This window comes from Camelus ferus, chromosome 30, assembly GCF_009834535.1.
Source record: "Camelus ferus isolate YT-003-E chromosome 30, BCGSAC_Cfer_1.0, whole genome shotgun sequence".
NCBI classification, from domain to species: domain Eukaryota; kingdom Metazoa; phylum Chordata; class Mammalia; order Artiodactyla; family Camelidae; genus Camelus; species Camelus ferus.
This window is the reverse complement of record NC_045725.1, coordinates 21,436,257-21,494,450: the sequence shown is the minus strand read 5'-3', so window position 1 is coordinate 21,494,450 and position 58,194 is coordinate 21,436,257. Positions and strand designations below refer to the sequence as shown.

The 58,194-nt window shown below is 43.0% G+C and overlaps 2 protein-coding genes across 4 annotated transcripts in view; both read left to right on the top strand.

The window, feature by feature from the left end:
• NARS1 (asparaginyl-tRNA synthetase 1) overlaps positions 1-10,830 on the top strand; it is a 14,363-nt gene extending 3,533 nt beyond the window's left edge. For all 3 annotated transcript variants that reach the window (XM_006182773.3, XM_014557677.2, XM_032470715.1), the window contains 11 exons: positions 49-138; positions 1,247-1,325; positions 2,188-2,258; positions 3,442-3,528; positions 4,714-4,935; positions 5,045-5,244; positions 5,657-5,792; positions 6,448-6,561; positions 8,646-8,777; positions 9,094-9,225; positions 9,718-10,830. In XM_006182773.3, coding sequence (XP_006182835.1) covers positions 49-138; positions 1,247-1,325; positions 2,188-2,258; positions 3,442-3,528; positions 4,714-4,935; positions 5,045-5,244; positions 5,657-5,792; positions 6,448-6,561; positions 8,646-8,777; positions 9,094-9,225; positions 9,718-9,849 — 1,395 coding nt within the window. In that variant the 3' untranslated portion in view covers positions 9,850-10,830. The remainder of the gene's footprint in view (positions 1-48; positions 139-1,246; positions 1,326-2,187; positions 2,259-3,441; positions 3,529-4,713; positions 4,936-5,044; positions 5,245-5,656; positions 5,793-6,447; positions 6,562-8,645; positions 8,778-9,093; positions 9,226-9,717) is intronic.
• Positions 10,831-18,098: 7,268 nt separating this feature from the next.
• Positions 18,099-49,054, top strand: FECH (ferrochelatase). The gene is made up of 11 exons (XM_032470716.1): positions 18,099-18,284; positions 22,923-23,058; positions 28,228-28,347; positions 29,646-29,794; positions 35,541-35,675; positions 38,265-38,371; positions 41,676-41,774; positions 43,606-43,713; positions 44,148-44,312; positions 47,054-47,113; positions 47,588-49,054. Exons 1-11 carry the CDS (start codon positions 18,239-18,241, stop codon positions 47,720-47,722), a joined length of 1,260 nt encoding a protein of 419 aa, XP_032326607.1. The 5' UTR covers positions 18,099-18,238; the 3' UTR covers positions 47,723-49,054.
• Positions 49,055-58,194: the final 9,140 nt, after the last annotated feature.

Genomic DNA, 58,194 nt, shown 5'->3' with positions numbered 1-58,194 from the left:
TCAGATGCTAGAAGCTGTGTTAACACGTTGCATCATTGTTAAAACTAGGCAGAAGACAATTTGCGAAGAGAAAAGAACCTGGAAGAAGCGAAGAAGATCACCATAAAGAATGATCCAAGTCTCCCAGAGCCAAAATGTGTAAGTGTGACGTGTGTCCTTTCAAATACTGTGGACTTGCCACAACAGACTGTTACTTCTATGTCTGGGGGCTTGCTTCGTGCTCTCTCCCTTTGCAGTGTTTGTCTTGTCTTTTCTTTCAAGGGAGAGAGAGAGAAGTAACATTTGGGAGTTATGAGGCTGGTTCATTTTTTAATGAAATTTAGTAATCGCATGTTAAACGAATTCTGTCCCAACTAAAAGCTAGCAGACCTGGCTGGGATCCAGGCCTGGCTGTGCTGTGTGGTGTGAGTCAAGGGATTTTACCCTCCCTGAGTGTCAGTTTCCTCACCATTAAAAGAAGAGGTTGAAATTCTTGATTTTCATAATTTTTTGAATAAATTTTTACATTTTTCATTTTTAGAAATTTACTTTTTTTTTTTAATGGAGAAACTGGGGATTGAAACCAGGACCTCATCCATCCATGCTAAGCACACACTCCACCACTGAGCTATACCCCAACCTCTTCACAACTTTTTAAATCGAGAAAAAGGTTCTGTGATTTTTATGTTTAATTGCATTACACCTGTAGTCTTTCTGGAATGGAATGCTGGCCTGTGGGTGGACGTGGTTAGGTTTCACACAGTTCCTCCTGCTGCTGAACTATCATATATTTCTTGCTTCCTTAGTGATGAAGCTGTTTTCTGGGCCCACCCACCATCTCCTTCCTCATGCTTCTCCTTCGTCCCCCCAAACAAAAAGCCAGCCCGTGGTATCTTCCCCCTCCCAGAGTGGCCGGAGGGACTGTGAGCTCAGGGCCAGGGCCCTGCATGGACGAGGCTTTTTGCTAATGTGACTTCATTTATTTGTGGATTTTACGTAGCGATAGATGAAGTTCTAAGTATTTCTCATCGCCAGTTTTGCACAAAGAGAAAGAAGACTTGGACTTTTTTTTTAACCACTCCAGTATGATGCAATTTTTTGGCTCCAACCTGCAGTAGAGTGACTGTCTGCAGTTTTACACCATTTGTGAATTTTTGACGCTTTCCTGCCATCCCTCTAATATCTGTTAAAAAGTTGGTATGTGATAAATGACACACAGGGTCCAAATGACACACAGGGTCCAAAGTTACATATTTTAACCTGACAGGTGAAGATTCGTGCACTGCAAGGATATCGAGGCCAAAGAGTAAAGGTGTTTGGCTGGGTCCACAGGCTGCGTAGGCAAGGTAACTGGCAGAGCCATCCTTTTCTCTCTAATTTTCAATATCCCTGGTCTTAGAGGACAATGAACATTAAAAAACAAACAAACATTTACTTGCAGGTATTTTTGTTTGGGAATGCTAGCTTTTTAAAGGACACAGTGGTTTATATCCTAAACTTGTTCTCTTTTAACATGACTGTTAAAAGTTGAACATTATTTAATGTTATTTAACTGCATTAAACTGTGTAATTGTTTAAAAGTTAACATTATTTAAATGTTACCTGACTGTAAGAAATCACAATGATCAAGAGGTGTCCAGTAAATATTTGTCTAATTGAGCTGAATTCTTTAATGAAAAGCAGGGGATATATTAGAGGAAGTGCGGGGCCAAACCTGAAACTTATTTATGGCAGTGATGCTGACTTTTCTAATTAGTATATTCGCATTGTGCTTCCCCCCTCTGCCCTGATTTTATCACTTTTTTTTTTTTTTTATTGTAAGTGGTTGTTAAATCCTTCGTAAAAAGAAACGGGGCATAAAAAACTAAAGGAGTGATTCTGTGTGGCAGTATACATGCACCTCCCACTGAATGCGCTGTGCTGGGTGGTGTGGGGGCTCAGCGTGAACCAGACGTAACCCCTCCCCCACCTGCTTACGGTCTTGCTTTCCCGTGATCATGTGGGTCAGGAGGCTCACGTGGGATTTGAAAACATAAAGAACTGAGTAGTGATACAGCCGATGGACACTGCGGAGGAACGGGGCCTCGTGGGAGGTTTGAACTTCCAGCGTTTAACCTTGGCGGTTCCTTTATATAAGATTAAATTAGGAGAAAGGGCTTTCAAGTGTCTGGCGAACAGTCCGGCTAAATTTCTCTTTCTCATTTTTAGGAAAGAATTTAATGTTTCTGGTGTTGCGGGATGGTACGGGTTACCTTCAGTGTGTCTTGTCAGACGATTTGGTAACTATTTTCTCATATTTGTGATGGCTTAAAGTTAGATTTTTTTCAGTAGTCTCCTCCATTGTTAGTTTTGGGAATTTTACAGTCTGTGTACTTATTTTAAGCTGATACTGTTGGAGAATTTCCAACATCAAAACAATGGAACAGTATAAAGAAACCTTAGAGAAGCCCACGAGGAGCATGTTAGTTGTTCTGCTGTAATTAAACACCATAAACTGGTGATAATTAACAAATAAACAGAAATTTCTCTCTTTCTTTCTTTCAGAAATATTTTTTTTCAGAAATATTTTTGACATAACCACACTACCATTTTCACTCCCCCTCCAAAATTAACACAAAACTCTTAAATATCCAATCAGATTCTCCCAATTGATTCATAATGTCTTTTTACAGTTGTTTGAAGGAGAATCCAGACAAGGTCTCCCAGTTGCATGTAATTGATGTGTCTCTGAAATCTCTCTTAATCTGTAACAGTTCTCCATTTTCATTCTCTTCTCCAACACACCCTTACCATTTATTTGAAAAAGCCTGGTCATTTGTCTCATGGAACTTCCCACACTCCAGATTTGATTGATTGCATCCAGAGGTGTCATTTAACATGTTCCTCTATCTGTATTTCTTATAAGCTAGAGTTTAGGTCTGATCAGATTCAAGTTCTTTTTGCGGGGATTGGGAAGTGGTCATAACTACTTCATGGGCAAAGCTGTGTTCTTCCAATTATATCACATCATGGATGTCCGCTTGTCTTTTTTTTTATGATTGGTGGGTTTGGGTGTCGATCGCCTGATCCCTCCTTTATAAAATTCTCCATCACTTTTCTCCTAATGATTTTAGCAAGTATTGATGATCATAGCCTAAATGGACTCTGTGTATTATTTTAACAGTCTGATCTTTAAAGAAAAAGGAACAATAGACTTTCCAGATGCTTTTAAGAGATGTGGGCTAGTGTGACTTATGAACATGTTTATGTATATAAAGTATGTACTTACACATATGTGTATCTGTATATAGATAGATCTCCCACAAAAATAGCTATTCTTTATTAATGTTAAAAGTAAATGGCCATCTTCTTATTTTACTAGTATTGGACGAGGTAACTTTTAAATAATCCCTTTGCTTCCTCTCTGTTAGAATATTTTAATGTAAGTGAGAATAACTAAACTTGAACTTGATCTTTTCACAGTGTCAGTGTTACAATGGAGTCCTCTTGTCCACTGAGAGCAGTGTTGCAGTGTACGGAATGCTGAACCTTACCCCAAAGGGCAAGCAGGTGAGTGGATTGAGTTCCTCACTGGGTGAAGAGGTGTGTGCTTACTAGTTTTCCAATGTCTTTATTTTGTGCTTTTGATATTTGGCGTATAAATACACGAATGTGGTGATGCACTTGCCAAGTGTCGAATGCCTTTCCCTTTCCCAGTGAAATGTGGACTCTGTGCAGCTCACATGATGTAACGACCTCAGGGACTAAAAACCTAAAGAATAACTGAGTAATCCTCATGGGCCAGAACTGTTTGCTCTGTGTGTGTGTGTGTGGATAATTTTTCAGCTAGGTGAAAATAAAAACTTCACAATCTACCCACAGTTTTTCAGGAAAGAACAGTGATCTAAATCTGAAACTTTCAAAATAGAACTTGAAAGCCTCTTTTTAAAAGAGAAGTTAAATATAACTCTGATGTTCAGAGAATTGCTTGTTCCCCAGGCAATAGGCATGTAACCTGTACCCGTTACAGTTACTTGTTGGTAATTGTTCAAATAACAACCGTGGTTGTATTTGTTTGTTGGGAAAGAAGACAAGTGTGATGTATTAACCACCAGAGGGAGCCCCTAGGATTCTCTGGATAGACTAGCAATATTGGTAAAACAGGCTCCCAGAGTTCACAGAAAGAACCTTTGTCAAGAGTGAATATCTGATTCAAGTTCACTGAGTTTTCTTTGGAAGTAGTGTAATTGCAAAAGGGAGTGGTTGTCGTGATGATACTTGCTGTCTAGAGTTTGACACCAAGATAATTATATATTCCATTGTAGATGGCTTCAGTGGAATTATTAGGGAGAATTTAAATTTTTACTATATATATGTTCCAAAGAGAAATAGCTTTTGATAAAACCTTTGCATTTAAGGAGTTTTTCAATGTGGGTATTATGTTACTTTTAAATTATTGGGCAAAGGCTAGAAAGTTATACCAAAATGGGATTATAGTTTCTCTTATTTTCTAGTTTGTGCTTTTTTATTTTTAAAAACTTACGTATTATAGGTATTTACTCTGAAAGAAATATTAATCTATCGGTAGAAAATTCAATTACTGGTCTCATTTTTAGAAGGGCAGGCTACCAATGATAAGATTCTTAGGAATTACTTACTAAAAGTTTTGACATAAATTAAAATCTTCAGCACTGTACATTTTTTGTTTCCTTCTCCCTCCCTTTCGTTCTCCCTGCCCCCCTTTTAAAAACGTAGGCTCCAGGGGGCCACGAGCTGAGCTGTGACTTCTGGGAGCTGATTGGGTTGGCCCCCGCTGGAGGGGCCGATAACCTGATCAACGAGGAGTCTGACGTTGACGTCCAACTCAACAACAGACACATGATGATCCGGGGGGAGAACATGTCCAAAATCCTAAAAGCACGTTCCGTGGTCACCAGGTGCTTCAGAGATCACTTCTTCGAGAGGGGGTACTACGAAGTAAGTGCGCGGGCGCCATCTTTTGCTGGCCATGCCCTTTGCCGTCTTTGAACTTGAATAACGGTGCTCACAAAAGGCCTTTATGTTCCCCTCCTTTCCGTCTGAGCAGATTACTCCCCCGACCTTAGTGCAAACACAGGTGGAAGGTGGGGCCACCCTCTTCAAGCTGGACTACTTCGGGGAAGAGGCCTATTTGACTCAGTCCTCTCAGCTGTACCTGGAGACCTGTGTGCCAGCGCTGGGAGATGTGTTCTGTATCGCGCAGTCATACAGGGCGGAACAATCCAGAACACGAAGGCACCTGGCTGAGTACGGAATTATCTTTTTACTTAAAAATAAATTTTTTTTTTAAAGAAAAAAGGTTCAGGGGGCGATCTTTATATAGGTAAATGATGTCTGTAGAAACTGTTGCTATGTTAATAGGGTACATGAAGGGCAGTTGAACAAGTTAATGGAAACCATGGAAGAAGTTTTGCCTCTTAGGCCGTAGCTCGCTAAGGCCTTTCTTCTACTGTGTCTTGATCCTTTATTAAGGAATAAACAAGGACTCTCTGTTGAGGGGGAATGGGGGGCTGGTGGTCTAAACCTAGTTTGCAGAGCTGGGAGTTGATTAGCCGGGAGGGAGTTGTACCTTTCTGGGCAGTTTCGCAGCAATAAAATCCTTGCTTGAAAAGAACTCAGTGAAAGGAGAGCAGCGCTGAGCCCCTGTCCTGTCCCTCAGATACACTCACGTGGAGGCCGAGTGCCCTTTCCTGACCTTCGAGGAGCTCCTGGACCGACTGGAGGACTTGGTTTGTGATGTGGTAGACAGAGTCCTGAAGTCACCCGCGGCAAGCATCGTGCGTGACCTCAACCCGGTAGGTGTGCTGTTTGATGGAAACACAGGCATATGATTCTGTTTCAGGAGTCAGTGAATCTTCACCCTCAGGTTTTATAGATTTAATAGCTTGGTGAGCTTTGAGAGAAGTGACTGGTATGTATATATGTATATTTTTTGAACTATAATTGATATGTAACATTATAGTAGTTTTAGGTGTACAACATAATGATTTGGTATATGTATATACCAGAAAATGACCACCACAGTAAGTCAAGTTAGCATTCATCACCCCACACAGTTACGACTTTTTTTTCTTGTGATGCAAACTTTTGAGATCCATTCTTAGCAACTTGCAAATTTGTAAAACAGTATTAACTGTGGTCACCCCGCTGTACATTATATCCACAGGACTTACTTATTTTATAACTGGAAATTTGTACCTTTTGACCCCTTCACCCACTTCCAGACTAAGATTTTGAAGACTAAAATTTGGTACTAGTCATTGCCAACAATTTCATAATATTTTAACTTACATAGGAGGAAGTTTATATCTGTTTTCCATTTTTAGGAATGTCCACATTGTTTTTTCAGTCTGAAATAATATTACAATACTGGTAAATAGTGTTTCTTAAAGTGGAAATGTTAGTGTTGATGGTTTCTTTATATAACCGTATTTTTCCTTTCTACTGTAGAAGTTCAAGCCCCCTAAACGGCCTTTCAAACGGATGAACTATTCAGATGCTATTGAGTGGCTAAAGGAACATGATGTGAAGAAAGAAGATGGAACTTTCTATGAATTTGGAGAGGTACGGGTTCCTTTCTAATCATTGTTCCAAAGGGGGGCCTTGTGCTTCAGTGGATTGCTGCTTGCGGTTAAGTACCCACTATTGCAGGAGGCCTCTGTTTGTCATTAAATAACCGCAGAAACTCCTTCTTGGGGTTGTCTGAGGATCCACTGGATTAGTAGATGCAGAGTAAACCTTAGGGCAGTGCCCTTTCTGTCGTATTCAGTACATGTTAGCAAGTCTGTCGCCTTCACATCTCATCCTTTGTCTCTTTCCTCTTCCGTGATCAATCCGTGGGCTTGACTTACAAGCTCTAGTTGTAATTCTCTAGACTGGAAGCATGCTTCAGAAAGTTGTGAACTTTGAAATCACGTGCAAAATGTTGGTATGTGTATATATTTGTTTTATTTTTCTGGAGAAGGTATCTGGGTCTTTCAAAAAGGATTCTTACCCCCAAAACGGTGAATTAAAACTCCTGCATACAGAGGCGATTCAAAGGAAAAAATAGCTATTGGTTAAAATGCAAAACCAAGAGAGAAGGCTTTGATGGGGAAGGTGGCCCGGTGCCCCAGATACACTGAGCGTGTCTGTCTTGCCTGGGACCACCCTCCCAGCAGGTTTTGGGGGTCTAGGTTGTTAACGCTATTCTAAGCCCTCTTCCCTGTGCACTTACCACTCCTTCCATAGTATTTGCAAATCTGTTTTACGGATGAAATGCTAATAACTAGTGCTAGATTTTAGGAAGAATTTACAGAAGGCAGATAGTATACCAGGCTTATATAAATTATTTTTATTGTTTCATGAATTCAGTTGATGGTATATAACAAAATTTTGTGCTGAAAACTTAAGAAACATTATTACCTAATACTTATCAAGGTAGTGTGATTGAGTGGAAGGAACCCAAGCTTTGGAGTAAGAGCCCCCCCTGGTGGGCTTAGCTCCCGCCTCGGTCCTTACTGCTGTATAACGAAAGGCCAGTGACGCTGTTCTCTGTGTTCCTTATCTCTGTGTTGGAGGGAATAGCCACTTGCAAAATTGTGAGGGCTTAGTGAGCTAAATGCCTAGCAAGGGCCGAGGTGCAGGAAGCCCTCCATGCATGTCAGCATTTCCTCTACGAATGGATGTCCTCCCATACACATGGGGGCGCTAGAGTATATAAGAGGTGTTCAGACTTTTCGGAAAGTGCAGTAAGGCCCCTTATCCCACAATTAAATGTTACGCAGAACTCTAGTATGTAAAGTGATTAAAAGCTGAGAGACCAGAGCTCTCCCACTCACCCCCCATCTCCTCTCGGGACTTTAGAGGGCCCAGGGCTCCAGGAACTAGAGTTTGAAAACAGCTGTGCCAGGTGACAGCCAAGTGCCATCTCAGTTCTTGCATTAAACAAATCAGTGAGCTCTGGCCGGTTCTGTCAGTCAGTTTCCACTGGGATGAGAGTTTTCAGTTTTAACGTGAATTTATGTGTGGTTTGCCGAAGGACATTTGAGAGAGACACAGATTAACTTGATTCATCTTCATCTAACATCTCTTGGCTGACTACTCCAGGTGTGGTTACACTTACAAATTTGACATTGATTATTTGTCTTATGACTGTGTCTTACTACCATTGAAGGCAGGTAGATTCATTGTAACAGGAAAGCAGCACAGATAAGCGGAGAGTTTAAAGATTGGTGTTATTAATAATACACTCTGTGTGTGGATCAGTGATGTTCTGGAGCGTTCATGGATTATCTTATGCCCAATGGGACTAAATGGACCACGTTTGCTTCAGAGTAAGATAAAACTGGCCGCTGTAAAAATACCTGAGTAGTACCTAGTCACAGCGATAACGGCTTGGTGGGGTTTTTTTGGTTTGTTTTGTTGTGTTTGTTTTCATTCCTCAAGCAGCAGGGCACTCAAGATCTACTGTTGAAGGAGGCAAATGCATTTACTATTCGTTTTGCAGAAATTGTCCCTTACACCCGTGTGGTCCTGGGTCACGGGTGGGTGTGTATTCTGGACTTTGTGGCATGAATAAGATGAAGGGCTGCTAGTGGGTCAAAGGGCTGCTTCTGTCTTGTCGCATGGCGAGTTGTAGGTGTTAACGAAGTCTCGCTTAACCTCAGGATATCCCAGAAGCCCCTGAGAGACTGATGACAGACACCATTAATGAGCCCATCTTGCTGTGTCGATTTCCCGTGGAGATCAAGTCCTTCTACATGCAGCGCTGCCCCGAGGATCCGCGCCTCACCGAGTCGGTCAGTTTGTGCTTCAAATAGTATTCGTGATCTTGCTTTTTTAAGGGGGTGGGGGCTGTCATTGGAATAAGATACAGCTCATGGCAAATATTTTGTTATAAATCTAGAATGACAATATTTAAAGAAGTGTTTTTTGTCCTCTGATTGGGTTTAACCTACCTTGTCAAGTTACAGAATCCGAATAATCTTTGAATTGTGCATGATCCCAGTGCTCCTTTAGTTACAGGAGCTTAATCGTGACTTTCATTAAAACTCTAGAGCAGCGCCATGACTGAGAGCCTGGTAGTAACTGTATTTTATTTACTCATTTTTAAAGGTCGACGTGTTGATGCCCAATGTTGGTGAGATTGTGGGAGGCTCAATGCGTATCTGGGATAACGAAGAAATACTGGCCGGTTATAAAAGAGAAGGAATTGACCCCACTCCCTATTACTGGTACACAGATCAGGTAAAAACAAATTTTTAAAACACTCTTTAAATTTTTTCATAATAATAGTTGTGTATAAATTGAGATTTTTAAAAGGGAGAACTCAGGGTGGTACTTTGGCACTCGAATGAGCTATTTTTGGTTTCATGGTTATAATGTGGCAAGTGAATATTGCTAAGTTCTGTCTTTGGCCAATAATACGTTAATTTAATTTGAAAGCCAGTGTAACTGTGGCCTTGCTCATTGATACTGAGTTTTTAAAAATTTGTCGTTAGATCTTACCAATATCTATTGACTTAATCTAAAAGTTTGAAATCTCTTCTTTCCAGGATGGCAAATCCCTGGTTTATTTTTCATACCAAATTATTTTTTTCACATGTGGTCCATGAAAGTGTCTAGACTAAGGGTTGAATTCTTAACCATGATAAGCTGACTCATTTTATGGTAGAAAATTTTAACTATTTTTAGACAAAATTTTAAACTAAGCATTTCTCCTTCTCTCTTTTTAAACAGAGAAAATTTGGCACATGTCCACATGGAGGCTATGGCTTGGGGTTGGAACGATTCTTAACCTGGATTCTGGATAGATATCACATCCGAGATGTGTGCTTATACCCTCGGTTTGTTCAGCGCTGCAAACCTTGACCAGTTCCCCCTGAAGCATTAATGAAAGAACACGGTTCACGGGAGGAACAGACTGCCTCTTAAAAAAAAAAAAAGCAAAAAAATGTGCCCTTTTTTATTCCACTAGGGTATATCTATTTGTTTTCTTTTTTTGTTTTCGATCCCTGCTACCATGAAAAGCAACCCAAATTGTCTAAATATCAAGTGACACTGCTGTCGTCATTTTAAGAAAAAAATAGCCAGTACAAAGTTTGGGGGAAATATGCATCCTGTCACTCTGCAGTTCTGAATACATTTCAGCATTTCATCTAATTTCAGGTTCTAATCGTTGCATATATACCACATCTATAATGAAACTGTTTTAAATATGGTCTGAGACATTCCAATAACTTAATCTTTCTGTTCTTTTAAGTGTAACTGGAATTCTTTAATTTATATCACTTTAGTGTATCAGTGAGTTAAAGCAAACACCCTGGGGGGACATTGACAGTATGCTGTAAAAAATCTGCTGGTATTAGAAAGAGCACAAGTCAGCAGTAGATATTGGAATGAATCAAGTGAAGACAGTTAATTTTTTCTAAATCTGTATAGCTGCTTATAATTCTAAGGTATCCAAATTGATAGGGAAGGAATTGTAGAAATGGAACAACAGTTTGAAGTAAGAGCAAGTTTTTTGTTTTTGTTTTTCTGGCATGTCAGTGAACAGCATTCTTCCTAGCATTAGTTTAAGCTAAAGAAGCCAAGTAATCTCACTCTTTCCTAAGTAATGAAGAATAAGTAAGTTCCAAAAGTCTTTGCGGCTGGAATCTTAACGATAACCGTAAGTGGCTGTTGGAGTCGTCCCACACTGTATCTTCAGATCTAATCTGTGCTACCTTATGAACTCTCAGGCTCACTGGATGGCTTCATTTCAGTTCTGGTTACTTTCTCCCCCAAAATGCATGTCGTGCATTCTCAATAGGCTGTATTCCCAGCAGTCAATAAATGGACACGTGAAAACTCTTTGCTGACTTCATTTTTTTTTAAGTTGAGCATCTCTGTGTCACATTATAAATGCCGTTTGCATTTATAACATCTTGATTTTAATGATGTGTATATGTGAAATTAGGTATTACTAAATTTAGTATTACTAAAATTACATGGTAATGAAAAGGAATGATTTTTTTTTAATGAGACGTGGGTCCTAGTTACATCACTTTTATAATCTTTTTTGGGTTATTTTTGGACACATTAGATTGTATCCTATTTTGTAATTAAGTGAAATGACAGATAGAAATGGGGCATTTATAGTATATTTGGCCTATTATCTTGTAAGAATGGGAATGAATTCTAATTGGATTCAACTAGGCAATTCATTTGATCAGGATTTAGATGAAGAGGTTAGATTCAATTAGCTTAAATTTTAATTGTATAAATGGGCTGAGAGTTTTAAATACTGAGGGAGAGCTGTGGGATTGGGTAGGGGTAAAGGGGTCAGGGTCACGAGGAGTCAGACCAAGAATCTGAGTGCAGCGAGCAGCAAGCCTCGTGCACATGGACTTTCACTCCCTTCACTCTGGTTGTTGCTGTCATGCAAGCGTCAGAACCCCGTCCCAGATTCCTGACAAGTGCCCAGCTCACCAACACCCCTTTCTGAGTTCCTGCTCTCGTGGGGGGTCTCGTCTCACAGCTCTTTCCTGCCTGAAACCTCTCCCTGAGGTGTGATTCTCACACCAGCCACCTCTTCACCTTTGGTACTTGTCCAAGTTTTGGGGACAGATGGGAGGCTAATACGGTAGCCATTCAAATGACTTAAGAACTAACTTTCCCTCTTTGCCAGTGTCCTGCAGGCATTTCTGGCCACTCAGGGCCCGCCACGCCAGGCTGCCTCTAGCATTTCCGAAACATTTCTTCTTCGGCATATAGAGCAGCACCACTCTATCAGAAGCAAACTTTCTACACTCTGGGATCACTTGGGGCCAAGAAGAATGCTGGTGACCAGGCCTCATCCCAGACCAACTGAATCCAAGTTTTCTTCTCCCTGTACCATTGCAGTTTCCTCCATGTTTTCTTCTGTTTGAGTTTCTGTTTTTCCTCTTCGAGGTGTTCCTCAGATGTCAAGTAGTGCCTGGTTATCTGCCGAGAATTCCAAATAGGAGATTAAAGTGCTTTGACGTGTGTGGGGAGGAGACGTGAACCCAGCTGTGGGCTGAGATGCCTGAATTGTCCCCGATGCCAGTAGCCTTAGGCGTTTCCTCTCGGGCTGGTTACAGTCGTCCATCTCCTGCGGAGGGAAAAGGGTGAAGAGGGCTGAGCGTACAACTTCAGTAAGTCTAGTCCCCTGAATCCATCTCATTCTAGCATCTCTCTCTTCCATCCCCACATCCAGAGGTACTTGCTGCTGCCAATCCCGAACCTCCTAGGAATTCTGTCGTGTAGATCTGGATCGTTCTTGTCTCAGGAGAGCCGTCTTAGGACTCGGTTTTCTTGTGTCTGCTCAGTCATTAACCATTTACCCACTTGCCTTCCAGCTCTCCACATTTGCTGTGGCTCCCTTTTCTTTGTTCCCTATCCTTACAGGTTTATGCTTGAAAACAAAACACACCACCACCAAAAAAACTTCTCTTGACATTTTAGTGGAGTTTTGGGGAGAAAGTGAAATCACATCCCTGTGCTCAAGCCCCCATCTTTACCCAAAGGTCTTCACTCTGTATTTGAAGACAACAAAAAGGAACGGGCGAAATGGTGAAAGGGAAGAAATGTTCAATTATCAGCAAGTAGGAAGGACAAATTAACAAGGCGAGTGATGAATGCTCTGTAAATTGTTTTGTAAAAAAAATGATGAATGAAAAGAATGAGTGAATGAATGGTTAGTTTCAATCCTTATGTCTACGTAGATGACCACTACCACTTCCTGTCAGATAGCTGTATCTGAAACACATTCAGGCAAAACCAAACAAGACAATATGAAAACAACGATAAAAAGGTGGTCTCATCTTTGTCTCCCACCAGGCGTCCTTCTGACTAGTGTGTTTCTCTTTTTTTTTTAGCCTCGCGATGGCTGAAGACCTTCAGATACTGGATTCTGGCCTCCCTCGGATCTCCAGTGCGCCATGATCTGCCCATTGCTGTCCTCTCTTCACTTCCCGTGGTCACACCCCTCAACACCTCTCTAGTGAACTATGGCCAGTGTCTCATATCTTCTGTCCCTGCCACTTCTCTCTTATACACTGTAACCTGGACCCTGCTTGTTCAATTATTTCTCTCAGATCACTGCTGCAAGCAGGCCACTCTTCTCCATGACTACCCATGACTCCTGTTCACCTACCAACAAAGGTCTAAGTCCTCAGCACATTCAGGCCTGGTCCTCAGCCTTCTGGCCCCACCGTTGTCTGAGTCCCTCCCGTACCCTGTGCGGTGGCCAAGTGAACACCTTGCTCTTAGTTACCATGTGCTCTTCTGCCTCCATACTGTCCCCCACATTCAGTGTATTCCAAGCCTACTTTTTTGGTAAATTCTAATGCCACGTTGATGAAACAGCATTCCTGTGTCCTCTCAGTGCAGTCAGCATTCACTTTTATCAGAAGCTTCTGCTCATCTCTTCCTCCCTCTAAGCAGGTAACTTTACTGGATAAATATAGTTCCACACACACACCCTCCTCTCAGCTGAGTGAAAGGAACACCTCTAGGCGTCAGAATTGGGGAGGAGGAGTAGAGAGGGTCTCCAAGCCAGAGCTCTTAGTTTGGGGATAGGAGTTAGAGAGGGAATTGAACACAGATAAAGGCACTGGGGTGGGGGTGGGGGGGCTTAAGTTGTATTAAAATATACCCTTCATACAGAAAGGGGAATACATCAAAAGTCTGCAATACCATGAATTTTCAGAGTGAACACATCATGTACCCAGCTCCTAGAAGGCCCACCCCATGCCCAGACAGCAAAGTGGACCAATGGCCAGACCCCTCCCCACATGAAGTAGGGCCTTGAGGGGCTGGCCCTTCTTGAAATCTAGAAAACCAGCCCTGTAGCCCACAGAAGGACAAGGAAGCCTGCCATCTGCCCGGGGCTCTGGGCAGGGAATGAACGCTTGCTGGAAAAAGTCAACTTCCCTGGTCTGAATGCACCTACCAGGAGTAGGACCACCAAGCCAAGAAATGAACACAAACTCCATCTAAGACGGGTAGGACCCTGGGATCCCGGCAGAGGCAGACCAGAAGGCTCTGCAGGGACCCTTCCATGATCCCAGGGCAGAGGCTTCTCTGGGAAAAAAACAGTCTTATCCAATATTCTCTTAAACAAAGACAGAACCCTTAGGAGAAAATGAATGTATTTAGTCATGTGGTGCGCGTTCTAATCCTGGCGTAAGAGCTCAAGTTTTCTCTCTACACCGCAGGCAAAATTCACCTTTTGAAACATAAGCATGGGTCACTGTTGGAGGGAGATCACAATAAGACAAAGTCTTTCATCATCTTACAAAATCTTTTATGAATCAGCCGAAACTCCTTCCTGCTCCTCCCCACACACTCTGCTCAAGACAAGCGGTTTCTTTACTGTTCCTCAAGGCCTTATTATGGGGTAGACTGTGTCCCCCTACAAAATGATATGTTGAAACCTTCTTCTCTGGTGCTTGTAAATGTGACCTTATTTAACAATAGGGTCTCTGCAGATGTAAACCAGGTTAAGATGAGGTCAGTAGGGTGAGCCCTTAATCCAAAAGGACTGTTGTCCTTTGCAGGGAGGTGGAGGGTGGAGGGAGACGGTTAATGAAAAGAGACATGCAGGGAGAAGTCCACATGACCAGAGGCAGAGATCAGAGCGATTAAGGAAAGCCAAGAGTTGCTGGCCATTCTCAGAAGCTAGGAAGAGACAGGAAAGGATTTTCCCCGACAGATTTCAGAGTGAGCTTGGCCCTGTTGACACCTTGGCTTGGACTTCTAGCTTCAGAGCTGGAAGACAATACATGTCTGTTGTTTGAAGCCACCTGGTTTGTGGTACTCTGTGCCAGCAGTCCCAGGAAACAACACAAGTCTCAGACGTGTTCCAGCACTCGCTGATCCCTCTGCTTGCAAAGCCCTTCCGCAGAGAGCCTCCCTCCCTCCCCACCGGCCCCTGCTTGATCGCTACCTCTGTTGAGAGGTCATGTCCAGCCACACCACCGAAACTGACAGTTCCTGCCTCTCTCCATTCCTTTTCCTCTCTTATTTTTTCTCATGGTTCCTAGGCATGGAACTGGACTTTATGTTGTGTATCTTGTTTACTGTTTGCCTTGCCTTCTAGAGTATAAGTTCTGTGAAAACAGAGACCATCCAATTCATTGCTGTAACAAACAGTGCCCACCACCTGCCTGGCATAGGTAGGCTCACGGTTCATATTTGTTATAAATGAATGAGCTACTTGAGAGTACAGTTTACTTTTTACTCTTATCTTTCACATTGCCTGCTTTAATGCTTTGCTCGTAGTAGATTCTCAGTAAATATGTGTAGATGAAACAATAAGCCCATCAACTCTGGTGGGCTTAAGGCTCTGCGTGGTTAAGAGGGGGCAATCAAAATGCACATCGCATCGGCCTGGATTCGTGGCCTGCTTGCTGTGAAACAATTGTGGGGACAACTGAGCAGATGTCTCTGAGTCATCTCTATAGCTCTCCACTGGTCTGCCTCACGAAGCCATTGTTTCTCTTGCACTGAACACTACCTCCCCTGCCCTGCTGTTTTTCTGAGTAAGGAGATGGAATTGAGAAATGTAAATTTAGTTTGTGTGGCTCAGAGGTGCCAATCATGGCAAATAATGAATTAGGGGATTCCCCACCCCCTCCCCCGGCCTTTTCCCTGAAGCATTGAACTGAAACCAACAAATGCATTTTATTTAGGACCACAGGATGAACTCTGAGTGTTGTCTGTGACAAGAGAATACTTTCTTTACTAATTAAGTCACTGGGGCTCAGACAAACCCTCTGCCATGCGGTGCGGACGGTGCCACTTACCTGAGTTGGCCCAGGGACTGTGCCTTCTGTTTGCTAAGGGAAGTGGTAATAATTTTGTTACAATATGTAAGCCAGAAAAAATATATATTTACATATACATACATGTGTATATACATATACATAGCAATTAAGCTCATGTAGTTTTATAAATTTCTTTAGACTTTCAAGGGCTTTTTTGGATTTCTTAGTGAACCCATCTTTAGAATTCCCAATTTCTGGTTTAAAGGGTATGTTTTCCAATCAGTTTTGAAAAGGACTCGTATAAAACACATTTTATCTGCTTCCACTTGAAAAGAACATAAAAATGTACTCATTGAAAAGCTGTTGTATTTGATGTTTGTAAGAAATAAGCCATAGATTAGAAACAACAAATGTCATGAAATTCTCTTCGGGGAAAAATAATGAAGTTCAGTTTCAGTTTGTAATCTGTGAGTCTTAATATGTGCATTAGGAGGGTTTATACATGAGTATAATTTTGAATGAGTTTTTTAAAAGTCAATAAAAATGAAAATACAAGATGTGAGGAAAATGTATGAAATGGTGCTAATTCATTTTTTTTAATGTTATTATGTCAATATACTTAATAAAGCATGTTTTGCTAGCTCCTTTCTTTTTTCTGGTCAGATACAATTTTAACCCATCCCAGTGCTGATCCTGTGAGATTTGGCACCTTTATGCCTTGTCACTAATCATCAGCATTTCCCAGGGAGGGGCCAGGAGCCCCCTGCTATCTCCCCTTAGCAGGAGGGGCACAGCACCCTGCATGGAGGAGTGACTTATGCATGGCCTCCCAGAGGTGGCCAAGAAGAGCCCACATAGCCCAGCCATTTAAATCCCATGGCCTTTTCTAGTTCTCTGGCCTTGTCCACACATTTTCCAACATAGCATTTCAAAATGTAGAGTCTTCCTGTGTTTATTTTAAAGCAGTGGGTTTAGGCTTTAGGCAGAGGAGTACATTCTAAGGATCATCTCTTTCAAGGGCAAATTAAACTACTGTAATTGTCATTCTGAGACTAGAGAGTTAGCAAAAGGTATAGGAAAGTGGTTTGGTACTAAGAGCAAGTTTCACTGTCCATTTCTCAGGGAACATCTCCTGCTTGCTTTAAAGATCATGTGGATAGTATGAAAGGCAATCCATTTAATTTGACATTTTAAAACTGAGCTTATAACCACAAGGAGGACTGACTTTAATAATATATAAACTAATTCAATCAGGAGCATTTTTAGCTGCAGAAAACTGGTTTTCAGCTCAACCTAGATGTAATTTTCCTGGAATGTTTCACATGGTTTGCCCCCTTAATTCATCAGGTCTTTGCTTAAATGTCCGTGAAGATTTCTCTGACCCATCTATTTCAAGTTGCTAGTTAGCCTCCCTTCCCCCATCTCTGTTACATGGCTCCATTTGGTCATCGTCACCTTAAATACTATATATTGTGATTACTTTCTGTCTCTCCCCTAATCCCCATGGAAGTCCTTTATCTGCTCTGTTCACTGTTGTTTTTCCAGTGCACACAGTAGGCGCTCAATACTTGTTCAATGAATGAATGATGCCTGACACCTTTCTATTCCACAGGTTGGTCTTGTACTCGGCGACCCACTGAACATATGCGCCCGGTGGGTGGGTGGACGTCGGGGAATGTCACAATTGCCATAAGCGAGTCGGGCACCTGTTCCGTGGGCAGGAAGGAACCAGGCCGTTACCTTGCGAAGGTGCGCAGACACGATACCGACGAACCTTATCGAATCAGCCCTCCAAGAAAGGCATTTTCCAGACTGGCCTTCACTTTTCCTCCTGCTCTCATGTTTAGCAGCGTGTTTGCTTTCTCGTCCCAGCCGTCAAAGTTTGCTGCATAGAGATACTACAGAGGAACTGAATAATTATGTCATGAGTGTCTGATACAAAATAATTTCTTTTCCTATTCTGAAAACAAAGCAAAACAAAATAGGGTCGGCACAGTTGTGCTGTAACTAGGCAGCAAAACTGGAGAATTGAAGCCAAAACAGTCTTATCGAGAAATTTCTTTGCTGAGTTGTGGCTTTAGTTCCTGCGTTGGTCAGGTGAGCCCAGACAACCAGGGCATTCGTTCAGGGCGATCTGGGGTCAAGCTGGACTCCACCGCACGAATTTTAGGTGGTTGAGGGAAAGGTGCCATTAGCATAGCTCTGGGCTCTTTCTTACCTCGGGGACCGCCCTGCGGCCCGGAGCGCACCACACGGGGGGCGTGTCTCCGCCTGGCCCCGCCCCAGAGTCCCCGCCCCGGCCAGGCAGCGAATGAGCGGGTGCGCCGCCTGGGCGCAGGGAGGGGCCGCACGTGATAAGGCAGCCGGGGTGCCGGGCGCTGAGCTCTGAGGCTCAGCGTTGGCCGGGCCCGCTTCAGGGTGTGCTGTCGCGGGAGGAACCCACGTCCCGGGCCGAGGCTGCCCCGGGACTGCTTTTAGTCAGCACAAACATGGCTGCGGCCCTGAGATCTGCGAGCGTCCTGCTCCGAGATCGGCGTAAGTGGGGCTGTCGCGGCCGCCGCCCAGGCCGGGGTCCCAGTGACGGCGGGGACAGCGGGCAGCTGGCCGCTGGGGCCTCCGGGCCTGGGAACTTCCAGGAGCGGCGGCGGGCTGCGCAGGAAGCTGCCGGCGACTGGGCGAGGGGCGGAGAGGGGATCCGGAAAGGGGCCCTCCCCTGGAAGGGGCTAGAGGGGGTCCGTGGGTCCCCTGAGAACCCTGGGAGAAAGCGGGAAGGGGTGCCGGAGTCCCATCGGTAAGCTGGGTGGCCATGAGCAGTGGCTGAATTTCTCAGAGCCTTAGTTCTTATCTGTAAGTTAAGAATAATGATGGTCACAGAGTTGTGAGGATTACAGGAGGCAGAGTGTGTTAAGGGCCTGCCACAGAGAGGACAGTAACGAAGGCAACCTTTTGATCGTCATCACAGTGGGCATCTTCCCTGGGGTTCCCTCCCTCGTGGTGGCGGTCACACTGTGCCCACTGCTGCAGAGATATTTGGAGAATAAATAAGACCCATTGACAATACTACACGTTTCTCATACAGACATGAACGCAGGTTGTGAACATAGGATGAGCTGACCCGCCTCTGGTTCAGACATACCTGGCTGAAACACTAGCTCTGCAGCATTCCCGTGACCCCCTGAGCGAGGCACTCAACCTAGCTTGTACTTTGCTAAACATAAAAGGAGAAGGTAATGCCTCAGAGATCTGCTATGATTAGCTGGATACAGGTAAAACCTGTAGCACAGTGTTTGGCACACAGTAAATACATAGATACCCTCAGAATGTTCTATTGTTATTATGTAAAAGGATGCCATCTACTAAGATGTTTAATTAGTGCATTTGAATGGTGACTGGACACAGACCTGACTTATATTTCCAAGAAGTTCCCAGTCTGGCACCTACTGAGAAGGAGTGGAGAGAATCCACTCTGAACCTCCCTATCTTATTACAGCTGTGTTTGTTAGAAAAATGATAAGGATCAGGTGGCTTAGGGCAGTAGGGGACAAAAGACATTATCTTTTAAGGAAAGGCAGCACAGTGCCAGTAATGGTGCTGAAAGAGATATCAAAGTAGTCTTTTATCGACCCTTCCTGTGGCAAAGAATGTCTCACAGGCTGTAGATTTGAGGTCCTAGAACAATACGAGAAACTTTAAATGATTTGTTGTTCAGTGGAAGGATTCAGAAACTATAGCAGAAGTAGATATGAGGTTCAGTTGAATTACAGACTCTGATTTTAAGATGTAGTTATAATACTTTATCTTGTTTTATATGAAGAGATTAACATCTGGGTTAGAAAGAATTGAATATTACTTCTCAAAATGAATTCTCAAAGTGAAAGTAAAAAAGCAAGGTTTACACTGTTTTGTTTTTTTTTTAGAAAGTGGGTAGAATACTGAATTATTGTTTCTTTGTGCTTTTTTCTTTCCAGATTTTCTATGTTAGGCATATCTGTCTTTTGTAATTAGAAGAAACAAATCTAGGATAATAAAAGAGTATCAATGTTTAAACATTTTGGCTCCATACCAGAAAATAACAACTCTTTTCTTAAAGCCTCCCCTCCCCACGTGTTTTTTAATAGTCACAATAAGAACTTTATTTGTTAATTTTTTTAATGGTATGTATTTTTGTAAGTAAGTTTTGAAATAATCTTCATCTCCTATGTGATAGAAAGTGTACTTGTGTACCCTGTTTTCTACCCTCCCCTGTACCAACCCCCACCCCCCCAAGCATCCAAGCTATTAAATAATTTGGTTTCAGAGAGCCAGTTAATATCCACAAACTTCTTAAGTCACTGATATACTTTTGAATAATTGACCTATTGGGTTTGTCCAGGAATTAATGAAGTTTTGTTTTCTCACATCATCTTCTTTTCTTCTGCGTAACCCTTAATTTTATGGGCTTTTATTGTTTATTGGCCTTCTAAAGGTAGACCAGTTGTCCATGTCAAGAGTAGGGTTAGAATTGTTTGGTCTTAGTTCGTAAGTGGGTAATTCCTTATTATTGCATATTCTTCTTGTTTAACCACATCCATCGTGCCAGGCACTGTTCTTGGGGCTGCACATAGATTTTAAAACATTTTCCTAATCTTTACAACAGCCCTACAAGTTTGGCCTTATCACTGTTTTACAGATGAGAAACATGTGGCTTGGAGTAGCTCAGTGAGTTGCCCAAGTGCTGTCACACTGTTTGGTCCTATCTGGAATTTCTGCTCAAATCTCCCCAGCTCCAGAACACACACTCTCTATACCACACGATGCTGCCTGTGCCTTCGAATTTCTCTTTATCTGTAAGCTGAGTATATTCAGGAGTCTCAGTCGGTTTTCTGAATAATTACTTTAAACTTCTTTAGCTAGATTAATGCTAATCATTTGGTAGGAGACTCTCTGTTTCTCTAGAATCTTCTGATCATTAGGGGAGAGGGGTGTTTTAGAGAAGTCCTTGAAAGGTGGGTGTATTAACCCTGTGTCCGGAGCCCAGAGGATCCATAATTAGCAGCATCACCCTCCTTTGAGAATTTATTTAATCTCAGAGAAGAGAATTTTGTAAGTAGCGGGCATGGCGATAGTTGGGCACCTCAAAAAGCTACTCATTTCCAAATTGTACTAGGAAATACTAACATACTAGTTGGAGACTCTAGTCTCATCCTTATTCCCCACCCCTTTTAAGGATTGCAGGAGGAAATCTTATTACATTACCAACAGTCAAATCATGTAATGCCAAAGTTATATTCTGATACCTCCTGGAATCTGATATAATCTCATTCATATAGGGAATTGCAGACATCGCGGCATGATTGAGAACCTGGTTAAATCTCACCATGCAGTTCAGAATTGAACTTGTCTAAAACAAGGAGATGTGAGTTGGTTTGAGACTTCGTTTGAGTGGAATTGAACTTCTTTATGTCAATCTCTGCACTTCCACTATGGGTTAATAAGGATGATTCCGCTTCAGTAAGCTCACATAATTGGCTCTGTTGGGAATGTTTGCACTATGGATAGCTGGAAATCTAAATGGCCTGGAACTATCATTCTCCTATATTTTATAGACATGCTAGGTGATAAAATAAAATCAGAGCAGGTGTAGTCCTAGGTTCTAGACACCACCAGAGCTAATCATACATGGCGGGCCCTGTGCAGAGCGCTTCACTAATCTTACCTGGTGTAATCTTTACAAGGATGCAGATAGCAAGGTTTCATCACTTTATAGCTGGGGAAACTAAGGCTCAGAAAGATTATAATGCAGCTCCTGTCATATTACTAGTAAGCAGCAAAACTGGATTCTGGGTCAGATCTGCTGATAGCCCAAGTTCCTTATCAGAACACCTTTGACTCGTAAGGAGGAGAAGGGGAGAAGGGGACTGATCTCAAGCTGGTTTTGGACCTGCTGGTTGGTGAATGGGGAGAGGGGTCATGCATGTACCATGGGGCACGGTGGTAACCGCTGTCCCACATGCCATCTTCAGTACCTACCGTACGACTTCAGTTTAATTTCACTCTGGGTTTGTTTAGGGATGAATATTCTTCATGCTACAACTGGTTGTGGCCCATTGACCCCTCAATTCAGATAGTCTCTCTGGGCCCACAACTAAGTCTTGGAGGGCCTGGGTCAAGGGTACAAAAGGACAGCCACATGTAACAGGCTGACAAACTGTGAAATGTGTTCTGTTCTCCGCTGACACATAGAGCCTCCTGATGGCCTGGAGGGGTGAACTCTTGAACTCTTCAGGCATCCTGCAGAAACACTGCGGCCCTGAGAGAGGTGCCCAGGTCTGCAGGTTTCCCTGCTTCTCTTCCCACCGCCGGCTCCACCCTGCCTTGTGGGGAGTCTTGTGTATACTCCAGCATGTCTGCTCAAGCTCTGTTCTTGGCCCTGTGAACAGCCAGGTCAGGAATTGCTCATACTGGTGGTGCAGCCCACTCTCAGGAGGGTGGACCCAGGAAAGGGGCCTGTACAGACCTTGGAAGTGGATGAGGGGCTTTGGGGGCAGGGAATTCTAGGGTCCTGGGTACTAGAAGCCTGTCAGTGTGGTCTGGGCTCTGTGGGTCCATGAATCCTTGGCTGTGTAGACTGCACACCCCATAGGGAGGGGTGCTGCAGGAGACGGGCCAGAATTGGCTGTGTAAAGCCGAGGCCCCCCAACCCTTGTCAGGGTCCAGAGGCAAGACTAGGGTTCTTGGCACTGGAGCCTGATTGGAGAAGTCCTGTAGGCTGATGTGAGTGCCAGTGTTGGAAAACTGACCCAGTTTCCACTCCTTAAATCGGCAGCCCTGTAACCCTTTCTGCAGGCTCCTCACCTTCCATATGGACAGCATGCTGCCGCCAGTAACTGTCATAACGTGCAGTGGTTCTCATGAAGGGTCATCTCAACAAAGGCAGCCGAGGCAGGGAGAGGAGGTGTTTGTGGCTGCTAAAAAGGCTCCCGGCATGTCCTGCTAAGCCAGCCTAGGGGATGCTACCCCATCCCCTCGGAGAGGTCTTCAGAGCCTTCAGCCACCTGCGGAGAAATGCTGGGAAAATCACCTCTGCTGTAGCATCTCTTTAAATTTTAAATCCAGGAATTATGCTCTGAGGACCTCTTCAAAAGAAATTACTTTCTGGCTAGATTTCATGCTACCACTTTAATTTTGTCACAGTGGTGTGTGCTGGCCCAAGGGCTTGTCAGCCATGGAGGTGTCAGTCGGGTGCAGCCACAGCCGCCGCCGCCGCCACAGCCACAGAAACAGCCCAGCATGCCAGAAGCCCCAAGGCTCAAGTTCAACCGGGAAACAGGTATGAGTCTCATTTCAGTACTAATGCGGATTTCTCTTTCTTGATGCAAATCCCAGTGGATACAAGCTACCTAGGAGGAAAGGTGCTGGGAAAACCCAGTATGTAAGGAGTGGTATGTTATTTTCTTGGCTTTCCTTCAGTGACTGGTAAACTACAGATTTCACCTCCCATTAAGGCTTTATCTTTTTTTTTTTTTTAATTTTGACAGATTTAAAAATGTTTTATTTAACAATTTTCCGCCAGTTTTATTGAGATCTGATTGGCAAATTAAAACCCCACAGGGTTTTGTTAAAGGACACAGAGTTGAGTACAAACAGTCTGCAAATCATGTAGGGATTTAGTTCTGGAATATGTCATGTAACACAAATTATATGTACGCCAGAAATGTGTTTATGAAACCTAACAGAATTATACTTATGAAATGTATGCCCTGTACAGGAAAAAGAATAACTAACCTACCAAGAATTTCTATAGTAAACTGTTAATCCCGTGAAGATAATTGTAAATGACATCATATGATTTATAGTTTACTAAAGAAACAAAGTACACTTCCAGCTTCACTCCTGCTATTTGTGGTGGCCGTCAGCAGGCGTGGCCTTGGTGCTGCATGTCCTCTGCAGTAAGAGAAGCCACAGCTGTTCTCAAGTCTTCCTCTGGTACAGAGGCAACAGAAGACTACACAGGACACTGATTTAGATGAGTACATGGGTAGGAGTAGCGCACTTCAACACTAAGCAGAGGGAAAGGATGGAAGTAGCTGTGAGCAATTAACGCCTTGACCTTGCTGGTAGACCAGATGTTCTGGAGGAGTTACACAGCTATGAAAATAAAATAGTCTCATTCTATGTTTGTTGCTTTTCATTATGTGATCCTGGGTATATATTTGAGCACTTAGTAAACTGAGGCTTGTTGAGGCTAGGGCACGAGGTTGGGGTTTCAAATCATCTCCTTTCAGCTCTCAGGCCTCCTAAAAGATCACACGTGGGGAGGAAGACAGGCCTGGGGGCGTGTCCAGCAGGACACCATTCCTCCATTCCCCCCACTGCCCCTCTTTTCTCACCTCAGCCAGAGCACAAAGTGCTTTAAATATTTAGGGTTTGGGGTAAGTATTTGATATAACCTGAAGAACTGACTGGATGTGGAACCCTGGAAAGAAAAAATTACTTCACTACTATGTTATCTTAGTGGCAAAAGTCATTCACATAAATAGCCTTAATATTAAATTATTAAAATTGAATAAAAATCTAAAAAAATCCCCAAATTCTAGTCAGTAACTTTATATCATATTTATACAAAAGAAATAGATTCCTTTTAGAAAATACTGACAGGGGAAAAAAAAATCACTGATAATCTCACCACCCACTATTTTCTCTCTCTGTCTGGATCTATTAGTATTTACTCGGTATGTGTTTACTCAAAATGTGACAATACTGCATATATTATTTTTATAACTTTTTATTTAATAATGTGTCTACCACATAAATATGAACAGTCTACATTATTTTAATAGCCTGAGTATTTTATTAAATCATAATTTATTTATTCAGTCTCATGTTATGTGGCGTGTAGGTTATTTCCAGTTTTTAAATATTAGGGACCATGAAGTGGTGTCTTTCTGAGTCATTCTGTTGCCAGACATCATGAAGGCGTGTTCCTGCATAGCGCTCAGGCTGGACTAGACGAGAAACATTACACTACAGATTTATCTGCAAAGGGCTAGATGGTACATTTTTCAGGCTTCATGGGCCATTTGGTCTCTTTTGCTGTTACTCAACTCTCCTGTCGTAATGTGAGAGCAGCCAAAGATAATATGTAAACAAATGAGTGGAACTGCCTTTCATTAAAACTTTATTTACAAAAACAGGCGGTGTGTGTACAAATCTGGTCCATGAGCTGGAGTTTCCCAGAGGCATCTTCAATCCTCCTACCAGTTACATCCTGGAGGTTTAAATGAAGAGCTGGAATTTCTTTTTTATCTTGATGCTGATTGTCTATAGTAGAATAGAATTCTTCTGTTCCTTTGTTAATTGATGAGCTGAAGTTTCAGTTATGTCCAACTAATAGTTCAAAGGAAAAACCTCATACTTTGAGAGTCCAAGAATATAAATGGCAAAATGTTACAACCTTTTCAAATGAGAAGTTTTCAATATGGTTGCTGTGATACACTTTTACATTCAAACAAAGGGAGCTTGACCATTCAGACCTTGGTCTCAGATGTGCTCTGTCTGGAGGGGAGAAGAGACAGCGACCCTTGACTAAAGCTTTGCACTTCACATTTGGGAATAGAGGGGTATCTGACCAGGGCTTACTAATGCGCTGTTTGTCATGCGCAACACAGTCTTGTATTAAATGCACGTGTATTTAGGTATTTTCAAATCATGTGAGTCTTTCATGTATAAGATCAACACGGTTTGCAAAACATAGGTTTGCAGGGCAGAGTAGAGTCCCATTTAAAGCCACTCTTGTTCTGAGCTCAGGTGTTATAGATGGAAAACAGTTCTAAATCCCGTTTGCACATTGATGCCCTCTGTGGCTTAGGTAAGTCTCTTAGCGTGGGGTTTCCTAACCAGCAATCTGTTAACTGGCAGCAATCCATGGAAAAATGTACTTAATTTATTGTGAGTCACAGCTTTTGAGGGCAAAAGACAGAATCCCAGGAGAGCACCAGTGGTCTAAGTGGAAAGACTAAGGGACTATTACAGTTTCACAATATAACGAATCAGGAATTTTCAGGCATCAGAAAAAGAAAACTAAACACCAGTTTGTTAACTCATTGATAGAACTTCTGGTCAAAGGAGGTGGAAAAGTCATGGAACAATAACTTCAAAGTAGTTGCTTCGTTTAATATAAAGGAGATTAAACCCCTTTCCTCAAACACAGTGGCTCTAAACCGAGGGTGGGGAGGCATTTTTATTCCCTGGGACATATTTGGCAATGTCTGGAGACATTTTTGGTTGTCACAGCTGGAGTAGGGTGTGTGCTATTGCCATGTAGTGAGTAGAGGCCAGGGTGACCCCCAAACCTCCTACACAAAGGAGTGTCCAGCCCCAGATGTCAGCAGTGCTGAGGTCGGGAAGTCCAAGGCTGAGACGGTGATGTGAAAAGTGACTTGGTTAATCTTTAATGGGGTCTAAACCAGAAAGTCCTGACTCCCTTGTAATGCAGCACTTCTCTTTCCCCGGGATTTGGTTCTTATTTTGGAAAGTTAGGCTGAGAAGTCAGATTTCTACCTCATCTGCCCACAGTGTGTCTGATCAAGAAAACGGCTTCCACTTACACACTCTGCTGCCCAGCATCGTTACCAAATATCATTAGTGCTTGTTGAAAATTGCAATTCAGATTTCATCAGGCTATCATGAGCCTGAGAACACTTTCAAGAAGAGTCTTCCATACTAGAGCCATCTCAGCAGGATTGCTTTGATCACTGCATTAGCTAGAGGTGGTCTTGATGTGGGAGATCTGGAAAGTAAATCTCGAAAGAAAACCCCCAGGGGAGGAGGGTATAGCTCAGTGGTGGGGTGTGTGCTTCGCGTGCACAAGGTCCTGGGTTTGATCCCCAGTCGCTCCATCAAAGAATAAATAGGAAGTAGACCCTGAGGCATTTATGATAATGGTGTTTTAAATGAACCTCAGGCTGTTTCTCAGTGGCTCTATCAACGCTGCATGGAGAGTGTATGCATCTGATGGAACATTATTCAGCCACAGAAAGGAAGGCAGTACTGATTCATGCTACAACGGGGACGAACCTTGCAGACCTTATGCTGAAAGAAACCAGAGGCGGACGGCCACACATCATGCAAGAATAGGCAAATCACAGGCCCAGAAAGCGGACTAGAGGTTGCCAGGGGTAAGGGGGAGGGAGAACAGGGAATGGCTCTAATGGGTACGAGGGCTTTTTTGGGGTGATGAAAATGTTTAGGAATTAGACAGTGGTAATGGTTTCCTGACCTTGTGCGTATATGAAAAACCACTGATCCGTACAGTTTAAAATGGCAAATTTTAGGATGTGTAACTTACATCTAAATGTTTACAAATGTTTAAAAGAATGAATGGAAGACACTCCTTGTCCATTGCTTTCCCCACCTCTTTCACTGCTCCCCCGTGACCACCCACTTGGGAATCTGCAGGCCCCGAGTTCCCCAGGGTCCCATTTCAGGCTTTGACCTCATGGTTCCAGCCAGGCCCCAACAGAGAACTCGTCCTGGCCTGGCTCACTTCCCGCCACCATGCAGGCTCCAGGGATTTTGGAAGGTTATGTTTTTGTGTAATCCTTTTCTTTTGAAGTTTCCCAGAACCTGCTTGACTTTCTTTTTCTTTTTGTTCATTCAACCTGTGATTCTTTAGCCTGGGTCTAATTTGAATAATGTAGGGCAATTTCTTGCAGGAATTAGCCAAGCGATGGGTCTAGGTGAGGGATGGGAAGGTGAGTGCAGAGGGGGAAATGTAGTTTATCCCAGCAGGAGACACTGAAAACGAATAAAGGCCTGATCAGGAGGAGGAAGCAGAGGACAAGAAGTCATTTACGTCAGTAATAACTGAATCATTAACTAAAGGGAAGGGAGAAGAATAAGAGGGTGAGCCATGGGCTGGTATTTTACTGTGGGGGTTTAAAATGATAGGGAAACCCAAGGCTTCTCTGTGTAGAATAGAACTTACTCATTTAGCATAAGCTGGCACCTAGGGTACATACATTGTCCGCTTAATTCTCATAATAAGCTTTTTGGGGTAGTTGGTGGACTCTCTGCTCTGCAGATGAGAAAACTCAAGTTTGGAGCGATCGGGCAACCTGTGCCGTCACGAGGCAGTCACGTGAACAGGTACTTTAGTTCCAGTTTTAGGTTTATACCTTGACTCTCAGTCCCTAAAGAATGAGATCTTGTTCAGGGCTGAGAGTTTCATAGAGAAACATTTGCGCCCAGTGAAATCCGGTGCCTGGGATGGAGCTAGAAGGTGAAGGTCAGAGCCCGAGCTGGCACCTGGGATGGAGGTGCAGAGATGGAGGCCCGTGTGTACCCAGGTAGGTAGCCATGTGATGGCAGTGAAAAGATCTATAGGTTTTTACTTTTGTGTCACACAGATGAGATGAGAGTTTGCTAGGCAAACCAAAGTTCTACCCAAGAGGAAAATGAAAAGTGTTACAAATCAACCATTGCACTTTATTTTGTGTAGGAAGCCAAAAACTGGAATATTAATGCTGAACATGGGAGGCCCTGAGACAGTCGGGGAGGTTCATGACTTTCTCCTGAGGCTCTTTTTGGACCGAGACCTCATGACGCTTCCGATTCAAAAGTAAGATTCAGATCAATACCTGTACTTTTTCAGAACCTGTGCAGTGCATTTTGCCTTCCATGTATGTCAGTTCTGTAGTTTAAAAACAAAACCCCAAAAAACGGTTTTAGTTCATGTCTGGTGGTGCTAGAGCAGCATTATGACTTTGTTTTTGGTATGAGAAGGATGTGAGAGGAGCAGGATTGCAGGGGACAGAGAAAACAAGTCAGTGAGGCTTCCCCTCCGGCCCTTTCCCCCCAGATCTCTGTCTAGAAATTCAGTGGTCTGGACGCAGCTGAAGTGCCTTTAAAGATCTTTAAAGATAATATTTGTACTTGGCACTTAACAGCTGATTAACACTCAGGGAAGTGATGGGTGCCATTCATCTGTGCTGTGAATATGGGTCCTTGCTGCCCATCTCTTCTTTCACCCTTCCCTCCCTCCCTCCCTCCTTCTGTCTCTGCTTTTTCTTTAAAATAGGCTTTTGTAATGAAAAATGTATACATGCAGATGATAAAAAATGCAAATAGTTTAAAAGCATTTACAGTAAAAAGCAAGTGTCCCTTTCCCCTTGGACTCCAGACTCCCACTCACCCACCCTGGAGGTAAGCACTGCTACATCCAGAAATGGTCCATGCACATCTTAGTGTATACACACACACACACACACACACACACACACATATAACACACATACACATGTTTATTTACACCCTCCTCCTTTTTTTTACCCAAATGTGAATGTACTTATGTACATTATTTGTCACTTCATTTTTTTTTTAATTTAACAATGTGTCTTGGAGATTATTCCATAACAGATTGTACAGATCTGGCTCATTCTTTTCTCATGACTCCATAGGCTTGCATTGTGTGGTCATACCCTCACTTATTTAACCAGTGCCCCACTGATGGACGTTGAGATTGTTTACGGTGTTGCAGTGAGCATCCTCGTGCATACATCTTTGCTCACGTGGGCAAGTATATTATAGGATGGATATGCATTTTCTTAAATTAAGAGGACAGTACATGTCCTAATGTCCTTATATGTCCAGTGCAGGATCAAGAGGGGTGAAGATAGTAGCTAGCACATACCCAGGATCCCCTCACGGGTGATTGGTGTCTTGAGTCTTCAGGGTGTGCTGCGAGAACATTTCATGGGATGGAGGTGGCCACTCCTCAGAGCCTATCTGGTTTTCTCTCTCTAAAGGCTTGATCTTTTTAGGCTCGTCTTAAAATTTCACTTTTGTTTTTTTTAAATTGAGTAGAAAATGTTTCTGAGCTGGAATAATATTCATTTACTTCCATGTTCAATGGTTTAGTAAGCTGGCACCAATCATTGCCAAACGCCGAACCCCCAAAATTCAGGAGCAGTACCGCAGGATTGGAGGTGGGTCTCCCATCAAGATGTGGACTTCCAAGCAAGGAGAAGGCATGGTGAAGCTGCTGGATGAGCTTTCCCCGCACACAGGTATGGGCTTTCTCAGCGGACATCTCGCTAGGTTTGTTCTTTCAGAGTAGTTATGAAATTCACAGCACTGTTGGGTGCCCAGTGAGGTTCTGGGTCCCAGCAGCTCTCGATCTGTGTGGGAGGTTCCTGCATGATGCCTGGCCACTGAGCTCAGTTCTCACGCCGTTATCCTTTGTCCCCATCTTACAGCCTTTTCTCTTGCTTCCTTATGTTACAAATAAAAAAGCTAAAGTTTTGGAACATTAGCCTCAAAAGGAAGTTGGAGGTGTGTGTTAAGTTGAGCTGGATTATAAGGAAGAGGCTACCTGCCATGAACAAAGGATATATATTATCATTGTCCTGGGAAGAAATCTTTGGGAAACGGGTTGAGGCTGTTGCTGTTGCTGTTTCTTTCTGTGTGGATGGCTGATTAGATCAGCATTTAGTGCAGAATTAGCTCTGTCACGGCAGCCACGAGGCTCTAAGCATCTCTCAGCACCTGCTTTCAGCTCTTGGCAGTACCATCAGGGTGAGGCATTTAAGTGTCTCGTTGGGCACGGCCCTAAAAAGAGGATTGAGCACGTCTGGTAACTGTTTTCTGAGAATGTCTAACACAGATTATAATCTGCAGAATGAAACATGAACTACATGAATGAACTCTAAGTGCCATATTTAACTGCGTTCACGACACCACTGATTCACACCACTGTTTTCATACAACGTGAAGACACGAGACCTCTGCCGGTTAATTTTAAGACACTGTCTGTTGTAGGCCAGTGTAAGAACTGTTAAAACAAAAAGTGGGCATCTGACGACACATGAAATGTGTTAACTGCAGATGCAGTTTAGGGTTCAGGATCAGGACGGGAGTGTGACACGGTGGGGACCCTCGGGGAGAGCAGCCGCACTGGGCAGGACCGAAAGCGTTTCATTGAGAGTCAGCTCGAGTTGCTCTCGGAATCCACTGTTTGCATCGCACATGGGACAAAGGGCTAGAGCAGATCATCTCACTTGGAAAATTGTTCAGTTGCGCTTTTGAATAGTGGGTTTGCTTCCTGCCTTCACTTGTGGCTGGAGGGCATTTCTTACATGGTTCAGCCACACGTGACACAGCGCATCTTCTAAAATGTTGGGTGAGGGAAACTTGGCTGACCTCTCTATCAAGTAGAGACCAGACTCTAGTTGATCATGATAGAAGGTTTGGTGTGAACCAGATCTGCAGTTGTTGTGCTGTGTTCAGTGGAAGAAGGAGGCGGAAAGGTGCCATCTGTCCTGTGGACGTCTTAGTCTGGTACCCATCACCACAAAGGGCCTTAGTAGAGTCATCAGCCCTGATAAAGGAACACAGATGCATCCTTCCCACCTCCTCCTCTCTCTGTGGTGAGGCTGCCAGGTTGTCAGACCAGACGGGCCAGCAGTGGCCTCCACCTCCCTGGTTGGTCTGGAAAGAGTCCCATAGAATGACCTGGATTTACCCCAGTGTCCCGTCAAACATGGGATCATTTTAACATATGGCCGTTTAGTGCAGAGGGAGCAAGTCACAAGAAGCTAGATTCTGGGACTGATTATCCTCTGCTTTGGTGGGGGCCAAGGAATAATAATATTCATTTCATACTTAGACTCAAAATTGTTGTAGAAATGATTTAAAAAACAGTTTTAAACATTCTATCTTGTAGAGACTTATATGAAAAAAAAAGTCTATTGTTCTTCATTAAGACTTTGGGGATAAGTTTAGGGTATCCATGAAGCACAAGTCAGCTCAGTGGCTTGCCCGTCTGGTCACTACATCATTAGACAGGAAAGCATCATTCCTGCCTTCTCGCTCTGTTCACTCCCTCCCTAGTCTTTCATCCACTGATGCCCACATCCATCCATCCTTCTTCCATTCACCCCCCACCAGGTATTTATAAGCCCTGACTGCAAGTTGGGTATACTGATGAGGGGCGAAGTAGCGAATGAGTCACACTCTAACCTTGGTGGAGCTTGGTTCCCAGCAGTTCTTACTGAAGCACTGGTGGGGGCTACTTTGGTTTCTCTGGATCTTGGAAGCGCATCCAGGGCCTGGTCCCAGGAGGGCTTTGGTGCTCACGATCCCAGGGCAGGCATGTCACCAGCCTCTGCGGCCCATGCTGGGACCTTCTGAGGCAGGCGAGTTCAGTTCTTCCTTTCCTCTGCATGGTAGGTGACCACTAATCACTTAAAGCAGGCTTGCTTGGGGGGTGTGATGGGGTGTTTAATGAGGCCCAAGACCACTCATCCATCAGTGGCCCATTGAGTGCTCTCCCTTGTTTGATGCTTCTGCTTAAACAAGAAGCTTCAGGTCTAGTGGGGCCTTGCTGCAGGCCATGTGCCCAAGGATCAGGGAGAACTTTTGAAGACTTGTTGGAGAGAGACTCTACAAAATGAATATGGCGGCTGATGATCACACCGTGTGGATGTGGAAGACAGGAAATAGTCTCATGGTTTGGCAGCTTCTTTAGGGGAACTTTGTGTTGGAGACTGAGAAGATTAGCAGGCGAGGCTCTGTGGCTCCCTCAGGGGCTCGCCCAGGTTACCTAGAAAGAATTTTCTTGTCCTGCTGTCCACGCTTCACTGAGTGGACCTGAGGCTCCGCGATGCCCACCCGGATGTCTCCTTCCCTCCCTCATCTCCTTCCTGCTGCTTTCTGATCTCCTTGCTTCTCTCTGTCTCTTTCTCAGTCCTCCTCTCTTCTTACACTTTTTTTCCTACAAAATTATTAAGTTTACTTTGGAACTGCACCTATCTGTTTATTTATATCTGGAAAAGTTCTCTTTAGGCAAAGAAAAAAAAAGGGATTACAACCAGATAAAAATGTTTCATACTCTCCTTTTTAGGGGAAGTGGTTGTTATCTGGTGACCAGTATAGAAATTTTGAGACTTGCATAGAATTGACTGTTCATGAATACAGTACACTGGGTGAGGGAATGTAACTTGGAGTGGGTTTCCTACTGCACTGCAGTCATTTAGGGAATTCAGAAGGAAATAGATGAGAAGGGTAATCATTGCATTTCATGAAAAGGCTAAATCTAAAATACATTTTAAAAAGTACAGTTTGGTTATCTGGACTGTGGCTGCTTTCAATGAAGCTCTAAGTGCCACTCAGTAAGATCAGTTCGTTCTTTATCGCATGCCAAATGGGGAGGAGCGTGGCTTCGCTGCAGTGGAGCTGGCTTCCCCACTCCTGGCTGTATGACTTCAGGCAGATAACTTAGCCCAGTAAGCCTCTTCAGGAGGATGGGGATGATGACAGAACCCAGCTCCTAGAATCACCGTGCAAATAAAATCAGATAAGCCTGAAAGGCGGCAGCATGGTGCCCAGTACAAGTAACGTGAGCTTTTATTATTCATCGCTGGCATAGGGTTCATGAGCTGATACAGGGTAAGCAGCATTATGCTCTAATTTACTTCTTATCTTTCTCCCAAAGAATCATGCCCAAATCCGACATTTGGACTATTGGACATGCTGAATGAATGGACTGGAAATGAGTGAAGTTCTACTGTTTACAAATCTGGTTTCCCCGTTCCTTTTCTCCCCCTCTGTGTAGTTCTCGCCAGAGTGTTTGTTCGCGGGGCTCTGAGGGTAGATGAGGCTGGACCAGCCAGTCGTGTGTTTGGAGCTCACGCTGGCCAGATGTGGTGCCCGCCAGATGTGGTGCCCGCTGACATCCAGGAGACTCCTTCCTCCCCCTGTGCCCCTGCCGGGGGTAGCCAGCTGCAGGGCGAAAGCTTTCTGGGCTGGCCAGGGGCCTTCTCGAAAGCTTATTTCCTCAGAATAGTTCCCGCCGAAGACAGTGCAGCGTCACTTTTAAAAAAATATGTCTTTGCCGGCCAGCTTGAATTGGACAGTTGAGAACGCATTATCTGTTCTTCCCAGAGTATTTTATTCTCCCTTCTGAAAGAGGTCACCGCCCTGCCTTTATCTGCGAGGGCAGCCTCTCCACCTCTCTTGTCTGTGATGTTGGAGGAACTCCTGGACGTCAACAGACCAGGCTGCAACTCTCAGCTGCTGGGCAGCTGAAAAGAAAATGCGAGAAGCTGACTGACCTGCAGCATGTGGGGGATCTGACCCTGTCAATCTGATAATTTTATTGTCTCAAAATAGATTAGAAAGCGAATTCTACTTCGGCCTCAGCTCTGAGCACCAAGAGCTCTTTAAAAATGGACTTGATGATATTGTGATAGTTAGCAGTTTTAGCAAGAACCACGTAATCTTTGAGCAATCAGTCACTGGGAGTTCGCTTACAGGGCTGTGCCCTCTGGTGAGTTTTAACTGAAGTTTACCATATTTTATGCAAGAGACCAGAAAATTGATAGCCTAGAAGGGACAGACAGCTGAAATTATTTCATCTGTACCCCTTCCTTCCTCTTTTTGTCATCCCCAGGCAGGGAATATTGAAAGAGACTGCCCTTTCCGTGCACGTGCGTGCTTCTCTCTCCCATCAGTATTCTGCTTCTGTGTTTGATGACGTGCTCCGTTGATTCAGCCCCCTGGGTCAAGTTATGGAGGAATGTTTTCTCAATCTATATACCTGTCTATAATATAGACGTATCTATATTCTCAATCTGTGTACATCTATATATACATATATACACACACAGACATATGTATACACATATATAGACACACACAATAAACGTATTATCTTTTTTCTCCACTTTAACCCAAGTGTTGCTTGTGGCAATTTGGTGTCACGTTCTTAGTTGCAGCCCCCGTTAATGCCTGGACAGTAACATCATCTTGGATTTACTGTTCCTTGATGTTTACGTTGTGTATTTTCAGCCTCATCCCTGTTATAAGTTAGGTGTCATCCTATGAAAAGACAAGGAAGCAAGACTTGATAACTTGAAAAAAACGTTCCGTTTTATGATTTAATAAATGTCTAAGAAATTGTGTGGTTGCAGGTGGATTTAAAATACAGGAGGATAAAGAGGAGACAGGAGGGGGAACTGGCAAAGCGACGGGAGAAGGGATGCCTTGAAGACGTGCACTGACTTGGGCCATTTAGGTTCCAGAACAATGGTTTTAAATCCCATTAAGTGCCTTCAATTTCAGAATTTATTGTTAGATTTTTTTCCCATATAAGTGAGGGGAATCATTTCCATCATTTGTTATCAATGAACTTTTATTGAGTACCCCAGGGTTTTTATATAAAGTAGGTGGCCTGGCATCTGAGGGAACAGGAGGAGGGGACTTGGGTGACAAGAGAGGCTGGGGTCACAGGCTTTGGGGTGGGAAGACCCACGTTATCATTTTGTCTCGACCATGTGCTAGGTGTGACTTTGGGGCATGTTCATTAACCTTTGAGAGTCTGTTTCCTTATCTGAAAAATGTGGTTTATGTGAGGGGGGGAAGCATCATGTCTTCCATGGTAGCTGGTACGTAAGGGGAGGTTATACTTTAAGAATAAATGCTAGTTCTTTCTCATCTTCTCTTGAGCTTCTCTTATCTCAGCCGAGAGCAGAGAAGAAGGCAGAGAAGCTTGAGTTTTAAAAATCATGTGCTAAGTAAAGGGGTATGTGTGTGTGTGTGTGAGGCGCGGGGGGGAAGTTGATCACAGAAAATAGTGATTAAAAATCCATGCACTAGCGGAGGACTGGATAAGATCCAAGGGATATTCTAAGCTTGCCTGCATTATCAGCATCCTAGGAAATTAGGTTAACTGTTCTTTGTTCTGGGCACTGCATTCTGTTTGGGATCTATATAAAGATGAACACTTCTTCCTTTCCACACATGCTTCCCTAATAGCTCCTCACAAGTACTATATTGGATTCCGGTACGTCCACCCTTTAACAGAAGAAGCAATTGAGCAGATGGAGAGAGACAGGCTTGAAAGGGCGATTGCTTTCACACAGTATCCGCAGTACAGCTGCTCCACCACAGGTAAGGCTTCTCTCTGACGGTGGGAGGGTGGATGCGGCCCTAGCAAAAATAACCAGGGAACCTGAGTGTGGAAGGGAAGGATAAGTCATTTTTGATTTGAATGGCAAATCCAGCCCATCTGCTTTAAACACAAGAGTCCAGGTCAGTCCATTTGAAATTTCATGGTTCATCTGTCCCTTGAGTTATTGGCCAGGCAGCTAAGAATTACAAATGGTGGGTGAAGGCAGTGGCTTCCAGTGCTCAGTGCTTTAATGCAGCTGTGTAACAGATCAGTCATGCACCTGAAGCCACTTTCTATGTTTGTGTAATAAGCCTTATGTTTATGGCTACCCTAATATTCTTATTAATGTAGCAAAGGTGATAGCTGTTTCCATGTTGCAAACAGAGGTGTCCACATGACACTGGAAATATTGGTATATGTTTTGGTTTTGCTTCGGTTAGGGGTTGGTTTCTGGTTAAACAAAGCCCATTTTGTGGTTTCCTTTGCAAACTCCTCTCAGCGTTCTAGATTTTGGAAAATACTATTGTGTGCTATATACTATTATATATTTAGCTGGAGCTGGAGAAGAACCTGTTTGCCAATCTCCGTCTCATTGGGCATAGGTAAATCTTCTATTGTCACCCACAAATACATTTGTTTGCATTCTTTTTCAAGGATTGAGATTAGCCCATTTTTACTCCCAAATTGCTTTTGGACATTAGTGCCTATTATTTCTAAAACTTATAAGGAGAAAACAAAAGGCTACTGGAAGAAATCTTGTGTGTGTGCCTTAAATATTTGTTCAGAGCACCTGTGCAAATGCCCGAGTCCTCAGACACCCTCAAGAGTTTGAATTGTGATTTCTTTGGGGAATGTACCTCTACAACTTTAAAATGTCCAGTAATACACTATTGGAGAATAAGTCGGGTTTTATACATTTCTAAGCTATACTTTTGCCTGGCTTTTAAAAATATACCTGAACATGTAAATGTCTGCTCTTAAGATTAAACAAGTTAAGAAGATGGTTATTTATATACAAAGGACTGACTAGGGTTTCATCGCATTGCTGGCTCTACCAAGTGTGTTTCAAACGTCAATGTCTGTACAGTTTTCCTCTAGTACATCTGGTACATCACTTCAGAGACATGACAGCCTTTGGGAAGTGTGTTCATTCTTTGAGGCCACTGGAGGGTCACTTGTCCGTTGTTTTATTTAGACACACATTGTGGCAGACCCAGTATATTCTATGTATCAACTACATTTTTTTTAAATCAGGCAATTTTTAAAGTTATATTTTCCCCTCGATTACTACTTTTGGTGGTTCATTGAATGTTTCTGAGTGATCCAGAGACCTACTGCGGCTTCTAGAAGACCTTTTTTACATCTGGAAGTGGCATTCACCTGGGAATCATGGTTTGCATTGTGAAGATGGTGGTGGCTCCTTTGTGATTTCTGGAGAGACGGTTTTTGAACCTGGAATGAACTCAGTTTGGACTTATTGGACTCATTCTATTCAGCAAAATGGAACTCAATTTATTTTTTTGAAAATTGAGTCTTAGCCTGAGAGTACCTTTGATTTAAACATGGCTTTGTCCTGGCTAGCATTTTAATTTGGAGACCTAACAGATGAATAGTTCTCATAATTAGAGAAACCAGTGGCGCTGGGAGGCCCGGCAGTGTTCTGGAGCTTTTGCCCCATGTGAAGGTTGAGGAAGAGGCCCATGTTAGGGTTAGTTTCATCCGATTAAGGCTTGGCACCAATGCCAGCTCCTCTAGGTCAGGAGAAATTGGCATTGAGTTGACACCATCTGCCTTCCTTTGGTCTCTGAATTTTCATGATTTCCATCTCTTGCTTAGAAATACAGGTTTTGTTGGATTACCTGTAAGGATTTGGTATCCATTTGACTTATTCTAAGGAATGATGATAATTCTATAAAGCAGGCAAAAATAGAGAATGCTCATAGAAACCTTAATAAGCTGTTTTTATCAACAAACCTTTTTTTTTTAATAAAAAGGATGGTTATAAAGCTTTTATTGTAATGTGAAAAATATTCATCTCATAATATTAAGTAGAAATGCCCTAAATACTCAGGGTACAAAATTGCATATATACGAAAATTACAACTTTGGAAAACGAAACAGCTATAAAGAAAAATAACTGGAAAGAACCATATTAGAATAAAACAATGAGTATATTAGCATGCTGGGGTCATGGCCGGGTTCTTTTTTCCTTTCTTTCCCACCTCCTACATTTTCTGTAAATGGGAGTGATCACCTTCATTACGGGGTAAGAAAATTTAACATGCTTTCGATTGTAGCATTGTCCTTGCAAATGACGACTGCTTGTATTTTATGCATCCGCCACCATCCTGCTTCTCACTAGAAATGGCCTCCGTGATCTTTGAAAGGCTGTTGAAATTGATTGCTTTTTAGTGGTCTTCATTTGCAGGGTAGTTAAATCCATATGCATTTTAGCATATTGAAATGATTGTCATTAGACTGGCTCAGTATAGAAGCAGGTGCCTACTTTGAACTTACACTACTGCCTTCTGTTTTTTATGTTCACCATAGTACCCATGCATGTACTAAGTCACCCCTGTGTATTTCAGGCAGCAGCTTAAATGCCATTTACAGATATTATAATGAAGTGGGAAAGAAGCCCACGATGAAGTGGAGCACGATTGACAGGTGGCCCACACATCCCCTCCTCATTCAGGTAAGCCAGCCACTGCCAGCTGCTCCTGCCACTCCAGCGTCTGGGCAGGTCAGGCTCTTGTCCCTGTGTGTTTTTTGGGTGTCCTTCTGAGCTTCACTGTTCTCTTATGTAAACTATGTGCTGGGGATTAATAAAAGGTATTAGAGTCTTGATTAATTATGACAAGAGGAAATAATTTTAAAGATGAAAGGTTAAACTCTTTTCTTTCTTCAGATTAATAATATTAGTTACAAACCCTAGTAGAATTATGTTTTGAGTTTTGTGTTTCACAGTGACTAAAAGGACAAAGTGACTAAAAGGATAAAGATTATGCAGGGCGTTTCATCTGATCTCCATTCATAGACTGAATGACCAACAGATCAATCCTCTATTTTCTAAATCATTTAAAATAGCCAGAGATTTAAAATTTTTAATACTAACATAGCTACATATTCTGAGACATGAAATAAACTTAACATTTCAATTGAGAAAGTTTCATATATTAAAAGAAGTTACAAATTTCCCCTACACAGTTTATATTATTTATAGTAATGGATGCTGGAGTGTAGGAGAATCAGTTAAAACTACAATTCTAAAGCTTTGAATTGGTGTTACTATACACTTCTTTGCTCTTTGACTATGGAAATGCTATTGGTTATTGCCCTAAGTAGTACAAATATTGCTTTGTTCTGTTGGTGGAAGTTTCTGCTTTTGAGTTGGTTTAGGTAGGAGAAATACTAAGTGATTTAATTTCATCCAGTGGATGTTTAATTCCTTGTACATTTTCTGCCAAAATACCAGCTTAACACTTTTTTTTTTGTGGGCGAGCCTGGAGTCACTTAAAATGTAACCACTAGATGGTGCTAGACATTGTTAAAAGCTGGCCAGCTCGCCCCTGAGCAGTGCTTTCCCTAAGCACGTAAGTGATGTCAAGGGTTAACATGTGTAGGTTGAAATCCAGTTTTAAGTAAAAAGTGAGATGTGAAAAGGAGACTCCTTCCCTCAGAGAGGGGTGTAGTTTTGGTTGTTCCCCACTCTCCTGTTCCTTGCTGGGTCCAGTCAGTACCGCCTGAGGCCCGAGCCCGGCCTGCCTGTTTCACTCTTGGAGGCCTGTGATTGGGGTGTTTCCGGTCAGCACTGACATGTGGCAGCAGAGAGCCGAGGGATCTGCACAGCATCTGCCTGCCCTGATAGAGTGCATAATTAGATTTGCATTAAAATTCAGTCCTTTGAAAAGGAGGGAAGCAGAAAAGATGGAAGGAAGTCTCCGTTCTTAAAATGAAAGGGAATTTTAGAGGCATTTATCTGCCCTCCTAGATGGCGTGATTGAAGGCTCTGAGAGCTGCCTGCCTCTTTCATTCTGCAGAGAGACTGCACGGAGAAAATACCGCAGATGGATTTTAGATGATTTAAGTAGCGCTCCCACTTGCCCACAGCTCCTGAGTTTTGACGGTGGCTTAGAGTCTGCTGTAAGCCATAACAAATTGTGTTTCTACTTGCAGTCTTGCAAGATAAGAAAAAGGAAAAAACACAACTAAAAACTGGGGGGAAATAAAAATTTCTAGTTAGATTTTATTCTTAATATTATGTAGATTACATGAGAAGGAGATTTGATAACTGGCCAGAATAGGAAAAAAACCCAAACTAAAACCCTAAACTAAAACTAAAAATATTGTTAAAAACTAAAACTAAAAACCTTGTTTTTAATCTACATTTCTGCTTATTACAGGAAGTAATTACTCAAAATAGTCATTTTACTACTATTATCTAGCTGCTGGAATGTTTGGAGTAAATGTATGCTCCAGGCTTCTGATAGACTTCACAGTGGGCCTCCTTCACTAGGCTTTTGTTCAAAAATAATCTTTTCTGAGCATCCTTAGTTTCTGCAAAGACCACCAGAAAGTATTGTTTTTGTTTGTATCTTATCCTATCACATTGACTCTATAGGTAAATTATAAATTTTGAAAAGGAAGCTAACTCTCTAGGCACCATTTTGTGCCTTGGAGCATCAATATACCAAATTTTGAGGGTTCTGGAAAGATGAATAATACCCCAATATTTATTAGGGAATAATTTGCTCATCCTGTAATATTAACCACTGATATATCAAAACACCAACAAGTACAAATTTACATGGTTCTGGTAAATTGTCCTTTATAATATTTTAAAAACCTTTTTAATTTGGAAATAACTTCAAGCATGCAGAGAAGTTACAAGACTAAGAACAGTATGTAAGGAACTCTTGTCTACTGTTTATTCAGATTCACATATTAGCATTTATCCCACTTTATATTTGATGCTCTGTGTGTGTATGCATATGTATATCTATGTATAGATAATTTTTTTCTGAACCTTTTAAAAGATATATATACATATACAAATATATATACCTAAACAGCAGAGATATTTTTTTCTTCAACGATGATACAGTATTCAACGTGAGCAAATTTAACATTGATACTTAAAACTATCAAACCTACATTCATATCCCAATTTTGTCAGTTGACCCACTAATGTCCATTGTAGCATTTGCTTTGTAAGTTAAATGACAGAACAATTAAAGAGTGAGATGAAAGACAGCCTCTCAGATCTGGTATTCATTCCAGCACCTATTGATGTGAATCGGAAAGTGCCAAGGAGACGAAGGGAATTAACTGGTCTGGCGGACAGAGGTGTGGAGGAGGTGGCGGGACCTGCGTTCTAGCCCAGGTCCCGCAGACGCGACTGAATGGGCCCCCAGGTGGACCGCATGTTTCCCCCTCTGTGAATTTAATGAGACTTGTACAACCTCTCATCTGTTGTTATGAAGGTCATTATGGAGATTGACTCATTGAGGAAAAGACTGTAAAAATAGAACCGTATTTTCTTATTCCTCTCCTATTTCTGTCTAATGTATTTTAATGTGATATGCCTGAAAGCCAAACTCAGGAAGATTTAGAAAGACCCTGTAAGCTGTTTTCCTGCTAACCGAGCAAATGAGAGGTCTTAAAACAACTTCTCCTTCCCATCTGTGTTCCCTTTCCATCTGGAAGTGTGCCCTGTGCCTCCCAGGGGGACGCAGATCCAGAGCATTCATTTTCAATGAGCCATTAGCGAGCTTTAGAACTTTCCCATCAAATTCCCTCGGCCCCTGAAACCGTTATGAGCCATTTTGATGATGAACCAAAGCAAGAGACTGTACAGTTTGCAATTTTTAAAAAAGAGAGTCCCGCTGTTTGGGGGCTTCTCTGAGATTTTTGGTGTAACTCTCATTAAAAAAATATTTTCTTTTCTTTCCATGTCCTTCCCACTTCCTCCTTCCCCTCCTTTCTTGGTGTCCCTGCAGTGCTTTGCAGACCACATTCTGAAAGAACTGGACTGTTTTCCACCTGAGAAGAGACGTGAGGTGGTCATTCTTTTTTCTGCCCACTCACTGCCAATGTCTGTAAGTAAGAACGTTTTATTGGATGACCTAGTGGTAAAGGATTTCAAAGTGTGTAACGTGGACCCAGCTTCCCTCCGGTCTTCAGCCGAGTTCAAGGATGAAGTCGAAATTCTCAAACTGAACTCGGTGCTGATTTAACTAGACTCACTTCTTGAAAAATAATAATTCATTCAAATTTTAATATTGTGAATAGATGTTGTCTTAATAAATCCCTTTAAAATGGTAGCTTGAAGATCTATTCCAATATGAGAGTTTTTAATAAGTGGGACAGTTAAAAGAAGACAGTTGAAAGCTTTGCCTGGCCTGTTGAAGGGGCTCAGCCTGATGGTTCAGGGTGTTGAATTGTAGGGCCTCCCTATTCAGACAGCGCTTTCAGTCCCATTCTTTTGTCCTCAAGACTTGACAGGGGCTGTTTGAATTCCAGGAAGCGATTAATTTTGAATTTGCCCAGAGTGGGGACCACATTTTGGCAAGTGAATATTGAGTGTATCAAATTATGATCCAGTTGCTCCTTATTTTCTCACATTACACTGGGTGTTCATTAAAACACTGCTTCTGTGCTGTAGCTGTTGCATTTTTGGAAACAAGATTGGTGGAGCGGGTGTGCTGCGTGAGATACAGGAGTGCTTGGGAGAAGTAGCCAGTTTCATCAGCTCAGAACTAGCATTGCGCCCTAAAAAACATTGCTCTCAAAGCTGGAAAGGTGGTGGATCACATCTTCTTGGGTGCTAGTAAGGTTTTTAGCTCCAGGGTTCCCGGCATTAACCTGAGTGTCTGATCATCTGGGCCGCTCTTCTGACTGACCTGTACTGCCACCTGGTGGTCACCAGGGTGGAGCCCTTTGCGGCATTTCCTCTCCTCCCTCTCCCCTAAGCCCATTCTGCAGTAGGTGGTCGCTCTGGAGATCCATTTCTGTCTTCTGGAAGCCTGACTCTTGTATTTTAACAGGTGCATATTCTCTTCTCTGGTACCACGCAAACCCTTTTCACACGTCCATCCTCTTGCTCCGCCCTCATCCTTTCCCTAACTGTCCCGTGTGTGATGAGGCCATGTCTGAAGTGCCTGCAGGCAAGCTCTTGAGCTGGGAAAGGAGGAAACACGTTTTTATCTGTGAACAATCCCAGGTGCTGCCCCCTCTCCTCTCACCTCCCACCTCACTCACTTCCCTTTCTTCCCCTAAGGGACTGAGCATGCTGCATCCAGGGGTTTTTTTGCTACCCGAGGTCCTGGGTGGGACTGGGGAATCCCGTGAGGAGGAGAAGGAGAGGGTGGGGAAAGACAGCGGGGGCGTCGGTTGGCTCTGCCACAGCTCTTCTTTTCCGCTGCATTTGCATCTCATGACTTCTCCTCCTTAATGACTCACTCACCCTAACGTTCACCGCTTTTGTTCAGCTGGCCCACACTGACTCAGTAGCTCTATCCATTGTCCTTACATCACTCTTTCACTTCCATTTCTAAAATCAGCCACTCAGGTGACTGCTAAGAGTGAGGTCCCATCTCCCAGCTTTTCTGTATCATTTTCCCTGTTTCCAATGGGGAAACGAAGAAACCCATCCTCCACTGTGGAACATTGTCAATCTCCCATGAATATCATAGAACACAGAGTTTGACACATTCCTAGGGACCTTAGAGATGACTGAGTACAGTGTTCTCCCTTGGCCGAGGGACTAAATCCAAGGAAGCTTGGTGACTGAGCAGAGGATATGGTCATTAGTGCAGAAGACAAGGGGCAGTCTCCGGTCCAGGGCTCACGCCATCTCACCACACAGCCCATGGCTCTTGGAACCCTTCACAGTGTTGGCAACTAAACACCCGTGTGTCTCTGCTGCAGGTGGTCAACAGGGGGGACCCCTATCCTCAGGAGGTGGGCGCCACTGTCCAGAGAGTCATGGATAAGCTGGGTTACTCCAACCCCTACCGACTGGTTTGGCAGTCAAAGGTAGGTGGCTTCCACACATCCGCATGCTGTCAGCTCTCTTGAGGATGTTCATTTCAGGACTTATTTATAAAATGATCCAATACTGGCCCTTTCACGTGGACAGGATGTTCTGTAACCTGATTGCTCACACGAGCAGAAAGAACTCTGCAAGCAAATAAGATGCAGAGGAAACCAAGTGACTACTTCAACTCCACTGATTCCATTGAAATAATAGCTTACTTTTAGTTGCAATCACAGAAATTGTTATTTGTATTTTGCCAACTTCTAGAAGGATTCGAGCTTCATACAGAAGTGCCAAAACCTGCTAGAGCAGGTGTGAAAGCATGACCCTCAGTCTTAGGGGGAGGTGCGTGCGTGTCCGAGGTGGTGGGCTGGGGTGTGTCATAGACACGGGAGACGTGGCGCCTGTGCGCCTTCATCCTGCTTTCTCATAGGTGGGTCCGATGCCCTGGCTGGGTCCGCAAACAGACGAGGCCATCAAAGGGCTTTGTAAGAAGGGGAGGAAGAATATCCTTTTGGTTCCGATAGCGTTCACCAGCGATCACATTGAAACGCTCTATGAGCTGGACATCGAGTACTCTCAAGGGCTAGCCAAAGAGGTGAGTGTGATTGTTAATCCCACTGTGATTTGCTTTAAAGGGAAACTCTCTCTGTGACGATCTAATTGTATTATTTAAAAATATTGTCCAGCATATGTTTGCAGGTACTATGGCCTCACTCTTCTGAATGATACTTAATCTGAGTAGTGATCTCAGCACATCAGCCTAATTCCATGTGAGCCTTGGGAAAGTACTTTTGTGCTTTTGAGAAACCGGGGGCACCGTGGCAACGTCATTTGGTTTAGTTTGAGATATTGTACTCCTTGGAAGTAATAAAAACTACATCTCCTTAAGAAAAAAATAATTGTACTTCTCACCAGTTCGGAGGAAAAGAGCTTTATTGCTCTATAATTCCCCTTCGTCACCTGTTAGTGCCCTTTGCTCGGGCTGTTACACGACTTCGGGTTGGGTTGTGAGGTGTATGCGGGTCATCACCATTGGAGACTGCGGAGTGACACTGGAGCAGTGTGTGAAACTGTGCGACTTCCCTGACCTCTTTCATGCACTCACTTAATTGGCTGTTTGCTCCCATGTTGTGATCAACCTGCTTATTGAAATAACAAATACCATCCTCGTAATGTAATGTATGGATGTGATTGCCATCAGGGTGGAGAAAACTGCTGTTCACCCATCTCATGGCTCCCGAGGGCCAGTCTTAAACTTGAGTCCAGTTCATAGTGTTGTTTCTCTGGGAATTGTGGAAGCCTTGGGACCCAAGAAGCCCTTGCCCACTCATCTTCTGCCAGAACCCCTAGCCCTGGTCATCCCACATGTGATTGATGGAGGCCTGGCCTCAAAGGATACTTCACCCTCTCTGGGACTGGGTGGCAGGTGCAGGGCAGGGTGGAGGGTGGGCTGGGGAAAGTTTCAGCTGGCACTCAGTCCCACAGGTGTTTGTATATAGATGCTGGCCATCAGTCCCACGTGGATGGAGGTAGAGGCTGTGTAAGTTATTTGTCCGTAGTTCTGATGAATTTATGGGCAAGTTGTAATTGGCTAAAGTGAGATCAGTAGGGTTGTCTGTGGACTCCGTTTAGTGACGCCTCCTGCGTCCCAGCGTGCCCTTGGCTAATTGTGTCTTGCTGAAAAGACTGACTGTAAGCAAATACCATTCATACCAGTGTATTTGGAAACTAATTTTTGTTTGTATTGCATGATAATTCACATTCTAAATTATTCAACTGAAGCCATTCCTTAGTAATCAAATGGATTATTAGTGACTAATACGTAGGTCATACAGAGGATAAAGAAAACCACCTAGCTGCAATTTATCTCCTTATTTCGATGGGAGAATATACTGCGTGTAAAACTACAGACTTTCTCTAAAAAGTAGTTTGAAATTTTTGCCCAAAATACAGATTATTTTTTTTGATAAGTTAATTATTGCTTTTTGATAAATTATTGCTTTTTGATAATAAAAATAAAGAACTCAGGCAGTTCAGAGAAGTATGACGCAGTAGAATTCACTCAGAATCTTACCCCTGAGACGAATGTTGATATTTTGATAAAAATAAGTTCCCTTTTCCCTCTGCATGTGTGTATCTTAACAAAAAATGGTATTCTTCTACACACTTAATAAAAATGGTATTTTATTCATACTGTTTTGTAACTTTTTTTCTTAAAAATATATTATGGACCCAACTATATAAATCTAATTTGATCTATATAATTATTTTTTTTAACAGAGCCTTGATTAGCATACATTTAAGATGTTTCTCATTTTTTTACATTCATAAACTGCTCTGTAATAAACGTCATTTGCTTTTTTATTTTTCCAATTATTTTCTTAGAAAAAAATTCCTAGACATGGAAGGTGAGTGTTGATACAGATTTTATTGGATTGTCCTACAGAAATATATCCTTTTTAACTCGCCCATCAGCAGTGTTCGAGAACACCGGCCAACACTGGCTGTTCTGCTGCCTTTGACTTCTACGTGAAGTTTTAGAATATAATCTTTTTTTAAGTTGAGAGCTATGTGTCTGCTGCATCTCACCATTTCCCCCTTTTCGGTCTTCTGATGTTCATGCTTACTTAAAAGATAAAGCAACTGAAAAGCCATCAGCCTGTCAGAGGGGAGAGAGAACCTCACTGCCTGAGTAAATAGTAATTAGGTATTTCTCCGTTATTTGGGGGATAATTAGATGGAACTCACCGGATATTTTTGGAGAGAGGAGCAGGGATGGTTGTGAAACAATCCTTAGGTGTTTTGTTTTAGATTTTTCTATGGAAGAATATGTTTAAACACCCAGCTCTGCACTGGATCCAATCTAGGTTCAATATACATTAAATGAATTTACCTCTTTAGGCACTTGGAATCAAAGCATGTATAAAAATGTACATAATTAAAGCAACATTCTGCTTAGGTTGAGTCTGTAAAAGCCTGCATTAGAAAGGTAGAATTAAAAAAAAAGAATGGTAAGCAGATTTAAATTATTTGAATATTCTATCAAATACAACCTCAAAAATGGCTTGAAAACACAGCACCCACAGGAAGGTAATGGGGGAAGGGACAGAAATTGAAGAGCAATTTTACGGTAAAGAGGTGAAAAAGCAACACGTATGCCTGGTCCCGGGACTGCTTTCATTTCTGAGTATTCTGGGAACACATAGGTGGTAAGACGTTGAGTTGTGTGTGTGTGTGTGTGTTTTTGTAACAGTCAGTGTCTTTAAAAAAGAAAAAAACAAACAAAAAGAAAAATAAAATGTGTATGTTTTTCCTCCGTTTTCTCATGTGATTCAGTGTGGAGCTGAAAACATCAGAAGAGCAGAGTCTCTTAATGGAAACCCGCTGTTCTCTAAGGTATCCTCCGTGTTGCAGCCGTTTTAGTAGAACATATCGGAGGGCAGTCCTCTGAGAAACTCTTACAGAATATTGGTTTTCTCACTTATTAGAACATTTTGAGTTCCAATTAATTACAAAAATAAAATCGAATTCCTTATACTCTCGCTCTTTTTCCCTTTTGAGAGCCCCCATTTTCTCATTTCCACCCACCTACAGCTGTGTCTAATTCAAAACCTGCCTTTCAGAGACAACGTTCAGCAGGTGGGGTAAGAGGATTTCATTTTCTAAAATCTGTATTTTAAACTCTGCCCTAAGCTGAGCATTCTTAGGACAGGAAGACGTTATAGAATTTGGTTCCAAGGATTCATAATCCAGATGAAAAGAAGCCCCATGCCCTCGTGATGATCTGGGCAGGCGGGAGGGGGTGTGGGCGAGCAGCAGGCAGACCTCGCGCTTCTGACGGACCTTGCCCTCCTGTCGTCCGCCCCACAGGCCCTGGCCGACCTGGTGCACTCACACATGCAGTCCAAGGAGCTGTGCTCCACGCAGCTGACTCTGAGTTGTCCGCTCTGCGTGAACCCCGTCTGCAGGGAGACCAAATCCTTCTTCACCAACCAGCAGCTGTGAGCCGGGCCAGAGTACCGGTGGGATCAGGCGAACGCCCAGCCCCCTGCCACCTCCGAGGGAGGTGGAGGAGGGTGTATTTAGCGATCAATGGAGGAAGTTACATTAGCTGAGTTACAGCCTTTGGCCACCGATTGTGTGATTTCTTGAGGAATGGACTCTGAAATCCTTATTGAGGGCTTTTTATTTATATAGACCAATACAGTAAGCATTTATATTCCCCCTCTCGAGCTAAAGTTACTAGTTTGGAGTATCCACTTGAAATGAGTTTTAAAAATTTATCTTATGAGGCGCACAGGTACTTTCAATACCGATTTTGGTTTTATTGCGCAAAAAATCCCCTGCAAGGGTACAGAGTCCCCTCTGGGCTGTCACTGTGAATGAGATCTGTTTACAGTCTCATCCTTGTTTTTTTGTGAAGTGAACTTAGTTGAGTAAGTAAAATATAATTTGCAAAAAGAAATGTTACCTCCTCTTTCCCTAGGCCCTTGGGTACCAGAATGCCGGGCAGGTGATATGGTCGCCTACACTGGCTACTTTTCCGGTGATGTCACTATTAATTGGTCATTTTGGTCCTGGTGTCTGGACCTCACTTTCCTCACCATCGAACCGAATCAGGTATAGATTCCAAAAGTGCTTTGAGATTCCCCAAGCGCACAGGGCTGAAAAATGTGTAGGAATCCATGCCTTGGTGTGAATCAGAGGTGCCACGGGAAGGGGGGCTCCGGCTGCTTTTTGTCTCCAGGGACAGGGAAACGCTGATGAAGGGCTTCGTGTTCAAGCTCCTCCCAGGACCTCGCTAGCCTTTCCTTTGAGCATCTTCATCTTGCTTGAATGTCCCCTTTCTGCATATTTGTTTGAAGAATTATTTTAAAAAGTCAACTATGTTGTGTAACCTCAAATTCTTTCTTAATTTATAATTTTTGTTACCAAAATTATATAACCAAGCTCTAGGAAATTTGGAAAATAGAGAAAAGGAGAATAGTTGTCTGCAACAACTGTTAATCATATTATTGTATTTCATGTTCGTCTTTTCCTGTGGACATTTTAGATGCCATTGTAACCTTGAACTTGTGAGTGAAAAGTTGTTCTAACAGTATTAGAATCGGATTTTCTACACCTGGATTTAAGTGGACTAAAAAAATCTCTGTTGGATCCATAATGAATTTGTAAGAATTATTTTCTCTTTCTTTTAAGCCCTAAAACATTGTTCTTCAAAAGAGCGTTTCTTTGATTTTTTTTTAAAGCCAGTTCATAAAGTGAAAGTATTAGAGGAGTCATAGATCTTCTATATTCAGGATTTACTATATTAATAAATATTACGACATCATTAAAGTTTTATCCAGTTTGATTCATGCTCTCTGTTAAATCAAAAGTAATCCAAATTAGCTAATAATCAAAATTATTTAATAAGAGGAATTTATTTTGTAATACAAGAAATGAAACATGCCACCCAGTTTAGTTAATAGTTTTCCCACACTGATAACGGCTTTGAAACTTGAGTAGCATCTACATTTTTTTCAAAAAATTGGTTTCCTATTAGTAGATTGTGTTTCCAGAAAAAGGTACAAGGCATTGATCATTGTTCAGAATTTTTCTCATCTGTTTCCATCTGCTTTGGGGGAACTGGATCCAAGGTCTATTTTGAGTGACTGTCCCTGGGGGAAGTGAACTCTGGGTTGGTGGCGTGGCGCCGGAAGGCAGGTCACACTGCAACCATTCTCTCTCCTTCAGGAAATTTGCTAAGGCCCTGCTTCACACCGACTGCTTTCGAGATGGATATGTGTTCCTTTGGAGATGTTGCAGAAAACTCCAGGAGCTCTTGCTAGGGTATCTGGAGGAAACTTTGGAAACAACAGTGACTAGGCTGTCTGGAATGACGTCCTTGATTCTGAGTTGGGACCAGCCCGGACTCCGTAGTGAGAGGCAAGGGAGGACTTATGGGGATCACTACCCATGGTATTTCTTGTCTTAAGAAGCGTTACCTTTGACTGTTCTTAACCAAAGATGGGGATGGGTCCATACCTGAGGGTAGCATTTGGTAGGACGAAATCAACAATTGCTCTTTTTAGAGCTAATGGTCTTTGAGAAATGTTACCCTGCTCGTCAACTTTGAAATACGAATGTTTGCCCTGGTAATTAGCAATGCACTGCTGGCAGTTTCTCTAAGCTGTGTTTCTGTACACAACCTGGCTTTAAATGATGAATCAACTTGCACAGCAGACTTGCAGGAGCTGTGATGGTGAGGCGGTCTGGCTTGCCAGGGTTATTATGAGGCTCAGATCACTAGATATTTAGCACAGAAGGAAGGAACTCTTCTATAGAATATGCATTCTGGAACTGCTTACCTTTTTAAAATTAAAAGAAAGTTTTGCACTCGAAGAAAATTTACTTCATATCAGGAGAAACGAAACATCATTAAAAGCCCTTTAAACGTACGTCCGTGGCTTGTTGATGCTGAGAAGTAAAAACCCATGACTCTTCCTTCTAGTACCTCAGTACCGAGTACATCTTTGCTCAAATAATCTCACAAACAGAATGTCACGAACTCTAGGGTTCTGTCAAATTTTTCTTTATGGCTCAAATTATTTAAACAATGACGATAATGTAGGTATGACAAGAAAATGGATTTTTCTGCCCCAAGTTGCCCAAACTAAGCCTTTCAGAAGGTACATTAACAATCTTAAATTTACATTAGGTCATTTACATGTTCAGCTGATTTTTAAAAAAAATAGACTTTTTCTCTCCTTCTTGATTTCTTTTTGGGGAAAATACATTGATTTGGTGGAACAGATCTCAGAATAAAGTTGCTGCATTTTTTTTCCCCTCAGCTAATCTGTTCTCATAAATTGGGCATTTAATTCAAGAAATCCTAATTTAATGTATGCAAGAGAAATCACTTGCTCAATCTGATGCCATTCTATTGAGCCAAAATATGTTATTACCACCACAAGGGTGAGTCCACACCACTGAGTGGAGGCAGGAGTAAGACCTGTTCCCCATCCCAGAGTGTAGGTAACCCTGTGGGTCTGCGTGTACTCCTCCATTCTGGGTTTGGGGGTGGATGGGGTAAGGAGCCAACTTGTGTAGCTATAGCTGGAGGGCAGAATTTGAAGCTGGTGGCTGTAAGAAAGAACAAACACCTGTGCGCATGTGCACAAGTACGTGAGCCTGGACCCCTTGACCACATCTTGGTACTGCATCTCGAAGCTCTTAACCCAGCCTGCAAAACCCCTCCTGTCAGGATCCTGAAGATGGTCCAGGAACGTGCTTCTCAACATTGGGTAGAAATGTGAAATTCATTGAGACGTTCCAAGCTGGAAAAAGAGGATTCTGAGTGGACCCTAAGACTTTTGTTCTAAATTAAGATCATTCAGTTTCTCAGTCTTAATATGGGAATCCTTGGAGGAAGACAAAAGCTAATCATTTCTTTCATTTTTTTCTAAAAATTGTAAAATTAAAAATACTTCAAAGTCATGCCCCAGACTTTGTAAATATTCTGAGGAGTTTTGTTTTGATTGCCTAACAATTGAGATTCCTTTGCAAGAAGCCCCTTCAGTGACTTATCCCTGTCTAGGAGGCTTCCTGCGACGCTCAGATTTCTTTTTATAGAAGCTGGCATCATAAGGTTTCAGGGTACTTACATCAAATGGATTAAATCTCAATATCAGATGGCTCAAGAAAACTGAATTCTGCTTAAATCATTGCCATTGGAAATATTTAATCATGTCATACTTTTGTTGAAGTTCCCGTGTGCTCAGTTTCTAACATTCCTGACTAATTCAAGCAGCGGCACCTGAAAACTTGATCGTCACTTTTTCCCCTAGATTTCCTCCAGCTGGACACTTGTGTGATCTAATATCTGATCTTTGCCTTAAAAAGGCATGCTGCTTTTCACAACGCACTTCCTTTGGAAAGTGTGCCGAGCTATACGGCACAGAGCCGAGTGATGGGTACCGGTGGGCGCTCAGGAGAAATACGTCGATGCTGTCAGTATTCGCTGAGTGGCCCTAACATGACGAGCAGCAGCAGCAGTTGGTGCCCTTCAGCTCCCTGTGTGAGATGAGTCTTAGAAGGGCGCTGGAACGTGGGTGCCCCCCAGAGAACACAGTCATCCTCCCGGCTCCCGGGAGAGGAGGAAATGCTTCTGCTTTGGCTGTGGGAATCTTATTAAGCCTTTCTGCAGAGAAAAGGAAGTGGAAAACAAATACACCCTTGACAATCGGTTCCGTACAATGTACTCTGATAGTGCCGGCTTAGTCGTTTTGAGCTGAAATCATTAGCTTCCACTTTTAGCATAACAACTCCTGGCTAAATTAGTCTACGGTAAGCTATTAGAAGGGATGTCAGAATTAAAAACGTTTTTGGAAAAAAGCCTGGTTTGAACCTTTGTTATCAGCCCTTGGGCAGGACTCACCGGGTCCTATTTCTGGTCACTTGACAGCTGTCACTCTGATGTCCCAGGCCCCTTCTCAGCAGCCTGCCCCTGAAATGAAAACACACGGGCTGTCTTTTCTCCTTCCCACTCTCCCGCATGGGTCGAAGTTTTACTTTCCCAACATGTTAAGAAATAATAGATTTTGCCCTGAGAATTTGAAGTATTCTATATTTTTACCTTTTCCTTATTTAAAAAAAAATTGTATATGTGGGATGGGATTAACTGCACAGGCTTACACGCAGGGGGTTGCTGGCCGATTGTTAAAATTTCCAGTGGTTAAACATAGCAAGCATTAACAATGTTACATCTTACAATTACATTATGTTAAAAACAGAAGTAATAAATACTCAAAAATCATAATTTCCCAATTGCTTTACTATATTTTGTCATCTTTGTTCTAGAGGTGACTTGTGTTTATCATACCTCTGTAGTGAAAACGGCATATAGTGATGGCATTTTTTTCCAGCTTTGTTCAGTGACATCTTCTTGGTGGCTTGAAACAGGCTATAGAAGGGCTATTTACACTGGAAATCAGCAAATACTCTGTCTTAGAGTTTGCTTGTTTTGTTGATTACCTACACTTTTGTTGACTACCTAGAAAGTGCTGGAAACAATGTTTATGCATATTAAACGTTGTCATGTCTGTATCCATGACATTGTGAATAGCACAAAAAGCTTAAGGGAATATTCTCCCATTATGTGAAAACTATTATCTGATTTATCCAAGTGAACTTTTGACATACAAAGAAGTTATTTCACATGTGTATTATTCATGTAAACAAAAACATCAATATTCAGGTCAGAACTATATAGGCTGGCTACAGTTACAAGAGTCTGGTAAAAATCAACAAAAGCATTCTTTGAGAATCGACTACACGGAATTTACAGCCAAGAGTGCTGTGTATTTTATTATTGTCAATGGTGTGTCCTGTATCTTTAATACTGGGAAAATTTATAATAAACATATACACATATATACATAGATTGTCTTTTCAGAGAGCTGGTTGGTGACCATTTACGAAAACACTATTACCTAAAAAGGAACTTTTCTGGGATGGTACATATACTTTCCTGGGATGATGGAAATAGTACATGTGGATTGCATATTGCACTGTTCCCCAGGTTCGTTCTAGAGAAAGAGGCAGCTCTCTCTGTAGATCATGGTCTATTGAGAATGGAAGCTGTCCCATGGTGACTAGTTATTTTAATCTTTTTAGTAAGATTCCAGTTGTCTCCCAAGAAATCCCATGGGCCTGTGGTACTAACAGGTCCCTAAGACGCGAGAGTCTCCCTCTCCTGCTCATCTGCAGCTGGAGGGCTGGGTGGAGGTGCACCTCTGCCCCTTCCTCAGCCCCAGCCACTTGTCTGAGAATCGCAGGCTGCACCGGGCACTTGTTCAGGTAACAAACCACTCCTTCCTAAGGCTGGCAGCGGCTCTCTGCATGCCCCTCCTGTTTCACAGGGGCCTCTTTGCACGCCCATTCCTCCAGGAGGTCAAACTTTCTGAGGACCATGGTAGTCAGAGAGAAGGCGGCAGAGTGCTGAGTCCAGAGCTGGCCCCAGGATGCCGCCCTGTGTCCTCGCCCATCCCAGAGCGACCTTCTCCCTACAGTGTCAGCTTCACACCCTAGTGCCTCTGGTTTCACAGTTCCTGTTTTTTCCTGAAGCAAAGCCAACTTTTCTCAGGACTGGGCTCTGCAGATGACAAGCAGTTTCTTTCATTTGTGTCTTGTGTCGAGTCCGTGACACCAAAGGAAAAAACTGTGTCAAATGGTGAATTCCACCCTCTCCTATGCCTCACAACTTGACCAAGACAGCGACAGCCACTACGTGCGGCCCTTTCACTCTGCGCTTCTGCGATGCTTTCTTTTGCCTCCAGCCCCGTTATCCTTTGCCGGAATCCCTTGATCCTTGGGAGCTGGGGGTGTCTTCAGGGATTTATGCCTGATCTGTTTAACATCCCGCAAAGGCCCAGTACCCAGCTGAGCCTGGCGGTGCCACCCTGCAGAGAAGGTCAGCCTGGTCTTCCCTTCTTGAGAGCTGATCGTCTCTTCGGGAGCAAGCTCACACATGTGGCAGCAGCTGTACAACACGAGGTCGCATTTGAAGGGTGTGTGGCAGCTCGGTACAGTCACTTCTCAAAGAACTTTAAATGGATTCCCCCAGACTAAGGATGCGCCCCGCTGGATGCTTCTGCCCATTATCTCTGTCTGCATCAGCACCATCTGGACCAAGTTATCCCCTGATCAAGTTTCAGTCCCTGCTGAGTTACCCACAAGTGCAGAAAGAGCAGAGCTGGTCCGTGCAGCACCAGGGGAAGTGGCCCGAGGACTGGGAGCCGGAGCAGAGGCCAGCATGCTGCCCCGCCCTACGGCCCCAGGGAGCAAGGCCAAGGCCATGGAGTGTCCCACGTGGACCCAGCACCTCGGTGGAAGGGGCCGCTCTTGTCTCAAATATCGTTTGGGCCCATCAAGTTTAGAAATGTAAAAAGTGCACTGGACACCTTTTCTTTGAAGAGGACACAGCAAGAGGAGACAAATTTAAGTGTCTGCAAGACGGGTGGATAGTAGGCAAATTGGCAAGTTCATAAATATTGAAATGGTTTTCTGGATAACGTGACAGCATTTCAAAACAATGTCCAGATCCTGCTGTAGTCTCTTCAGGCATAATTTTGTTTAAAGGAGAGTCTGGATAGTCAACCGTCATTTTAATATGTGGATTTCTGTTTCCAAGACAACCCAGCAGTGTGCTGAAAACTGTTAAAAACTGGCCCTGCCGGGGGGGAGAAAAGGCCCTGATGGGTAGGGTTTGCCGATTTCCATGGTGTAAACACTGCCACCTCTGCCGACTCCCAAGCTGCCTTTGTGACGTCACTGAGGGCAGAGCTGGGCAGAGATGCCAACAACTGGCTTTCGTGAGCCAGCAAGAGCCAGCCCCATCACAGCGCGGACAATCCCTTGTCGGAGACTTTGCTTTCCATGTACTCTGGGATGTTCCCCTGCCACGCACTCCCTTCCTGTCCTGAGCAGAGCAGAATTCTGGAGAACCTAAGTGCTCATGGCGGGAGAAGCCAAAGCAGGAATGAGGCAGGTTACTTTGAGAGGCTCAGATGCAGCAGTTGGAGCTGCGTCCCCCTCAGTCGGTGGGAGAGCTTGGAGCAGCGGGCCAGTGGTCCACAGCCCGAGCATCCCTTCTCCAGAGAGACCTGCGAGCTGCCCGGCGAGGCGCAGTGGGGGCGGGGGGGGGGGGAGCTGGGATCTTTGTACCATTCCCTTTAATTTCTTTGTATGTTTGAAAATCCCCAGAATTCTAAAACACCTGCTCTGGCCACCTGTCAAAAGGCTGCCGTGAGGGTCAGCTGAGACAACGCATGTAAAACCACATTGCACTAGACTAGAAAGGGCTTTGTGTGTGTAATAGGCTATTATTAAGTTAGTTCACACCTATGAGTATTTGGACACTGTACTTGAATCATCACTTTTAAAAGACATTTCTTATAAGTTAAAAGAAATTAAAACGTAAGATAAATAAAGGGAAAAAAATCACCTGTTATCATCTTACAGCACTTTGACGAATCTTATCACGTATATTTTATGCATAAATCTGTAAAAATTTATAAAATTTTACTTTAAATTTATAAAAATATTCGTATTGTTTCTACTCTTTATATTGCTTATTGAATACTATGTCATGGACACATTTTATTTGTCATTACATATTCTTTTACAGCATAGACTTAAATGTCTGTACAAAATCATACTGTTTGGATACACTGTGATTTGTTTACCACTTCTCACTTATTGGACAGTTTTATTATTTTTTGCTCATATTTGATACACATCCTTACAGACAAAATTTTTAGGCATAGTCTGCAACCATTTCCATAGGAAAAAACTCCTAGAAGTGGGTTTTCTGGACCAAAGGATATTTTGGCAGATTTTTTAAAAAGTGTTAAATGAGATCACATGCATAATGTGTTTAGAACGGTGCTTGATGTGTGTGTGTGTGTGTGTGTGTGTGTGTGTGTTCAAGGCCCAATAATTGGTAGTGATTATTGACTCTTGCTATTCATTTGGTTCGCAGATGATTGCTGTCTTGTTCTCAGTGTGACTTTATTCTGGGAGGTGGGATTTTTCTGTGTTGTTTTCTCTGGGAGCGTCGTGAAGAGACTGTGCTGGCAGGACGGAGGTTATCCTGGAAGTTTAGAGAGCCCGCGGAGCCTCCAGGAATCAGGGATCAATTCTCTAGTCCTGCCTTTTATGTTGCTTGTTGCGTTTCCTTTTGGCCACTTGCCCTGAGAAGGTCGTGGGTTGAGGGAAAAAGAGACAGACTAGAAAGCTGTCAATCCTTATTCATCAGTAACTTTGCAAAGACTCTGAATGTCGGGAGAAAGTGGAGTTTCCGGTTAAAACAACTTGGGGGATTATGTGTGGATTTCACTTGCCCTTTACGCGTCTGCAGGTACCTGAGTGTTGCCTGTGTGTGTCCCTCCCGCCCCCGCCTGGCTCTGAACCGGCTCCCAGAGGGCAGAGCCGTCCGTCAAAGCCAGGCAGGCGTCCAGCTCAGGTAACCACTGCACTTACACAATTCTCCCTTTAAGAAAGGTCAGCGGGGAATGTGTTCCCTCCTGTTTCTACGCTTCTGAAGATTTTCATGGCCACGCTAACCCACTGCGGCCCTGGGCCAAGGCCAAGTTGCCCATCAATATTGTAGAGTAGCGGTGTTATAAAATTTATGGAAGACGCACAAAGGACAATTCCCTGAAGTGACCAGCCCACTGAGAGGGGATATTGGCTAAAAGGAGATTTCCCACTTTGAAACGGTGTGAGAGTGAGTGCCCAGCTGGGGAGACCATTTATATGCATGAGCTCAGAGCTTGGGGGAGAAGGAAATCTGACCTGGTTTCAAATCCCACCTACAACTGTTAATTTATTTGGTTATCTATTAACAGTCTCCTGGCAGCTTACTTTTATGTTGAAAATTAAGTGCTTGATTGATTATTTTCTAGAACAGAGATGGGATGTTGTTCTATACTTAAGCCAAGCCATTAGTGGGCTCTCTCATTACCAATCTCTTTTCCTTCCTTTCTTGGTTCATTTTGCGTGTGTGTGTGTGTGTGTGTACACGTACATGTACATGTTTGTGCACCTGAAGTTTGGGAGAGTGGAGGTGGAGGAAAGGAGTCTTTGTTCTGAAAGTAGAGGGAAGCTGGGCTTATATACCTTCCCCACACTACACATCCACAAGGATTTTCCAATGTCCAAGGAGAGGTGCTTAATTCTCAGCATAACTCACAGGTAGAAACAGAGTCCCAGAGAATTTTTTATTATGATGATTTCATTTCATTAAAAATTTTAGCATAGGACCTTTTGTTTTTAGAAACCGCAACTCTCCCTTTATCTGCTTTAGAATATGTTGAGGAGGGTACAGCTCAGTGGTAGAGCGCCTGGCTTATCATGCATGAGGTCCTGGGTTCAATCCCCAGCACCTCCATCTAAATAAATAAATGAAAACCTAATTACCTCCCCTCCAAAGAAAAAGTTTAAGAGTATCTTCTTTAGAGGAATCTTCAAATATTTCCATCTTCCTCAGATTTGCTTCTGATGATTGGAACTCTTATTTTTTTCAATTGGGTTTTAAAAATATTAAATAGGTACTAAAATGTGGGTCCCACTGTTCAGGACACATTTCTATTAAACAGTCATGCTCCTGTTCAGATACAGTTAAAAATAGAGTCACCCCTGGCAGGGAAAAGACAATTTGAAACAACGTTAAAAGGAGGAGGTGGATGAGGCAGAGCAGAGAGAAATTCTTCCAGATGGAGGGTCTGAGATGAGGATCTGGAGGATCCCCATACAACTTTCGGCTTCACTATAGAAGAGGACACATTTCTTTCCTTATCTTTTAAAAAGAAGACACATTTTGTTTGCAAACTGAATCTTCATTTAAAAGGATAAGGCACTTTTATTTTTTTTCCTTCCCATGTTCTGGTCTCTGAACAGAACTTTCGGCTCCTACAAAGTTGTTCTGCAAAGTT

What these genes read in the sequence shown, in the direction of transcription:
- FECH (XM_032470716.1), top strand. Translation starts at nt 18,239, where the DNA reads ATGGCTGCGGCCCTGAGATCTGCGAGCGTCCTGCTCCGAGATCGGC. An exon ending in TGAGCTTTCCCCGCACACAG is followed by an intron (nt 29,795 to 35,540) that starts GTATGGGCTTTC and finishes CTTCCCTAATAG; the next exon opens with CTCCTCACAAGTACTATATT. An exon ending in CCCACTCACTGCCAATGTCT is followed by an intron (nt 41,775 to 43,605) that starts GTAAGTAAGAAC and finishes TCTCTGCTGCAG; the next exon opens with GTGGTCAACAGGGGGGACCC.